This window comes from Sphaeramia orbicularis, chromosome 17 (genome assembly GCF_902148855.1).
Source record: "Sphaeramia orbicularis chromosome 17, fSphaOr1.1, whole genome shotgun sequence".
NCBI lineage: Eukaryota > Metazoa > Chordata > Actinopteri > Kurtiformes > Apogonidae > Sphaeramia > Sphaeramia orbicularis.
The window spans coordinates 38,391,094-38,463,182 of record NC_043973.1 but is presented as its reverse complement, the minus strand read 5'-3'; the positions used below and the strand labels follow the sequence as shown (position 1 = coordinate 38,463,182).

At 36.6% G+C, this 72,089-nt stretch overlaps 1 protein-coding gene across 2 annotated transcripts; it reads right to left on the bottom strand.

Moving 5' to 3' along the window:
• Positions 1 to 32,281: 32,281 nt before the first annotated feature.
• On the bottom strand, positions 32,282 to 57,523 carry LOC115437796 (phospholipid phosphatase 3-like). 2 transcript variants are annotated; one of them, XM_030161144.1, is made up of 6 exons: positions 57,155 to 57,523; positions 45,812 to 45,966; positions 37,236 to 37,516; positions 34,892 to 34,949; positions 34,634 to 34,810; positions 32,282 to 33,422 (listed from the first exon to the last, which is right to left on the bottom strand). In XM_030161144.1, exons 1-6 carry the CDS (start codon positions 57,291 to 57,293, stop codon positions 33,294 to 33,296), a joined length of 939 nt encoding a protein of 312 aa, XP_030017004.1. In that variant the 5' UTR covers positions 57,294 to 57,523; the 3' UTR covers positions 32,282 to 33,293. The 2 variants fall into 2 exon arrangements, with proteins under 2 accessions (XP_030017004.1, XP_030017003.1); XM_030161143.1 differs by lacking the exon at positions 45,812 to 45,966 and adding an exon at positions 43,791 to 43,948.
• Between the last annotated feature and the right edge of the window lie 14,566 nt (positions 57,524 to 72,089).

Below are 72,089 nucleotides of genomic sequence, written 5' to 3'. Positions count from 1 at the left end.
GTGTAGTATTTACAATCATGTTTTCATAGAGTAAGTATTGTGTGTTAGCTACTGTAGATAAGTTTACATTTCCGAGCAGAATTTATGATTCTTTGGCAATTTTTCAGAGAATATGAATGATAACACTGGGTTACAAAAAAATGTTTTTTGCAAGTTGTCTAGGTTTTTTCAACTGAATTAGGACCATTTTGCACCGCTAAATTCAAAAATGACATCTGTTTTTCTCAATCAGGTCAGGTTTTTTTGCTAATTTGATTTTGAAAAATTTGATCTTCTCACAAAATTGATTACATTTTTGTGACTTTATCAGTTGATTTTTTATATAGTTCTCACCCAAAATAGGTTTTAAGAGAAAAAAAAATCATTTTCTAACAGGATTCCTGTTAGGTACAATGGTGTATTCACCGCAGATGTAGCAGAATACGTCAGGCTTATTTTTGCAAGATCTTCTGGTCGAAGCCATTTCATTCACCTGTAAAATTAAAAAAAACATGAATCATAAATTGGCAAAAATAAAATCTTCAGAACTCGTTTATTGCAAGAAATATGAAAGAATTTTGTATCATATGATGTGAAAATGCCCATAAATGTAAGCAAAAATGTTAAAAAGCCAATATGTAGCATAGTTCAGAAAGTTGACCTGATTGAGCAAAATTAATGTGATTTTTGGATTCAGCACACCAAAATTATCCTAAATCAGCTCAAAAAACTTCAACGATAAATTTGTTGTTGACCAGTGTAATACAAAAACTTTTCTTTCACTTGTGGCTACACTGCAAAAAATTAAAATCTTACCATGTGTATTTTTCTCATTTCTAGTCCAAATATGTCATCACACTTAAAATAAGACATAATCACCTAAAGAGTAACTTTTCAGTGAGATATAAGAACGGATTTTTAGACAATAGATCTGGAAAATCTTATTTTGAGAAATCTTACCAAGATAATTGTCACTTGTTCCATTGGCAGTTTTTTTTGTGTGAATTAAGCAAAAAAAACCAAACAAACCTTGAATTAAGCAAAAAAATCTGCCAGTGGAACAGATGAAAATTATTTTGGTAAGATTTCTTCAAATAAAGATGTATTGTCTAAAAATCAGTTCTTATATCTCACTGAAAAGTTACTCTTTAGGTGATTGTCTTATTTTTTTTAAGTGTGATGAGATATTTGGACTAAAAAATACATATAAGAAAAATACACTTTGTAAGATTTAGATTTTTTTCCAGTGTGCAAGCACACAAAAAAGAATATATATATATATTTTTATCATTACTATTATTATTTTTTATGCTGCTTTTTTTTTTTTTTTTTTTGTATTTATGTCGTCAGGGTTGTTTTTCTTTTATATTTCAGTTTTTATTCTCTTTTATATACATTATTTATACTTTTTTATGGCACCAAGGACGATTGCACTTTTCAATTCCGTTGTACCTGTACAATGACAATAAAGACATTCTATTCTATTCTATTCATATGGTGTTACAAATACATACCAGAAAGAGAAGAAAGTCCAAGATAAGATAAAATAAAAACCTGATCACAGTCGAACATTTTCTCAGCATGCACAGATGAGAGCACAACACAACACTGAACACTGTAAAGTTAATTTTTTGGTGATTCTGTCTTATTTTAAGTGTGATGATGTATTTTGACTAGAAATGAGAAAAAATACACTTGGTAAGGTTTAGATTTTTTTCCAGTGTGCAAACATACAATTTTTTTATTTTATTTTTTATTATTACTTCTTTAAATTATTTTTTATGCTGCTTTCTTTTTTTGAGATTTATGCCATTAGTGTTTTTCTTTTATATTTCAGTTTTTATACTCTTTTACATACATTATTTATATATATTTTTTATGGCACCTAGGACGATTGCACTTTTCAATTTCGTTGTACCTGCACAATGACAATAAAGACCTTCTATTCTATTCTATTCTATTCTATTCTATTCTATTCTATTCTATTCTATTCTATTCTATTCTATTCTATTCATATAGTGTTACAAATACATACAAGAAAGAGAAGAAAGTCCAAGATAAGATAAAATAAAAACCTGATTATGGTGACACGGTGGTGCAGTGGTTAGCACTCGTGCCTCACAGCAAGAAGGTCCTGGGTTCAATTCCAACGACGGGGGGTGGGACCTTTCTGTGTGGAGTTTGCATGTTCTCCCCAAGTCTGTGTGGGTTCTCTCCAGGTACTCCGGCTTCCTCCCACCATCCAAAGACATGCACTAATAGGTTAATTGTTTAATCTAAATTGCCCATAGGTGTGACAGTGATTGTTTGTCTCTATATGTTCAGCCCTGCGATGAACTGGCGACTTGTCCAGGGTGTACCCCGCCTTCGCCCCTATGTAGCTGGGATAGGCTCCAAGCGACCCTCGTGACCCTAGTGAGGATAAAGCGGGTTCAGAAAATGAATGAATGAATGAAAAACCTGATCACAGTCGAACATTTTCTGAGCCTGCACAGATGAGAGTGCAACACAACACTGAACATCGTCTTATTTTCTTTATTTTCTTCTGTCTTATTACCTCCGCCAAGGAGGTTATGTTTTTGCCAGGGTTTGTTTGTCTGTCTGTCTGTCTGTTTGTCTGTCCGTTAGTGTGCAACATAACTCAAAAAGTTATGGACAGATTTTGATGACATTTTCAGGGTTTGTTGGAAATGGGATAAGGAAGAAATGATTAACTTTTGGGGGTGATCCGGAAGAAATCCTGGATTCTGGATCACTTTGAAATTTTCGTTAACATTGTGGTAAATGGGGCCAAAATTTTCGTTTCCCAATATCTCGCTTAATTATTGACCAAAACTCATGAAATTTAACTCAGGAATTGACAATGGGGTCCTCTATCACATTTCAAAGGCTGATCCGGATCTGATCCAGAAGGCGGATTTTATCTCAATTTATATAAAAAATGGGGGTGCCCTTACTTTTTGGCCTACTGTACCTTTAATATTAAAGGTAGAAATTTCTGACAAGCGCCATCGTGTAGCTCAGTCAGTTCCGCATCGGGAGTATGCCACCGGATTTCATGTAGCTTTAATACTTAAGGAGCTAGATCCAGAAGAAAACCGCCATTGCGAGAAATGTGATTTTCATGAATAACTACTGAACTAATAAGGATATAATTATGAATCCAGTTGCTAATGGTATGTTTTCATGGTCAAGGAATCTTAAAATATAGGTAAAATAAATATGGGACTAATATTTATGGTGGAAATCACAATATGGGGGAATTGTGCAAATCTCATGCAATTTGACTCAGGGATTTACAATGGGGTGTTCTATCAAATGGCAAAGACTGATCCGGATCTTTCAAAAAGTTATGGACAGATTTGGATGAAAATTTCAGGAAATATTGATACTGGCACAAGGAACAAATGATTAAATTTTGGTGGTGATCGGGGTGGGGGGGGGGGCACTGATCTGCCTTGGCGGAGGTCTGCGCTCTCAGAGTGCTTTTCTAGTTTTAAGTGTGATGACATATTTTGACTGGAAATGATAAAAATACACTTGGTAAGATTTAGATTTTTTGCAGTGTACTCTCTTTGCACATGTTGTGAACACTTGGACAGGAGGCAGAGCCGCTAACAGGATTCCTCTGGATCAGCCTGTAGCTGGGTTATGGTGCAGTTGGAGCTCATAGATAGGAGCAGAGTCCACCCTTTCCCTCCCCCGGTGAATCACACATTCCTAAGGCTGGAGGTCAGTGTGGAGGGAGGACTACAGCTCCAGACACATTGATGATTGCGTGAAATATAGCTGGACTTGATTGGGTGATTTTTCTCTTTAAGCTCCGTGAAGGCTTTCTGTAAGTGATCTTTCTCCAGAGACATGTAGTCATGGCTGAAAGGTCAAAACCAAGTGGCTGCCGAGTGACGGGAGGAAAAAAAAATGAACAAGGTCAAATGCCTTTGGCCAGGTGCCAGAGTAAGAGTGAGTGTACCTGATATTTAAAGTTAATCACACAGGGAAAGTTATACCCCGTCCTCCTGTCTTTCCAGTTTTTTTTTTCTCTTTTTTCTGTTTTTCTGTCGCTTCTCATGATGTTTCTCCAGTTACAGCCTGAAAACACATGAGGCCCTAAAGGAGGGTTTGGGGGTTGGTGTTCACTGCTATTAAATAATACTCAGCATTATAGGGCTAGATGTAACACTGTAATCTAATATTATAAAAGGGAAGTGGACCATGTGTGTCTCAGGCATCACACAAAATCCAGAAAGAGCAGACTGCTGCAGTTTGATGTACTTCTGTGTTGTTGGTCAAGGAAGAGACTCGTGAAAACGGAAAGTTGATAGGACCAATATTTTGGGAGTTATTAGTAATTTTGGAATACAATAGCCTACCAATGACCAATCACGCTACTATGCCCAGAATCACAGAATCATTACTGAAATGGGTTACCTAGCAACAGATAAACAATAGGGCAGTGTTTTTCAACCTTGGGGTCAGGACCCCACGTGGGGTTGCCTGGAATTCAAATGGGGTCGCCTGAAATTTCTAGTAACTGATAAAAAATAAAAACTTAGTCATAAAAAATATATGGTGAGTTGACAGAGACAATCCCAATCCATAAAAGACATGACAAACTGTGAAGCTGAAACTGAAGCACTGTGGTTCTGTTTATCTGTCAAATGTTCATTGTGGTCAGTTTAAGATGCTGCAGCTCTTTCATAATTCATAGTTTAGCTGGACTGACTGTACTTATCCTGACCAAAGAAAATCAAATTCTCACTTTGTGCAGTAATCTACACCTGGCTTTTCTGCCTACGTCCATAATAATATACATTATATAGACTAAATGTTGTCTAAAATGAATGTTTATTTAAAACATAGTATGCCAAATTATTACATGATCAAAAACAAATTAATTTTAGCAAAAAAAAAAAATCCGTTTTGAATGTCTGGGGTCACCAGCAATTTGTGATGTTAAAATGGGGTCACAAGCCAAAAAAGGTTGGGAACCACTGCAAAAGGGCCAAGTTGCCATGGTGTTAAATTTCATGTGCAGAAAAAGACATGCCAGCTGAGAGGTTATTCAACTGAAAATGCCAGTGGAATTTACCAAGAAAGTAAAGAAAGTAAAGGAATGAACTGAATCAGAGGATCTAGATCCCGACGGGTCAACACACTAGTTAGCCACACCTCTGGTGTTTACATCCCTACTTCTGCTCAATGAATTTCATCCTCGGCGGGGTGGGGTGGGGGAGTGGGTGGGGGGTGAACATCCAACCAACTGAAATAACAGGCAGGTTGTGACAGTTTTCTTCCACCTTAACCGAACTGTTGGCAGTCTCAGAATTTGCGAACGTCCCCATGCACTGGGGGCGCCGTAAAGGGTGGGGGGTAAACATGACAAATTCATGGGGCCCAGCATTTGTGTGTCCAGTGGATACAGGTTAGAAGTTGTGAAAATTGCATGTAAGATCCACTGTATAATAGAGGAACAGAACCCGGGAGTTGAATGTTAAAAGTATGTAAAGTTTCACTTTCGTTTCACACCAGCGTTAGTTACGTTAGTAATGGACTGCACCCTCATGTATATAACTGCTGCTGCTGCCCCACCCCCACTCCGCCAAAAAACAAAAATATCCCCCCTTCTGGCTCTTTGACAAATCCTACCCTGGTTAAACATAAATCACAAAAGAAGTCTCACCTGTTCATGGTAGTGTTTCCAAATGAAGCTAATATGTAGAATTTATCCACTGATGTTATTGAGGTGTCCAACCTGTTGAACAGGAATGTCTTCCACTGCTGGAATTTCATCAGATTTTCCTCCTGAAGTCAGAAAGGAACTCTAATGTGACTGTAAAGTGTTGGTCTGGATTCATGTTTTTAGGACTTTTCAGCTTCATGGCACAGTTTAAAAGTTTAATATGTAGTATTTTCCTGTGCACATATGCACATATGAAGCTTATTTTGGAGTTTACTATATAATGGAAGTTCTATAACGCCTCTCTCATAACACTAGCTACACATTTTAAATGAATTTTCAGAAAATCAAATATGGCGTTCCTGTTTGTTTTTTGTATTGGTTCAGTGAATGATCATCTCCTTATTGGATATTACTCTATAAACGTCTGCGCAGATTCAGCACTACTGGGTAAATTGCCTTAATTTTTTTGACCTCATAAGTATAGAAACTTTATAATTATTTTGAGTTGGGTTTTTTCTCCTCAGGTTTTTTAATATGCCAATTAAAAAACTTAAAAATTCAAGGAAACACATTTTAATGCCGCGTTACCGGCTTGACTCGACTTTTTACATTTCCATTATGTAAAAGGACCTGGAATCTGGTACCTGGTACAAGTTTTTTGGTATCTACTTCGCCGAGGTTCAAGAGATACTAAAACATGACGTGTAAACACTGCAGACCTGCACTGACTGGTCAGAGAGTTGTCTCTGCATTATTGCATTATCAATGTGTGGCGACCCAACATTTTTTTAAAAAACAGATGCGGAAGGTTACAGTAAATATACCGGTAGGCTAATCCATGATGGCAGCCTGTAAAACTACCCCTTGGTTGGTTGAGGAGGTTCAGACATTTCTGTCCTTGGTTGCTGAAAAAAATTCAGTGTTAGCTTGACGAGACAACATGCAACGAGCGAGTTTATCAGCAACTCTCTGAGGAGACGATACGGAAGTTCTGCATCATGTTGCTATGACGTCCAGGTACTCTAAAGTCATTAATATCCTGTAATGGAAACGGTCTCCAAGAATAGTACCTGGTACCCGAGTCGAGTCGAGCCGAGTCTAGTCGAGCCGGTTTAGCAGCTTTATCAAGATGATCAGACTCCTCCCATGGATCACCAGAAGAAGTCAAATACAATAAGTTTAATGTTATATATTAAAATAACATTTCTTTGCTAATTACATTTTTACAGTCTGTAAACCATTAGACTTCATAATGCCTTCACTTTTTCTGACCTCATAAGCATAAAAAATGTATTAATATTTTGAATTTGTTTTTTCTTCTAAGGTTTTTTAATGTGCCAATTGAAAATGCATGAAAAAACAAAATAAAAACAAAACAAATGTTAATGGAAACACACTATAGACTCAAGCTTTATCAAGATGATCAGACTCCTAGCATGGATCACCAAAAAGAAGTCCAATACAATAAGTTTTATGTTATATATTAAAATAACATGTCTTTGCTAATTACATTTTTGCCAGGATAACTAGCAGTCTGTAAACCATTACACTTCATAATGCCTTCCCTTTTTTGACCTCATAAGCATAAAAAATGTATTGATATTTTGAATTTGTTTTTCCTTCTAAGGTTTTTTAATGTGCCAGTTGAAAATACATTTAAAAAAACAAAACAAATAAAAACAAAATAAATGTTAATGGAAACACACTATAGACTCAAGCTTTATCAACTCAATCAAACTCCTAGCATGGATCACCAAAAAACGTCCAATACAATAAGTTTAATGTTATATATTTAAATAGCATGTCTTTGCTAATTACATTTTTGCTAGAATAACTAGCAGTCTGTAAACCATTAGATTTCATAAGAAACCTTTCAAACACTGATGATATGAGACATTTGCATTTGATCGACACATCAAATCTCTCTTATCTCAATTGCCTTGTCAGTCCAAGCCTTGAGGAAATGCAAACCTTCCTCTAAATGTTACCTCATTGGTGATAGCAACCACCATGACCAATCTGCAGCCACTTCCTCATCTCAGATACCAAAACAACATGTGGCACAGAAAGATAAAGAGCCGCGCTGGTGAGATGCTGCTGTGCTGTCAGCAAATGGTTGGCGGTGCCAGGTGAGCATATGGAGAGCATCAGAGCACGCTGTTCACCATGTTTGATGAAGTCAATGTTTGTGTTCTGTCAGCAGTATATTCTTCTTGGCCCCTTTCCCATGGGGCTCCTTCAGACGCATATGGAGGTAATTTGTTCAAATTCTTCGGAGAAAGAAATAAGAGGCCTTGGGATTTTGGATTGGAAAGGAGGTTGAGAGGCTGGCGGGGACTCAGTGGTGGTACACGTCTTTGGGGGTACAGAGGATGGGGGTTTCTCTAAGACGTGTTTTTAAAGACCTTCAAAGCTGGTGCATGTTAAGGGAGTTTATGGACGTAACAGCACGGCTCTGAAAACAATACATGAAACCATTAGTGGCCCAAGAAAACCCTAAATATCCTTCATGTTGTAAAATGTATGTTGGATGGAACTAACAGAAAGCTTACATATGTGCTACTGAATTTGGATGAAAGGCAGCAGAGTTGATTAGACGTCATTACATAAACTGGGAGCATTAAGTTCCTTTGAAATAGTGGCAATAAGCCTGTTTGGTTACGCAATAGAGTTTCTTGTGTCCAAGTAGAAAATCTGGTCTGAGGTTTCAAAAAAAAAAAAAAAAAAACCCACCAGAAAACCAAAATCATCCTCTGATGACCATAAATATGCACGGTTGAAGTTATTGAAATTTAGCATTTCATTTTTAGGGGATAACAGAGAAGAAACAAGAACATGGACAGAGAAGTGACATGAACTGGAAAACCAAATAAAAACTACAAAATGAAAGGAAGTCAAATAAACTTTGCTCCACCCACTTTTATAAGGTACAACAGGGTTTTGTAAATCATATTTTAGATCATGCACTCTTCTGTCCTTCCTTCTTCAGCTTAATGAAAAAAACAACCACAAACAATATCAGAGTTAAAACTACTCCTGCAGTCATGGAACGAATTAAAACTAAATGGTCCAGACCAAGGGTCAATGTATCTTTTGGTAACTGGATTTTCTTTTCAGAAACAAAAGAAAAACTAGTGATTTTCGTTTTAAAATACAAGAATTAAAATTGAATTTCTTTTTCAGTTTCAAAACAGATAAACCAAATGTAGAAACCAGATTGATTTTTGTTTTCTCTTTCTAATAACAAAAAATAAAGTTACTACCTGACAGGAATGGAAAATCGGACCAAAAACATCTGTTTTTTTTCATTTTCTGAGACCAGATGTTGTAATTTTTAAGGAAAGAGCACTAATGCCAAGGTCACAAAGATTCTTACAAATGATAGGTTTGTACAAATCTTCCAGTTCGTGTGAAATCTGGACATCGTAGACATGTTCCCTCCAAGAATGTCAATTAACCATTCCATTTCTGTCAGGTAATAACTTTCTTTTTTGTTATTAGACAGAGAAAATGAAAATCAATCCATTTTTCAAATTTGGTTTAGCTGTTTTGACACTGAAAAAGAAAAATGCCTTGAAATTCAATTAAAATTTTTGTATTTTAAAATGAAAATCAGTTAACCACTAGTTTTTCTTTGATTTCTGAAAAGAAAATCCAATTACCAAAAGAGCCACTGACCAACAAAATTAAACTGAAGTAAAAACCAATAAAAATTTCAGAATGTGTACAATGGAGATGGCCATATTCACCCAAATCAAATATACAGATTCCAAATATCAGGATTTTGAGTGCTGCACAAGACCATACGTAAGCATTGGCAGCATCACTCTGTAATTGAACAAAATTAAGATGGCTCTCAAAACCTGAAAGAAACATTTAGTGAAGTCCAAATTGATGCAAAACTGAAAGCTGGAATTTTCATCGCATCCCTTATTGGAGAAATCATTGAACACTCACCTTTAGAATTTACAGGTTTGGATTCATTTGAGCAAGTGGTGTAAGATTTTCTGAGCAAAAAGATCAACCCAAATTATGATCAACTTCTGGTGCACATGTGGAGTGGGTGGATTTGTTGTAGAGTATCACTCAAAATTCATTTCTTCCACTCACATCTTGATTTTTTTCCTCCAGATTTGGTGATATAAGTGATAAGCATGGTGCATGATTGCATCCAAACATTTCTGAAAGGGAAACCAGGTACCAAGGAGCTCCAACCCAAACATGATGGTGATTTCTGTTGATTCCACAGCAGGAAACTGTCACAAAACACACAAATAACAGATGGCGTCTCAAACTATTTTAAGCCAAGCTGACGGACTCTGATATTGAGGTTCATTCTTTTTTTTGGACTTGATGTTCATATCTACGTCTAAGTAAATTTGACTAGTTTGGCACATTTTATCTGCGGATTGTAAAAACACAATAAAAGCCATAAGATTGGAAACAGCAGTATTTTTTCTCTTCGTTCTTATAACTCATAATCCTGAAGTGTTGCCTGACTTAGTCAAGATCAGATTTATGCTCCAGTAGCAGAAACACGCCCCCCCCCCCTTTTTTTTTTTCATTGCCAAATGTAAATCATCTTGGAAATGGCCCTATAATTATCGCACAATCTTCACATCTTGCTCATCCCTGATCTTCTGGGGTTTACAAATATTCAGAGCAATAAACTTCAACTTCCAACTTTATTTATCCTGAGGAAAGGAAATTCGGTGTGCAGCAGGGGTTATAAACACATGAACACATACACAGAAACAGCACCACCAGATGCCACCACTATAAAATTACACAATACAGGACAATACACAATGGAGCCACTCCCTTCCAAACACAAATGACAAAGATCCAATAGGGCAGTACACAAGTTAATTGCCATAATGGCCATGAGCATGAAAAAAAAAAAAAAAATCACATAAAAAATTTGTAGATATCAGCTGAGTGAATTCAGATTCCTAATAGCCACAGGAATAAAGGAATCCCTAGCCTGTCCATTTCTCCATTGAGGAGGTCATTTTGTCATAAAAACAAGACATAAAGGTCAGTGGTGTAGTCCAGGGTATACAGCGGTAAATGGAGTATACCCACTTATTTTTCAGTCATCGTTGCGTATACCCACTTCTAAATCCCCCTGATGTGCACCATTCAGTAGTATCTGAACCACATTGCTCATTTTTTCCCCTAGGATGGTGAAGCCATGATCCGCCCTACTCTGCTTCTAATTGGCCAGTACTCACTGCCTTCACTGATTAGATTGGTTAACTTTAGGCATGAGCACTGATGAGCCAATCAGAGGCAGAGTAGGGCGGGTCATGCCGAGGAAAATATTACTAACTAGCGCCGGCCACCTCTGCAACCTGATTGGACACCAAGGTTATTATCGTTAACGAAAACTAACGAAATGACGAAAACTAGAATGGTAAAAACATTTTCGAAATAAATAAAAACTATAATTAAAAGAAAAAATGATAACTAATCAAAACTGTATTGTGTGCTTATAAAACTAACTAAAACGGATAAAAATTATGGATTAAATTCCCTTCGTTTTCGTCTTTGTCAATGTCGAATTGATACGAAATCGATTTATTTCGCTTGAGCAATTTTAGCTAGCGGCACCGTACGACACTTCACGGTCCGTCACTTCTCGTCACTTGTCGTTTAAAGTCGTCTTCTGGTCCCCACTCTACCTGGAAATATGGAGACTCAAGTTGGAAGAAAGCAGCAGAGTCCTGTCTGGGATTTATTTGAATACGACGGTGAGGAAGAGAAAAGATACGACGAAATTAAAACTAATACTAGAACTAAACAAAAACTAAGCATTTAGAAGGAAACAAAAACTAATACAAACTAGTAAACCTGCTCTAAAAACTAATTAAAACTAACTGAATTACAGAAAAAAAAGTCAAAACTAACTAAAACTAAACTATACTGAAAAATCCCAAACTCTTATAACCTTGTTGGACACATCAGGTGCCAGTGTCACCCCAGCTGATTGACAGGAAAGGTGTGCGATTATTAGAAATGCGAATGAGAAAGGCAGAATAAACATCATTCAAATAAGTGACATGTATCAAGAAAACCTACTGTCATGGAATACATAATTCTGAGGTAATTTTTAAGGTGGTTTCAGAATGAGTCACTGTTTGAAACTACTGGTCATATGTTTTTTTTTGTTTGATTTTTTTTTAATGCTGTTTTTATTAGATTTTAATTTGTCTTTGTTTTTATGATGGTTGTATTTTGTTGTTCTTAGCCCGCTTTGCACCCTGTGTTATCACTAGTTTTATTTACTTATTTAATCCCTTGTTTTATATTTGGTGTACGACACTTTGGCTAGCTGTAAAGTTCTTAAAGTGCATTATAAATAAAGTTGGTATGGTATGGTATGGTATATGACTTCACATTTAGAGAAGAGATTTTGTCACCAATATAAAACTGTGTGAATGGGCTAATGTTACGAAAGGCTAGTGTTATGAAAGGCTAACGTTATGAAGGCTAACGTTATCCTGTGTTTACCTCATGTTGAATACATTTCCATTCATGCAGCTGCTTGTGTGACCAGTAAAACCTACAAACTGCTCCTGATCAAGTCATGATAATTTTATAATAGTGAGCAAATACTATTGATGAATTTTTGGGTAAACGAAACAGAGTAGTCTTACATGTCACTGTTTCTTAAACGGTGTTTTTCTGGACTACTTAAAAAAAAAAAGGCAAAAATTTGAGAGTACACCCACTTCTCCAGGGACCACTACACCACTGATAAAGGCAAAAGACTGTGGCTGTTCCTAATAAATGGCAGTACCTTCTACTCATTCTTCCACATCATTCCCTGCAATGCCACACATTATTAGATTATTAACTAGAAAAGTTTAAGTAAAGAGTTAGAAATTTGAGCCGTAATCACACTTTCGACTTTGTGTACATTGGAGTTCCTTAAACCCAGTCTCCCGGTCAGTGTAGCCCCGTCTGCATATCAGCTGTGAGGAAGGTTGAGATGGCAGAGATTTGGCCTCCCTCTTGATGTTTACATTCTCCAGACACAGGGGAGGACAAAAAGAGAATTACTTACAGCTGCAACCCAAAGTCCTCCATGACTAGAGACTGTGAATTTGGACAAAAAACACCATGGTTAGCATTCATTTTATAGCAGTGAGTACAGTATGTGTGTAGTGGTTTCAACAAAAAGAGTCGCTGAGAGGCTGAGGCCGGGGCTTTCCTTTGTCTGACGTGCTTAACAGAGAAAAATCACTGTGATTCGAAAATAAATTTAACCTTTTATTCAGTGGTGTAGTGGTCCTTGGAGAAGTGGGTATACTCACAATTTTTGCCTTTTTTTTTTTACCTCCGCCAAGGAGGTTATGTTTTTGCCAGGGTTTGTTTGTTTGGTTGTTTGTCTGTTTGTTTGTTTGTCTGTCCGTTAGTGTGCAACATAACTCAAAAAGTTATGGACAGATTTTGATGAAATTTTCAGGGTTTGTTGGAAATGGGATAAGGAAGAAATGATTAAATTTTGGTGGTGATCGGGGGTGGGGGGGCCCACGGGGGGGGGGGGGGGGGGGGCATTTCCAACAAACCCTGAAAATTTCATCAAAATCTGTCCATAACTTTTTCAGTTATGTTGCACACTAACGGACAGACAAACAGACAAACAAACAAACAAACCCTGGCAAAAACATAACCTCCTTGGCATGGGGGGGCCCACGGGGGGGGCCACTGATCAGCCTTGGCGGAGGTCTGCGCTCTCCGAGTGCTTCTAGTTTTTTTAGGTAGTCCAGAGAAATGCTGTTTTAGAAACAGTGACATGTCAGACTACTGTATTCAGTTTACCCAAAAATCCATCAGTAGTATTTGTTTACTATTATAAAACTAGAAGCACTCAGAGAGCGCAGACCTCCGCCAAGGCTGATCAGTGGCCCCCCCCGTGGGCCCCCCCACCCCCAATCACCACCAAAATTGAATCATTTCTTCCTTATCTCATTTCCAACAAACCCTGAAAATTTCATCAAAATCTGTCCATAACTTTTTGAGTTATGTTGCACACTAACGGACAGACAAACAGACAGACAGACAGACAAACAAACCCTGGCAAAAACATAACCTCCTTGGCGGAGGTAATTATCCTGACTTGATCAGGAGCAGTTTGTAGGTTTTACTGGTCACACAAGCAGCTGCATGAATGGAAATGTATTCAACATGAGGTAAACATAGGATAACGTTAGCCTTTCATAACACTAGTCTTTCATAACATTAGCCATTTATAACGATAGCCTTTCATAACGTTAGCCTACTCACACAGTTGAACTATTGGCGACATCTCTTCTCCTCTAAATGTGCAGTCATATGGCCAGTAGTTTAAAACTGTAACTCATTCTGAAACCACCTTAAAAGCGTGCCTCAGAATAATGTATTCCAGGAAAATAGGTTCTCTTGATATGTGTCACTCATTTGAAAGTTGTTTATTCTGCCTTTCTCATTCATATTTCCAATAATTGCGCATCTTTCAATGAGACGTGCAGTGACCTGTCAATCAACTGGGGTGGCACTGGCACCTGAAGTGTCCAGCACTAGTTGGCAATATTTTCCTCAGAGTGACCCGCCCTACTCTGCCTCTGATTGGCTCATCAGTCCTCGTGCCTAAAGTTAACCAATCTAATCAGTGAAGGCAGCGAGTAATAGCCAATTAGAGGCAGAGTAGGGCGGGTCATGGCTTCACCATCCTAGGGGAAAAATTGAGTAATTTGGCTCAGATACTACTGAATGGTGCACATCAGGGGGGATTAGAAGTGGGTATACGCAATGATGACTGAAAAATAAGTAGGTGTACTCTGAATACTGCTGTATAGCCTGGACTACACCACTGCTTTTATTAATGGTAAAAAAGTATAATCAACTTATGATACCATGCGCAAACTCATAAAACTCATAATTAAAGTGATCATAGCGATCAAAGAAAACAGCAGTCAACAAAAAATACAGCATCCCTGTTCACCCCCCCCTCCATCTACACAGGTGAGCAGGTACCTATATTAACATCTCCGCCCATATCTGTGACCTACTTATTCTCTCATCAACATGATCACACAAAACCCTAAATAATATCATAAACAATAACAAACCCCAATACTTAAACCATCATACACTGTAAGACCGGATAAGTTGAGTTTACTTAAAAAATTTGAGGAAACCGGTTGCCTTAAAAAATGTAAGTAATGAATAATGAAAACTTGACTGTATTAAATTTAAATGCTTGATTTGAATGGAATTGCTATTTTAAGTTAGTTAGTTAGTTAGGGCTCCTGCGACGGGGTGGGTGTCCCATCCCGGTGCGATGAGCCGACCAGGTGAACCAGTGTTTTCCATCACTGGCGGTCTTGTGCCAGCTGCTCTGCGTCTTCCATGGTAACTCCATGTTGTCGGAGGTTGCCTGCAATGATGTCGAGCCATCGGGTGTGGGGCTCGCCTCATGGTCGTTTCCAGTCTGCAGCCTTCGGGTCAAACTGAAGGATGGCTCTTGTCGGATGATCATAAGGGAGGCGGAGGACATGACCGAACCAGCGGGTGCGACGTTGTGCGGCCAGACTGGATGCTTTGGGCTGGCATGTGCGGGCTCGAAGCACCTCATTGGAAACCCGCTGGGGCCACCTGATGTTTTCAATGGTTCTGAGAACCCTGCTATCAGAGCCATCTATTCTGGCAGCCAGAGTCTTGTTTAAGGGCCATGTTTCCGAGCCATAGAGCAGGATGGAGACGACGGCAGAGTTGTAGAACCAGAGCTTCGTCCTGCGTGAGATGGTCTGGTGCCGCCAGAGTGGTTTCCAGTGAGACTGCAGAGCTGATGCTGCCAGGGCCCTTCTGCGGATAATCTCTGGTTTTAGGTCCCTGTTGTCTGTCACTATGGACCCCAGATACACAAAGCTCTTGACAGGCTCTACAATGTCATTACCAAGCTGCAAGGGAGGTGGATCCGGCCCATCACCGACATGCATGAACTTGGTTTTTGTCCAGCTCACTTGGAGGCCAAGCTTCTCTGCCTCTTCACTGTATGTGCCCAGAGCATCTCTCAGCTGACTGTAGGATGTGCTGAGCAGGATGGTGTCATCAGCATACTCCAGGTCAATCAGGTGGAAGCTGCCGAAGGACACTCCGGGGACCCTCTCACAAACTCTGGTCATCAGATGGTCATTGATGCAGTTGAAGAGGTCGGGAGCAGTCACGCAGCCCTGGCCAACGCCACTGGAGATGGAGAACCGGTCAGAGTGTTTGCCATTGATACGGACAGCTCTGTGTGTTGCTGTAAAGCAGCTTGAACAGGGCAGCGATCTTAGGTGGTGCTCCGAGGGCCTGTAGGATGCTCCACAGTGAAGCATGGCAGACCGTGTCAAAGGCAGCCTTCAGATCTATGAACCCGATGTAAAGATTGTGATTTTTGCGGAATTCATGAGTCTTGTCTATCAGCAGATGAACAGCGGAGATGTGATCTGTTGTGGAGTGGTTAGGCATGAAGCCAGCTATTTTAAGTACAACACACTAAATGCCAAGTTAAGTTAACTTAAAATTTGTTGCAATGTCAATTGCTTTGTAAAATCATTAGACTTAATATCATCAGTTCATTGTACTCAATTCCAAGTTGATTTAAATTAAAATGTTTTGCAATATAAATTGTTGTCTATAATTATTCAACTTGATATATTGTTGCTTGGATGGAGGTTAGGTAGGAAGTTAACTGAGTGTAATTTGCTAGTTCAGGACATGCTTATAATTCGGCAAGGTGTAAAGATCCTCATAGAACAATGACTTACACAGATGAACAGGAAAGCCATTGTTGGGCCTATGGCTGTCACTCATGGTGCAGCTCTACAAAAATACAAAAACAAACACAAAAAGACCAATAAACACTGACATACACACATTAAGCCCAAATTAACACCAACACCACAACCCAGCTGAACCCCTGCACATAAAAATAACACATTTTCAACAGCATGCCCAAAACCCACAATGCAATGCAGAGATAAAAAGGTGTGGTCATGACTAAAACTTAGTGATTTAAATTAGTAGAATATACTTAACATTTTCTAGTACTGTAATAAAACTGAAATCATTTAAGTACATTGTAATTAAAGCATTTTAGTAAATACAAAGTCTGGGGTTACAGTGTACTACTACAAAAATAAATCTAAAGTCACTCATAACTCCTACAATGTGCATGAGTGAAGGGCAAATGAAGGGGAACTACATGTTAAAGGTCTTGTATTTCATTCAGTCAGCTCAAATGAAACATTGACTGGAGTAAATATTCGCTCATGATGCCTGAGAAGCTGTGATGCATTTCAGTCCGATGGAAATGGTGGCGCTCCAAGCTGATTGTGTGCCATGAGCCAAGTAAAGAAAAACTCTCAGAAAGTCCAAGCACTTGGCACGGCTCAAAAAGCCGAGGTCTCCCGGGGAGCCAGCCATCATCGTGGTGTTCTGTGAATAAGAAAAACATGCCCAGTAGAGCTGTAATGAGGTCACTTATCAGCCGGGGCATTTGGAGGGTGTGCCTCGCTTCCTCTCAGCATCCCTCCATCTGTCAGGGAGAGGACAAATGACCTCAGCAACTCCTGCCAATAATGTCATGTGGCGTCAGACTGTATGACAGGCTTCAAGATGACTGAATGGACACACGGGCCAAACTTTTTCATGTGGCGTCTTTTTACAGAAAATTAACCAGGTCAGATTTTCTTCTTTTCTTCCAAAAACTGCTTTGAGCCTTTGCAAAAACTACAACATTTTCTCTCAACAGCTACTAAAAAAGTCTTTTTTTTTTTTTTTCCGTCTTTGTTTCTTTACTTGCCCATTTATTTTACTTCCTCTTTGATTCTGCATATGGTGCAATGCTCCAATGTTTGATGATGTAGGGTCAGTGGGAGGAGAAGGCTATTTTTGTAAAAGTCTTTGTTTTTTTCCCTGTAATACTGATGTAGGTTTTCAATCAATCAACTAAGACATCACTGAGGGGTAAAGCTCATTTGCAAAGACGTGAAATCTAACTAATATATACTCAGTGCCAATAAAAACGCAACACTTGAAGATTCTTATTTTTTTTTTTAAATCGATGAGGATTTTTATTCCATTAGCTCTTTGGAATTAATCATAGGCCATTTCTATATAGTAAAAATAAAAAATCACATCCAAATTTGTTGACAAAAAATAAGGATAAAGAAAGAAACTCAAGGACCCCCAAAACCAAAAGTCACAAAGCGGTCCTGGAGGTGCTGCTCCTGCTGTGGCGTGGTCACACATGCTTGTCCAGGGCGAGGTCTGTCTGCAGTTGAGCCAGTTTCTTCATGCCTCTGTTGCATCCTGACTATGGTGGACACATTACATCCAAAACGGCGTGCCACCTGCCGAGCAGAGATTCCAGCCTCCAGGAGCCCCATAGCATGGCATCTGTGGTCACGTGTCAGTCTAGGCATCGCTGAGTTATTGCAAATGATTTTCATGCTTTTCAGCTTGGCTTTACAGGGTGGGGAAGCAAAATTTACAATGAACATTTAGTTGTTTTTTTCTCAGCAGGCACTACGTCAATTGTTTTGAAACCAAACATATATTGATGTCATAATCATACCTAACACTATTATCCATACCTTTTCAGAAACTTTTGCCCATATGAGTAATCAGGAAAGCAAACGTCAAAGAGTGTGTGATTTGCTGAATGCACTCGTCACACCAAAGGAGATTTCAAAAATAGTTGGAGTGTCCATAAAGACTTTATATAATGTAAAGAAGAGAATGACTATGAGCAAAACTATTACAAGAAAGTCTGGAAGTGGAGGAAGCAACAAAAAACGTACCAAAGCTTTTATTAAAGCTCTCAAATCCAAAATCCTAAAGGATCCAACCAAATCCATGAGAAAAATGGCAATTGAACTTGAGGTAGTCAACAAGACCGTTAGAAATGCAGTAAAATATGATTTGAAGATTTAAATTCTCATGACTTTCAATAAACTAATTGGTCATACACTGTCTTTCAATCCCTGCCTCAAAATATTGTAAATTTTGCTTCCCCACCCTGTATATACAGAACATGACCACTCCTTAACTGACCACAATTCCTTAAGTTGAGCAGTTCATCGCTGAGAAATGAGAAAAACAAGTCTTATGAATGCAGACAAGTTCATTCAAGCGTGACAATAGCTCAACCCGTCTCAGGTTAAGAAATTGTCTGGGATTATTTTATACAGGTGAAACTTAAACATATTAATGCAGCTCAGGAACAATAAAACACATTCAAGTGTTGCGTTTTCATTGGCACTGAGTATATATATAATATTTTAACATTCTGTGCTCGAAAGAATATACTACTACACCGGACTTCTAATAAACCTCCTACTCTTTCTGGATGGAGGACGCTAATACTGGAGCACATTCCACTTGACTTTTTGACAGGTTTAGCACATTCTAGGATCGATATATTCAATAGCATTTGGAAACCCTACTTGGTTTATACTGAAGGAAATGCATCCTCAACTCTGTCTCAAGTTTCCATCTACTCTTAAATGGACTTTTATTATATTTACAGATATGAATGTGATGGGAATCTGTCTCTATGCTGATTGTAAATCTCTATTTTTGTTTTGACTGTGGTGTTGAGCTGTTTTGTTTTGTGTTGTTTGAAAAATTAATTCATTTTCTGAACCCGCTTTATCCTCACTAGGGTCACGGGGGTCACTTGGAGGCTATCCCAGCTACATAGGGGCGAAGGCGGGGTACACCCTGGACAAGTCGCCCGTTCATCGCAGGGCTGAATATATAGAGACAAACTATCACTCTCACATTCACACCTATGGGCAATTTAGATTAACCAATTAACCTATCAGTGCATGTCTTTGGATGGTGGGAGGAAGCCGGAGTACCCGGAGAGAACCCACGCAGACACAGGGAGAACATGCAAACTCCACACAGAAAGGTCCTGCCCCCCGTCGACTGGTGTTGGAATTGAACCCAGGACCTTCTTGCTGTGAGGCACGAGTGCTAACCACTGCACCACCGTGTTGCTATGTTTGAAGGGGGGGGGGGGATCATTTTCATTACTTTAGTTGGAGTTTTTTTGTTTTTTTTAAGAATATTTTTATTAAGTTTTCTTTTTTTTTTTGTTTGAAAAATGAAAACTTAATAAATATATTCTTAAAAAAAAACCTCCAACTAAAATAAGCACAAAAGCGTCACAGAGACAGACAACGAAACAGATTAACAACATGGAAAACAATGTTAGCCGGATTAAAATACATAAAACATTAAAGAAGTCATATATAGGAGGGCCAGATCAAGCGGTGACACGGGAACACGTTTCATGTTCAATAAGCTCTGTGTTGAAAACTAAATATCTTATCTCCATGTTTAATACATATATGAACTGGTCTCAGTAAATACTTTCACATGACATGTTACAACTGTGTTTTTCAACCTTAGATGTGGGGTCGCCTGGAATTCAAATGGGGTCGCCTGAAATTTGTAGGAAAATAAAAATAAATAAAAACTTACTATAAAAAATATGTGGTGAGTTGACAGAGATAATCCCAATACATAAAAGACATGACAAACTGTGAAGCTGAAACTGAAGCACCGTGATTCTGTTTATCTGTCAAATGTTCATTGTGGTCGGTTTCAGATGCTGCAGCTCTTTCATAATTCATAGTTTGAGTTATTGTTTGTTCAGTATTAATTGTCAGCCTTGTAAATACTGACTGTACATATCCTGACCCAGGAAAATAAAATTCTCACTTTGTGCAGTAATCTACACCTGGATTTACTGCCTCCATCCACAATAATATATATCATATAGCCTAAATGTCATCTAAAATTAATGTTTATTTGCAACATAGTATAGCAAACTATTACATGATCAAAAACAAATAAATTTTAGCAAAAAAAAAAAAAAAGGTCTTTTGAATGTCTGGGGTCGCCAGAAATACGTGATGTTAAAATGGGGTCACGAGCCAAAAAAGGTTGGGAATCACTGCTGTATAATTTACAGAAATAAAATATTGGGGTAAAAATACTTAAATTATGGCTGTGTGATACGGGGACTCAAAATGAACATCTTTTTTCTTTTTCTACTTTATGCAAATGTACAAAACATGCTGTTCTCAAAAGAAACTGATGCTAAATGAAATATAGGGTATTAGCTATGATGTTCAACTGCAATTGTGATCAATATCAGATAAAAATGTATAATGATAAGTTTTTATGAACACAAATATGTTGTGACTTGGGGACAGCAGTTTGTCACTATGTTCAGTCGTCATAATAAAAGACTTTGCTGGAACTAAAACACTGCAAATATGCTAATACATTTTTATTTAACATACATATTATAAATGCTGTGCCTTGTTCAATGATTCTGGTGCACTGAAATTTCCATGTTCAGGCCAAATGCATACGACATCAAGCAAGAGCAACTCATCTGAGCAGGATTTATCAGTAAAATTCAATAAATTAAAAAAAATATGTTGCTATTTTTTTATTGGTGGGATGCGTTCCTGCCCTACTCAGGAATATTTGTTTGAAAAATGAACAAAAAGAGTTCAACAAGAAAGAAAACTAGCTCACACAGTGTCAAAAGGCCATTAAAAAAACACACTGTTAAACGACTAAATCACAAAACACATCTTCATTTCGTAAGTGCAAACAGTTGAGAGCGATGAAAAGAACATTTGTATGTGTGGGGGGTAAAACAAAACAGAATGAGCCATCACTGCAGAGTAACCACAACAGTGTTACAGAGTTCATGAGAAGAATTTGTAAATCACACAGAGTAATTACTTCACCAATAAGAGGGGTTAAACTGTGGTGGGAAAACACAACAGTTTTTTCTCTCTGCAAACCACATGAAAAGGATTCCGATATCAGAATGTTAAGCTCTGCCGATCAACAAAGCCTCTTTGCATCCCAACAGGAAAAATGGGTCCAGCTGAAAACGTGAACAACAGTCGAATGTGCCATTTGTTGGTCTGGTGAACACTAAAAATATACTTCGCATGCTGCCGCTATCAGCAGGAATTACAGCTGAAGTTATCTTTGAGAAAATCTCGCACCGCTGATGGGTTAATGAACTTGGTCAGCAGTGATTCCCCAAAGATAAACATTATGTCAAGCTCTTGGCCAGGGATGTGAATATTTGTTGAGCGGGGAAAATGGAGTTAAAGGCAATGCCAATTTAGGTTTAGGTTAGTTTATTTCAGACATAATACAAAACATATGGAACAAAAATAAAAATAATAATAAACAATACACAAATAAAAAATCAAACAATAGAAAAATAATAATAATAATGATAAACGATACACAAAAAATCAAATAATAGAAAAAAAAGAACTGTTGTGCCTGAAAGGGAGTAGGAGGAAGCCACTGCTTATCCAGTCCTACCCCCTAATTAAATAATAAAATAATAAAAAGTCTATTCGACGACTGCAACTGATCCAGAATGCTGCTGCTCGAGTCCTCACTAAGACCAAGAGAGTGGACCACATCAGCCCAGTTCTGAGGTCTCTACACTGGCTCCCTGTCTCTCAGAGAATAGACTTCAAAATTCTCTTACTAGCATATAAAGCACAGAATGGTTTAGGCCCAAAATACATTAGAGACCTTCTAGTCCAGTATGAACCATCCAGACCACTCAGGTCATCTGGTGCAGGTCTGCTCTGTGTTCCCAAAGTCAGAACTAAACATGGAGAATCAGCGTTCAGTTTCTATGCTCCGTATATCTGGAACAAACTACCAGAAAATCTCAGGTCTGCTGAGAGTCTGAGTTCTTTAAAGTCCAGGTTACAGACTCACCTGTTCACTGCTGCCTTTGACTAAAAGGCTTTTGACTTTTTAAATTTTATATTCTCTTTGAAACTCTGCACTGCAACTTTTACTTTAATATGTGTGTGTTTTTATTTTTATTTTATTTTGATTTTATGTGTTGTTTTCTTACTCGCTGTTTTTAATCACCTTTTATATGTTTCTTTTATAATGTTTTAAATGTGTTTCTTTTTGTTTCTTTTATTTCAATGTCCTGTGTGAAGCACCTTGAATTGCCTTGTTGCTGAAATGTGCTATACAAATAAACTTGCCTCGCCTTGCCTAATTCCACTCCTCAGACTGTTAGTGCTGAATCACTTGATATACAACATAAGATTGTGATTATCATTAGTTTCAGTTGGAGGACAGTCTTTACACTTACGTTCGATCATTTAGATCAAACACACTCCGTGTTTGGTTTGGAGGAGAAACAGAGTTGAAAAAGATCTAAGATGGTAAAAAGTAGTAAACACAACTAGTGGCTGTGCGAGTACGGATCTGTACTTTAACCCTTTCATGCATAGTGGTCACTACAGCGGACAGTTACTCTACAGCTTTACTCTTGTATATTCATGGGTTTAGTTGTTTTAGTTCCATATCAACCAACACAGTGGACACTTACGCATCATCTCATAAACTGCAATTCATACCGTTATTGTAACTTTGCTGTTCTTGATTGGTTCTTGAGTGAAAATCAATTGCTAATATTTATTTTTTTGCATATTATCTCCATGAAGTGAGTAATAACTAGTATTAGAATATGTTAAAATGTGAGAAAACATCAGATTAGCTGCATTGAACATGGTTTCATTTCACTGTTTTCATATCACGTTATGATATTGGGTTTTAAATACATGTTTCTTTGCTTCAAGAATAAAATTCATGGTGTAGCTGAGTGGATGTTTTTGTAACTCCATGAAAAAGAGTTTGATTTAAAAAAAAAAAAAAAAAAAATCAATCACATTGTCTTTTTTTCATGCCTAAAGAGGAATAAAAACACTCAGGAAAAAAAATCTTGATTAAGGTTCTCATAATTCATGCATGAAAGGGTTAAACCCATGTATGACTGTTTCATTATGAGCCTTATGTTGTATGTTGTTTAACCCATAAAGACCCAAACTATCTACTGATCTAAACGGTTTAATACTTGTTGATCCATGAATCCTATCAATACATGTAAATAACTGGTGTTAAATACAGTTTGTCATCTTTTCATGGTCATCAGATATGACCCATTTGGACGTTCAGAGGCTCCGTAGTTACCATGGAAACACTGTCATCTTCTACAGCATTGATTCACCAGTAAAACCCATGGAGTTGGATCAATGACAGCAGATGAACATACTGGGTTTATGTTCAGTTAATGATAGATTTTACTGAAAAAGTCACTTTTTTCTAGTTTTTTTTTTCTGTTTTTGGTATAATAACCCTCAAATGTTACCTTGGCATGATGATTAACACTTTCATGCATGCCGGTCACTACAGTGGGCAGTTATTCTACAGCTGTTCTATCGTGTATTCATGGGTTTTGTTGTTTTTGTTCCAGCCAACACAATGGACTCTAATGCACCATCCCATACACTGACATTCATACAAATAACTTTGCTGGTCTTGATAAACCTGATCTGCAGTAACATGTTTGAGTGTAAATCAATTGCTAATTGTTATCAGACTGTAATTAACAGTTTTCTGGAACAAAAAGTTTTGGGTTTTTTTTTTTTTTTTTTTTTTTTTGCATATCCACCTGAAACCCAGCAATGCATTTTGTCCTCTGATGGGGACAGAAGTTTGACAGTTTAACTTAAAAAATGCTATGCATTGCAAAGGACATTCCATTAAAAAAATCAATCAATAAATAAATATAATTTTAAAAATATATCTGAAAAAACTGTTACATTATGCAGTTTCCAATCAAGACAATTTTTTAATGTAAAAAAGCTAAAACTGTCAATTTCCTGGGTCTCAGGAGGATTTTATCTCCATGAAATGAGTAATAACTATTAGAGTATGATAAAAAATGTGAGAAAACATTAGCAATTTAGCAATTGGTGGCATTAAAAATGTTTTTATTTCATAGTTTTCCACACAGTATATCACTTTCTGATGATGAGTTTTAAATACATGTTTCTTTGCTTCAAAAATTAAATGCATGGTGTCAAGTTGAGTGGATATTTTTGTAACTCCATGAAAAATAGGTTTATAAAATTTTTTTTTCGATTGCATTGTTTTTTCATGCCTAAAGAGGAATAAAAACACTCAAGAAAAAAATATTGACAAAGGTTCTCATAATTCATGCATGAAAGGGTTAAAGTGCATGATCAGTCAAATAAAAATAGGAGAACAGTGGATTTTTACTCAAAAAATGCAAAACAGAAAGGATAAGGTTATGCTAAATGTTGATGTATGATTTAAGAAAGATTAAATAGAGAGAAAAATTAACCCATAAAGACCCTGTGCTGCTTTTGTGGCAGCTTCCAAATGAATTTGTCTTTATTTTTAACCTTTCTTACATGATTCATCACCATTTATTGTCCTGTATTTTGCCTTTTAGGTGAAAATCAGGTGTTTTCTTGTATTTAATTTACTGATTATGTAGATTATTAAGATTACAGTTGGGGGTTATTATATCTAAAACAGACAAAGCTGAGGAAAAATACTTTTTTTCTGCAAAATCTATCATTAACTGAACATAAAATAAGTGTCTCTATCCACTGTCATTGATCCAGCTCCATGGGTTTTACTGGTGAATCAATGTTGAAGAAGATGACGGTGTTTCCACTCATTTTTAGCCAAAATAAATATAAAGATAGCTTCGCAGCACCTGGAGGGTTCAAATTCAAACTTTTAGTGTAACCGGTGGTATCGGACTCTGCGTTGTGTTCTTTTTCTTTCAATGACGAGACCCGCACGTGAGTCTTTGGAGGCAGTCTCCGTTTATTGTTCTGACAAAAATGACAAAACACAAAGACCTCTGGTCAGCGATCCCACGTAAAACACACTCCTGCACAAACCAAATGACAAAGAAATATGTTTAAATACATTACAAGCGCCTAATTCAGCCTAAACTAGCTGGTTCATGCAAAAAAAAATTAATTAACAAAGGTTAAACCAAAAATTTTTTACGAACTACACGGCTGCTTACCTCTCCCACAGAAAACCGGAACAAAAGGGAAGAGGCAAAGGCGTGAAAACTCAGGTTATAGTGCGCAGTGTCACACTGTAAATTGTTCGATGGGGAACAGACCAAAACCAAGAGTTCCACACACTGACCTGGAGGCCCACAATGTCAGGTACCGAACCAAAAGAAATTGAAATAAAATGAACAGATTTTGTGTAATTATAACAATACACAATATAATATACATACCCACATTGCTGCTAGATAATTGACCCTGTTACACTGGAACTATTAGGGTCCAAATACACAAATAAATGAACCAAAGACTAATAAAAGTGGGTTTAGCAAAATATGACTGCTTTAAATCATTCATCAACATTTATCATAACATTATCCTCTCTGATTTGTATTTTTTCTGTAAAAACAGTAATTTTTCTATATTTATTTTACTGATCATGTACTTTAATCATCATGAAGAGATTACATTTTATGGTTATTAAACCAAAAACAGAAAAATCCTTGAGAAAAAAGTGACTTTTTCAATAAAATCTACCATTAATTGAACATAAAACAAGTGTCACCATCCACTGTCATTGATCCAACTCCATGGGTTTTACTGGTGAATCACTGTTGTAGAAGATGACAGTGTTTCCACGTTCACTACAGAGACTCTGAACGTCCAAATGGGTCATATCTGATGACCATGAAAAGATGAAGAACTGTATTTTACATCAGTTATTTACATGCGTATTTATTCACAGTGGGTCTTGATGGGTAAATCTTTCTATTTAACCTTTCTTAAATCATTCATCACTAAACATTATCCTATGTTTTGCTTTTTTTCAGTAAAAAGCAGGTATTTTTCTATATTTATTATACCGATCATGTACTTTAATCATTGTGAAGAAATTACATTTTATGGTTATTATACCAAAAACAGAAAAAAACTTGAGAAAAAAAAGTGACTTTTTCAGTCAAATCTATCCTTAACTGAACATAAACCAAGTTGTTGTAGAAGTTGTAGAAGATGACAGTGTTTTCACATTCACTACAGAACCTCTGAACATCTAAATGGGTCATATCTGATGACCATGAAGAAATGACAAACTGTATTTTATATCAGTTATTTGCATGGATTGATAGGATTAGTGGAGCAACAGGTATTAAACCAGTGGTTCTCAACTTTTTTTGGCTCGTGACACCATTTTAACATCACAAATTTCTGGCGACCCTAGACATTCAAAACTGAGACTTTTTTTTTTTTCAAAATTTAATTTGTTTTTGATCATGTCATCATTTGCTATACTATGTTGCAAATAAATGTTAATTTTAGATGACATTTAGTCTATATAATGTATATTATTATGGACGGAGGCAGTAAGGCCATGTGTAGATTACTGCACAAAGTGAGAATTTGATTTTCTTTAGGTCTATTCTTAGGTCTATTCTTTCATCACGATTTGAAATTATAACTATTGATAACAAAGGTTGAATTTTTATGAATATTTAAAATTTATTATACATTCAGAACACTCACCACTGACATGTCAGGGGTTAAAGGGTTAAGCTTTAATGTTTAATATATATGATTCTAGTATGCTGCTCATAATATTGTGAGTTTATTATCATTTTGAAGTGGTGTCTGAATATATCATCATGTATAGTGTTTACATTTACCATTTAATATACACCAGTGGTTCCCAATCTTTTTTGCCTCATGACCCCATTTTAACATCACAAATTTCTGGTGACCCCAGACATTCAAAACAGAGACTTTTTTTTTTTTTTTGCTAAAATTAATTAGTTTTTGATCATGTAATAGTTTGCTATACTATGTTGCAGATAAACGTTAATTTTAGATGACATTTAGTCTATATAATGTGTATTATTATGGACGGAGGCAGAAAAACCAGGTGTCGATTACTGCACAAAATTTGGTCAGGATATGTACAGTCAGTCCAGCTTGGATTTACAAGGCTGACAATTAATACTGTACAAACAAGAACTCAAACTATGAATTATGAAAGAGCTGCAGCATCTGAAACTGACCACAATGAACATTTGACAGATAAACAGAACCACAGTGCTGCAGTTTCAGCTTCAGAGTTTATCATGTCTTTTATGCATTGGGATTGTCTCAACTCACCATATATTTTTTTAGTAGTAAGTTTTTATTTTTATTTTTATCAATTACTAGAAATTTCAGGCAACCCCAAGGTTGAAAAACACTGGATTAAACATTTACATCAGTAGACGGTCTTGGTCGGTAATGGATGTTTGGGTTTTTATGGGTTAAAACTTTACAAAAACTTCTTTAACATCATATTATTTACATTTTGACCTAAACAGATGAACAGGCTGATAAATGATCACCATCCCTAAAAATATCCTGAATCTACCCTCTAAAAAAGCACACACACGCTCCAATTACAGCTCTGGAAAAACATCCTTTAGTGCCAGTCAAAACAATAGGCAGTGAGCTGCTACACAATAGTCTGTCACCCCTGGTGCAGACATGAAAACAAAACATTTTGTTGCTTATTACACTAATCAACTCTAATCTCATTCTTAGCAGTGAGCCTGATCTGGTGCAATCACCCAGATTAGGATGCCATGTGAACCAGCTGGATCTGAAACCAATCCCTGATCATAACATCCCATAAAACTACCTGTAGATTTCATACAGGCATATACTGTCTACCCAGGCCTGAACTAGTCCATTAACATTAAATTATTCAAACCACTGTTTTCATACCTGATTAATCAAAGCGAGTCTATTTTCGTCACACTCACCTGATGTAAAAAAAAAAAAAAACGGAGCATGCAGAGTTCAACTAGCCTCTGTTTTTAGAAACGCTTGCGGAATGTCATAAATGAGCTCTCTATTTTAGCCCGGGTTAAATTATCTTCGAAGAAACGAACGCGAAGGTTGAAGAAATTAGACGACGCGAAACAGAAACAGATGGTAGAGGATGAAGACAGGTAATAAATGGTGCAAATTCAACAGGATTTTATTTCTTCTGTTAAATTCCAGGGACCAGAAAAATGATCATTTCACTGCATGGGTGAAAAAAACATGTCTTTAGTTCCTGAACATGTGTTAGAAGTGGTATGTATTTTTATTTTAAGACACCCTCCCTTTGACATAAAAAGATCTTTATATCCCTATCCTGTGATTTATAAATGTAGAAGAACTGCTGATGAGGACAAAGAGCTCTATAGGATAATACAAGACACTTAAGGCAAATAATATGGCTTTAAGCATTCTCATATGTGAATGTACTCCGCCGCTCTGGCATAGTTTCTGTATGCAGTCTGTATTATTTCAGAGGGCCATTGGGGAGAAGGGTTAAAGCTTGGAATGTACACTATTTCCCCACAGGAAGTCAGGCATGGAAGTCTACCATTGCCCCACGCCCAGATCTCTCCATCTCCTGCACAACTACTGAGGAATTCTGCAAAATTTAAGAGGTTCCTTTCTGCCAAGTTTTCCACAAAGTACTTAATAAACATCACAGCATGCTCCTGTCAATCTTTTTTTTTTCTTGTTTTTATTATTAAAGACATTTTATCTTCGATACATCTTACATTTTCATTATAAAAACAAAAAAAAAATAATTCATAGCATTACAAAAATATCGAAAGGCACTTTTCAGTTTAAAAAAAAACAACACTGTCTTGAGAGCTTTGTTTTTTTTGTCACACTTCACGTTTTTTTTTTTTTTTTACCTTTACTGGATGTCACCTGCTAAGTTTTGCCTCTTGAAGCAGCACGTTTACCGTTTACACAGGTCTCAACACAAAGTCATAGTGGGAGTTAAAACATACAAATATATGGCACAGTACTACACAATGTTTAAAAAAAAAAAAAAAAAGCATACAGAATATTCTGATGCTGTATATACATTTTCAAGCCTTGTGTGATAAAGAAGGTGTGAAGCAGATTAAGATACAGTACTGTGCAAAAGTCCTACACCAAAATTAGGTTTAATTAGTTTAGTAAAGTTCTAATGACCACATATGCATTTCTCAGTCTTTGTTTTAAGAGCCAATCTGGATATATAGTTGTGGAAAAAATTATTAGACCAGCCCTTGTTTTCTTCAATTTCTTGTTCATTTTAATTCCTGGTACAACTAAAAGTACATTTGCTTGGACAAATATAATGAGAACAACAAAAATAGCTCATAAAAGTTTAACTTAAAAGCTGATGCTTAGCCATTTTTCATGGTTTTCTTGATAATAACCAAAATTACTGAAGTTTTTACATCAATATCTGTATCATTTTACCGCCAAAAAAAGTACTTTAAGGCGTTACATGTTTTCTTTTCTGTCTTTTTTAGTCACACGATACACACAGGAGTTAGTACATGATTGCATAACCATTGTTTTTGATGACTTTTGATGGTCTAATAATTTTTTTCCGCGACTGTATGTGAAGTATGTACAGCAGTAAAAACGACATTTTAAAGGAAAACACAGCTTCTGGGTCAAAACACGGTATTCGAAATCTCTCTGACGGGACATTTTAGAGACAATTTGACAGATTAGTGTTGCTAAATGACTCACATTTATACTTTTAGTAAAAGTAGTTGGACCATAAGGGATTATCCAAAATAAGGAGTTACTTTATATTGAAATAAATTTTGGAATGGCAATCAATTAAAGTTCGCTCTCTGACGGGACATGACTGTGTTTTGACCCTACTATAAATCAATACGGTCATATTTAGTCTGACCTCCCTTTGCATTTAACATGTCTGTAACACTTTAGTTCAGACTATGACATTTTTTGCATTCATATTCTAATGTTTTATACCAGGTTACATTCAACATGTCAGATGTTGCTAATAGCTTGTCCTGCGTATTATTTCTGATATGTTCTGGAGCACTGATGATGACTAGATGAAGTGGTTGTTTAGTTCAAATGTATATAAATTAGCATTATTTGTATGTAAAACCTGGAAAAAGCAGCAGATTGTTAGTTTAAATAGGTCAGTACATTGTCTTGTTTATATCTCTTGGGCCTGTTGTCTGGCATTTGGTCTTTTTTTTTTTTTTTATATATATATATTTTTTTTTTTTGGTGTCTTATAAGCCCATATAAGGGCTGGGCATACTCTTATGCAAAACACAATAATAAAAATTAATGAATTAATTAATTCATATCATGGGGTCAGGGGTCACACTAAATGGTGACTTTAAGCTTGAGAACCCTTTTAGTCCAGTTTTTTATGTGTATTTTAAGGGTGTGCACACATTTAATATACTTTCTTCTTGTATCTAAAGAAAAAGAATGAGAAATAAATATATATGACCATTTCAACTCTGAAAAAAACCCCACAAAGCTAAAGTTGGCCTAAGACTTTTGCACGGTACTGTATGTCTCAGTTAGGATGGTGCTTTTAGTCAGTGGTTTTAAGCAGCATAATGATATAATCCAACTTACCAAGTATTAAATCAGTGTTAACATATTAGCTTTGTCATTACGTAAAAATTCAAAAGAATCATTTTCGTCTATGTTAATGCCAAACCTTATTACCAGCCCAGAAAAGGCTTTGTGAAATGCACTGCAGTCGGTTATGTAACAATCATTTTGTAAAAAATAGATCTAGTCTTAACATAAGGTCTGTGCATCTTTTGGTAAATGAATTTTCTTTTCAGAAACAAGCAAAAAACTAGTTGTTAATTGATTTTTGTTTTAAAATAGAGGAGTTAAAATTGAATTTCAAGGCGTTTTTCTTTTTCAGTGTAAAGACAGATAAACAAAATTTAATAAACAAATAGATTTTCACAAATAAGGCTAATGACATTCATTTTGTCTTCTGTTAATGTAAATATACATTTCTTTTTTCTTTTGTTCAGAGAAGGGATAGTTTTTAGATGTTACCTGCTTGACAGTTCTGACTGACTCCAAAAACTATACCTTGTCTGAACAAAAGAAAAAAGAAAAGTATAATCGGATAGATTTTCATTTTCTCTTTCTAATAACAAAAAAGAAAGTTACAACCTGAAATGGAAAAATGAACCAAAAACGCCTGTTTTTTCATTTTCTGAGACTGGATGTTGTCAATCTTCCAGTTCGTACAAAATCTGGAGTTCGTAGACATTCGTAGAGGGAGCATGCAAAAAAAAAAAAAAAAAAAAAAAAAGGTTACTACCGGACAGAAATGGAATGGTTTGTAGACATTATTGGACGGAGCATGTCTACGATGTCCAGATTTCGTACGAACTGGAAGATTCGTACAAACCCATTGTTCGCAAGAATCTTTGTGACCTTGACATTAGCGCTCTTTCCTTGAAAATGACAACATCCAGTCTCAGAAAATGAAAAAAAAACAGGCATTTTTGGTTTGTTTTTCCATTTCTATCAAGTAGAAACTTTTTTGTTATTAGAAAGAGAAAAGGAAAATCAATCTGTTTTTTTTAAAATTTGGTTTATCCATTTTGACACTGAAAAAAACCAAACAAACAAACAAACTTGAAATTCAATTTTAATTCTTCTATTTTAAAACGAAAATCAATTAACCACTACTTTTCCTTTTGTTTCTGAAAAGTAAATCCAGTTACCAAAAGAAACACTGTCCGTATCCACTGCTTCTGTCTTACGTTTAAAAAGACAAATGGCATACAGTCTATCAGAGCATGTCTCAATGGTGCGACTCACCACTGTGATGAATAGCTGATTCATAAAGCATGTATATGATGACTTTTTTTTTTTCCACAGTATTCCTGTCTCATGTTACACGTGTCTATCGGAGCAGGTGCCTCTTTTTCTGCTGGAGAAAGACATGGTTCTCTGCTATAAACACTGAAATACAGACATGACATTAAAACGCACTCACAGACACACACAAAAGACACACGTAAAGGGACACACACTCGGACTTAACACTTGTGATCACCTGTCTGGTACATATAACAGACAGTCATTTCATTAAATGGCTCAGTGGGGGCTCGTCCTAGCCAGCAGAAAGAGGCCCACCTCCAACGCAAACGCCCTCTACTGTACTTTCCATCTACTGTAAATTATGTGCACTTACTATTAGAACACTACATGTTAGACGTAATAAAGGCTTACGAAGCTTTTCAAAAGCTTCACTTCGGGTCATTCAAGTGGTGACACAGTACTGAGTTGAGCTAAAATAGTGCTATAAATCACATATACAATGCTTATGTTTGTAATACAACCAAGTTTATACATCCTTCCTAAAATTGGAATTTGTTTTTCGTCTCGTGATTTTTCTCACACATCAGTGGCAGAAACACTAGTAGCGCTCCCACTGTGGACGCATAAGACACAGCTTTGTTCACAGCTGCCACGTCTTACTTTCATTTCACGTCAAAACTTTTGTCCATGGATCGAGAGAAGCTCTGTTAAAAAAAAAAACAAAACAAAAAAAAAACAGGAGAGAATGAATAAATATCCAAGGGCCTAAATGAAAAGATTGGCCATCTCTCGTTTCCACATTAAACGCTGGTGAAACTGAGGAAAAATGACTTTCCACGAAGGGAGCAAAACCTGCTGGTCTGTTTTCCGTAGCCGTCCTCTGACGTGTTCAAGATTCCATGTTTGTCTGTGTTATCCGGATTGTGGGCGCTTATTTTATCCAGTATTTGCCAGTGGGTATAGCAGTGATTTTAATGGCACAGGTCAGGTTATCTACAGTCAGTTTTTAGTCTTTTCTACGCCATAATAAGAGGGTTGCTCCGTTCTCTGATGTCTGGAGGAGGAACCAGGTCTTTTTTGACTGGGGTTTGTGAAAGGGCTGAACGTCTGCCCTTTGGTTTAAACAAGTCGGAAACAAAAAATACCTGTGGGAAAGAAAGAGAGGGAGAGAGGAAACCAGCTGTTATGACACATAAATAGATTTGAACTTATTACAAAAAATGTAAAAGCCCATTTACACATAATAACTAATATTATCGAGAAAAAAAGTAGACTTATAGTAACAGCATATTTTGTATACAATTACATTTCTGTCATCTTTTACATTTACAGCAAAATATGTGGTTTGGAGTTCCTCATGGTTCTGTGTTGGATCCCTTACTTTTTCCCTTTCATACCACATGCTCCAACTCCTGAGTACAATTTGTTTTTATTTTATTTTTATGCTGATCTGGCGCCCCATGAAAGCTATGTTATCAATTTGTCAGAGTGAGGGTGGGGTGTCCATAACCAACATGTGGTACATAACTAACGTAACATACTCAAATAAGCAAAAGTGAAACTTAACATGCTTTCCATGTCCGACTCCCGGCTTCTATTCCTCTATTATACATCGGACCTTACACAAAATTTTCACAACTTCTAACCTGCATCCACTAGGCCCAAATCCACTGCCTTATGGGCCCCCCAGAAATGCTGGGCCCCATGAATTTGACATGTTACCCCCCCTTTACTTTGCCCCAGATGCTGATGACAAGTCAAAAACCACATGATATAACATAACCGTTTTCTGTCACTATGTTGTCTCTGCTGAAGAGACAATTTGTCCTCAATAAGCAAGTTAAAAAACAAAACATATTTATGTAATTTTCTGCTTTCTTTGTAAGGTACTATATCGAAGTAACAGTTATGATATTTCTTAATTGGGCTAAAACAAAAAAAAAAAGGTTGTTAAAAAATAAAAAACAAAAATAATTTAAAAAGCAACACAAACTAAAAAAAAAAAAGTAGGTTAAAGCTTAATTTTCCATTTACTATTTACAAGAATTAAATGGCTTTTCACAAGATGGGACAGTTAATAAATCACATCTGATTTACTTAATCCTATTTCTTTCAGTCTACAAATGAAGTTTTTAAAATAAACCTGAAAGAAAGAACTTAACTATGTACTACTACTACCGAATATATATTTATCAGTAAAACTACAAAAAAAGACAAACAATATCCTCAAAATACAACTACAACTGTAAAAATAAACTGAAATCAAAAACCAAACTGAGTGACTAAATAAAAACTAATGCCTGTTTCAATACTATAATAACTCTGGTGTAAAACCACTACATCACAACCCACTTACAATGCAATAAGCCACCAGGGCTCCCTGTATGAAACCGGCCAGGACATCAGTCGGGTGGTGTTTGTGATCCGAGACGCGGGACAGGCCGGTGTAAAAGGACATCATGATGAGGGTGAACTGGGTCAGAGGGCGCAGCAGGCGGGCGCCATGCCAAGTGAAGCGAGACTGGAGGTAAAACTGTGAAATAGAAGGAGCTGTGGGTATTTGTGCACAATATACCCACCACAGTATGTGTGTTTGCACATTCCAGTAACTTACCACTAGATAGAGCATGGTGTACATGGAGAAAGATGCATGTCCAGAGAAGAAAGACTTCCTGTTGAGAATAGAAAACAGTCTTTAACAACAGGTTTCTGGATGAGTCTGACAAAACACACACATTATGGAATAAGGCAGATGTCTCAAAATTATCATAATAGCAAAAGACATCATTACAACATATTAGCTTTTATAATAAACATGCTGAACAAATACACTACAAACAGTAAAATAGCAGATTTTTTGTTTTTATTTGTTGTATTTATACTACATCAGGGGTGTCAAACATATGGCCCGTGGCCCAATATAGGCTCACAGAATGAATTTGCAAAGTGCACAAACTACCCAGAAGATTATATATTAAATATTATATTTTTCAGGTCCAGATTCCTGTTACTAAATGTTTTGCACCTTTGTAGATCCACCACAATCTGTAAGTTGTAATGGTTTAAGGTTTAAGTTTATTCATTCATCTTCCATAACACAGAACATACTATCAATGAGGTTGATTTTAAGTCAACCAACTGAATTTTGTTGAGACTGAACAGGCTTAGGCAGAAACTAAATGCTATATACGTCTTTCCTACAGTCAAATCAAAATCAGTTTTAGGATACCAATCAATACATCAAAAATCATACTTGCTTGTATCACTTGAAAATATCTATACAAACCGATGTTTGTAATGCATATGTGTAAATAATAAGCTGAGGTAAACTTCACTTCTTTTTCTTCAGATATTTCAGGTTATTCATACTTGTTCAGACTACTCTCATTTTTTGTTAATTCATTGTTTGTAAATATAAATATTTTCATAATGTAATTTAACTTTTTTCTACACAAAAACAAAGAAAAAAAATTGGAGTTGTCATTATTTATAGGTTATTATGCTGTTAATTTACTGGTCAGGCTTTTTTGACTTCTAATTGGGCTGTATGTGGACCTTGAACTAAAATGAGCTTGACTCCCATGTACTACATTTATTAACGTACAATTGTGGAAAAAATTATCAGACCACCCTTGTTTTCTTCAATTTCTTGTTCATTTTAATGCCTGGTACTACTAAAGGTACATTTGTTTGGACAAATATAATGATAACAACAAAAATAGCTCATAGTAGTTTAATTTCAGAGCTGACATCTAGACATTTTCCATGTTTTCTTCATAAAAACCAAAATCACTTCGGTCCTTACATCAATATCTATGTCATTGTACTGACAAAAATAGTGCTTTTAGACATTCCATGTTTTCTTTTCTGTCTGTTTTAGTCACATGATAAACACAGGAGTTAGTACTTGATTGCATAATCATTGTTTTTGATGACTTTTGATGGTCTAATAACTTTTTCGGCGACTGTAGTTCTAGAGAAAAACAGCTTGTAACATTAAAAGTTAATGTAATGGTCAAATAAAACAGATCATAAAAGGGATACTGAATTATGGATTGACCTGAATTTGATCTAAATGTAGACCTAATGATTTTTTTTTTTGTACCTTCATCCACAAATGTTACATCTAGGGATGTAACGATTACCGGTATAACAATAAACTGCGGTAAAATTGCAGATGGTTAGTATTACCGATTAAATTCTAATTATCATGATAATCGTGTTTGATTACCGCACTTTTCCGGAGAAAACGTCGATGTAAATATATGCTTTTATGTCAAATATTTGAGTATAGTTTTAATTTATTACAATTTTAATTTTATACACCTAATATTTGGAACCAATATTCACTTTTGAAGTCTTTGAAAAGGTTCGTTAAGTATCTTTGTGTTATTTGTGCAATGAATTATATACATTTTTCAATTGGATTTTAGATATTTTTTTGAGTTTTCTAGCCTTTTGTGTTTATATAGTAGGTTAAAGTGAAAAAATAATAGGCAGATGATTTAAATGAAGTTGTACTGAAAAAAAAGATCCCAAACATGGGTATAATAAACATTTGTTTATATAGTACATAAAGGTAAAATGAAAAGTACTGAAAAATGGCCAAAATAGGCTCAGACCACTAAGGGTTAATATTTGAATGTTTCTGCCTACAGAAAGTACATTGTGCCTATTATTTAATTTGTTTTTTTGTTGTTTTTTTTTTCTTTTTTCAAAATACAACCTGGTTAAATTACTTCAGTGTGTGTATCAGTACTTTTTGAACATTTTGAGCAATATTTCAACAATACCGTGATAATAATGATAACCGTGATAATTTTGGTCACAATAACCGTGATATGAAATTTTCATATCGTTACATCCCTAGTTATATCCTATACATATGAGTAGAAAACACATATGATATATTAAGCAAACTTCTCCAAAAATGATACATGTTTGGTTTACGACAGTACCTGGCCTCTTGAACTTTGCCCTCCGGCCCCTGACACTGGTAGTCTGTGATGTAGCCCAGAGAACAGTTGATAGTGCTGAAGTCAGGTTTGCACACATCCAGGAAGTGAGGGCGCAGTCGGCCCACAGACACTTTGGCGATGTCGGTGAAGGACTGGCTGATAGCGCAGCCGAAAATGAACACGCCCACCTGCTTATAGAGGGCGGAAATGTAGGGGTTCCCCACAAAAGACTTGGATCCCTCATGTAAAAAGTAGATCCTGTAGCTCTCGCCGATGATGATCTGAATGGACAGAGGTAGATTTATGTCAGTGACGTGAATTATGGCGCAGAAAAGAGCCAAAAGTCTACTGTTAGTCATAAGTGCTTCATTCACAGCTCCTGAGCGTACGGTGAAAATGTGTGATTGCGGCAGAGCCAAAATATTTTATGAGGACTGGAACAACTATTCATGTCATGTTAAGTTTAACAATTTTTGCGGTCTGCGCAACTGTGAGTGTGTTGTTCATTATGGTATCTATATATAATTGCTGTTTTTTTAATAAACCACATAGAAATGCATTAAAAAGATCTTGTTTTCACAGAATAAAGACATTCTGTAAAATATTTCGATTTACTTGAGTCATATAGAAAACTAAAGATCACAGTGACTGCAAATAAAGAGTGGAGTTCTTTCTTCTGAAGTGGTTTGGAACGGCCTACTTTATGGTTTTATGTTTACCTGCACCATTCTCCTTCAGAGGGAAAACAGTGAATCGACGTGGGAGGGAATTCTAACTGTCCAGTATGTATAGTTTTCTATGAGTGTGCAAATAAACCACAGTCTAAAACCAACGATTGACATGGAAAGCGCGTTTAAAGGGGGGAGGGAGGCGGATAGCTATAACTCATAACAGCTGTTCAAGCTCAACGAAATGCCTCCCCAACCCAACCCAACCCCCCTCATCCTCTGTTGTTTTTCAGCCACTCGTAAATGAAAGAGTGAGAAAGAGAATGTGTGGGGAAGAGTTTGAGTGAAACTATGAAAGACAAAGTAGACAATGAGTTACAGCAGCGGTTCTCAAACTTTTTACAGTGGACAACCCCCTGAAATATATGTTTTTTAGCCAAGTACCCCCAACGATTGCTTCAGCATTTTTGATTGAAAAAATGAGGCAAAATTTGTTCCGGTGCCAAAAGTGTCTGTTTTTATTTTCAAAATGTTGTAAACAAACAAAATATATTTAACTTTAATATATAAAAAAAATTACAAATCTTTATAAAGGGTACCTACAGGTTAAAGTTGAGACATTTTAAGACATTTTAAAAACTAGTCACAGAAAAAATTATTAGACCTTCCTTGTTTTCTTCAATTTCTTGTCCATTTTAATGCCTGGCACAACTAAAGGTACATTTGTTTGGACAAATATAATGATAACAACAAAAATGGCTCATAGTAGTTTAATTTCAGAGCGGATATCTATCCATTTTCCATGTTTTCTTGATAAAAAACAAAATCACTTCAGTTCTCACATCAATATCTATGGCACTGTACTGACAAAAACAGTGCTTTTAGCCATTCCATGTTTTCTTTTCTGTCTGTTTTAATCACATGACACACACAGGAGTTAGGACTGGATTGCACAGCCATTGTTTCTGATGACTTTTGATGGGCTAATAATTTTTTCCGTGACTGTACTTAAACAGAATTTTATGCCCATTTCACAGCCATACTGGCAAAAATTTGCCACTCCTAGAATTTAGGAAAAGGTATTTATTTACTCCAACGCTTTGATTCCCATCATTCCGAGTCATTTCTCACCGGAGGCTGCAAGGTTAGAGATAACTGATTCCTAATTTCATATAATTTTTCAGGTTAGAACAGGCGGAACTAAGAAGAATAATGTTACTTTCTTTGGAGTTTAGACATTTCCCAGACACATTTAAACACAATACAGTGAACAAGTTTATGACACCAAAACTTAAGACCTACCATGTCAAACTGAATACCTGTTAAAGACTTCAAGGTATTAAATGCAGATTTGTAAATTCAAGACTTTTAAGACTTTTTAAGACCCTGCAGGAACCCTATTTATGAGTAAATTGGGTGTGCAAAATCGTGCCCACTTTCATTGATAAGAAAAATAAATAAATTGGTCATTAATGAATAAATGAACCTTTCATCAACAAAAAATAATTACCTAATTACTCAAATAAACTCATCTTGAGTAGTATAACATGGAAAAGTTCTTAAAATGTGACCAAAACTTAAACAAGGTGACTGACAATAAATAAAACAAACCGTCAGCCTGAAATATTATTGCATATGAACTGTGAGTCTTTTGAACATTTTAGTGAGAAACACGAGCTTGTGCTTCACTCATGATCTTTGATGTTGCTATGGCGATAAGCAAAGACATAAGGCATAAGAGGCCTCATGTTGGGTCAAACTATTCTGACATCGGGGGTAAGGGGGCCTCTGAGATTTTAAAAATATTGAAAGGACTGTCAGTTTTATTATATGAATGTATTTATTGTTTGATGATGATGATGATTTTGTGTTCTTTATGTATTGAAAACTTGTTTTCGTTTTTATGTATGAAAGTTTGTGTCTAACTATTTAATATATAATGCTGCCGTATTGGCCAGGACACTCCTGGAAAAGAGATTTTTAATCTCAGTGAGGTTTTTCTGGTTAAATAAATGTAAATAAATAAATAAATAAATAAATAAATAAATAGTGTTTTATATTTCTGTATTAATTCTCATTATATATTTTGTACATGATGACTTATTTAAAGCTGCATATGACTTTCGTCACCAATTTTTCATCAAATCTGTAAAACCTCAGTCATAGCCTAAGTATCAGGAATCTGTAAGTCTTTCTGTGATTACTCGCCTGAATCTCTTCCCTCACGGTGAACAATTTCTAAGTGTACTCCACCATAAACAATCCATTTGTTTACAAACAGAGCTGGTAGGTCACTCGGGCATTTTTGGAAATTTGTTGCGACGTGCATTGTGGGAAATGGAGCCAGCGGCAACAAACACGGAAACGGCTACATTGCCTCTTGCTACTGCAGCTGTGTGGTGCTTTGCTTCCCTTAATGCATGTCACGACAAATTTCCAAAAATGCCTGAGTAACCTATCGGCTCTGTTTGTAAACAAATGGATTGTTTATGGTGGAGTACACTTGGAAATTGTTCACCATGAGGGAAGAGATTCAGGTGTGCAAACACAGATTCCTGATACTTAGACTATGACTGGGGTTTTACAGATTTGATGAAAAACTGGTGATGAAAGTCATACGCAGCTTTGATGTACTTTTCCCCAAAAATTTCAAGTACCCACTGGGCTTCTTCCAAGTACTCCTGGGGGTCCATGTACCCCATTTAAGAAAGACTGAGTTACAGGATAAAAGAGTAAAAGAGAAAGAGGAAGGTGAGAGGATGGATGATGAGTGGAGTGGGGGGAAAAAAACAGGAGGGAGCTGGGGAGGCACCGCTGGTTCTAATCAGCAGAAACGCTGAGCTAGGCGACGTGTCTGATTTTAGTGGCCAGACTCCACTTGGCGAAAAGTCGGGGGCACGTTTGTTTTTCACTGCACTGGCTGTCTCTGAAAGTGCTCCGATTTCACAAGGGATGTCTGGGTGTTTTCACGTCAGAATCTCAGTTTCATCAGACATTCTTGCGAGGGGCGCAGGAATAAGCCTCGTTCTAGGAAATACTTTGCAGAGGGATAGCCCTTAAGGAGATTTAACAAGCTGATAGAGTGTGTTGTTTCCACCATCCAGGCCTTTAGAGCCAGCTCGATACGGCCCAGCTGCTTTCATGGGAGAAAGGGAAGGGGGGGGGGGGGGGGGGGGGGCACATCTGGTTCCCCTTGTATGAAAGGTTTAATGACATGAATGCACAAATGAATTGGTATTGGCTGTGGAGCTGTTACACTGAAACCTCAGAGATAATCACTGGAACAAGAGGGTGACATGTGGCTTCTGTCAAATGTCTTCTAAAAAAATATATCTATAAAAAAAAAAACAAAAAAAAAAACACCTCCATAAATTATAAAGGATGTGGCCTCTCATGTTTCCTAACTTTGTTTAGTGGGAATTTAAGCACTGCTGGTGTTTTCTGGTTCACAGAGCACCAAGGTTGTCCAAGGTGGATTGTAAAAGTCATGGTTTTGCCAAGGGAAAATGAGATATCTGGCAATGTCTTCTTGTTTTGGGCCTTCACCACAATTCCATCCCACCAATTACAGTATTTAACCAAACAACCATTGCGTCAACCATAATTACACAGGGCCAATATGGCTTCTCACCATGAAAACCCCTGTGGCCCCAAGCCGACAGAGTAGTCTGCTCTCCAAGAGGAGGGCAACTGGTGGAGATGAGGTGTGTCTGCTGACGGTGTGAAACCAACACATCCATTTTTACTACCTCATTGTACACACACCCATGGTAGCTACTATTAGCTGGGTAGCAGCCAGTGGTAAATAGTAAGGGTGTTAGAAAATATTGGTTCTGCAATATATCGCGATATTTCATTTCACAATACTGTATCGATATTAAAAAGTACTGTATTGATATTTTTAGGTATTTATTCAAATGCAGATATGGCGGAGGTTCATTTTTGTTTTATGTTTTTCTTTATTGTTTATACAGTGGTGCGCAAAAATATTAGAACACTTGTCAAGTCTTAAGAAACTGGTGGTTTATTTGTTCCCAGAGCCTGAATTTCACTTTTTTGCCATTGCAAAAGGTAAAGGCAAAGGTACTGAGAATATTTCACCTACAAATTTATCAGTCCAGTCCTTTTTTTTTTTTTTTTTTTTTACATTTTACACTAATATTTAGTGTGGCACCCCTACTGTGTTTTATGTATATTTTTTGTGTGAATGTACGTCTGTGATTTCTATTTTATGTAACTTCTGCTGCTGTCTTGTTCAGGACACTCTTTAAAGAGATTTTTAATCTCAATGAGCTTTTTTCCTGGTTAAATAAAGGTTATAATAATAATAATTAAAAAAAAAAAAAATAAATAATAATAATATCTAGTTTTGTGTTAAACAGCTTAATGGACTGCATCTGTCACTGCTATGGCACATTTTACCTCATTCTTAGAGACTGATAGGAAAAAGTATTAAAAGAGGCTAAAATCATTAGTCTGGTCATGTTTAAGTTGCAGAGACATCTTCAGTGACTCAGAACAGATCATGGAGACAGTTACAATGACATCACTCCTGGAAAATTTGGATTTGCAGTTTTTCTATTTTCGTATTTTCACAGTCTGACACTTCAACAGTTTTACAACGATCTGCGACTTTCTTGACTTATTAAATTCACTCTTAAACTGACAAATATCACATGTGTAAATGATGGAATAATTCTAGCGGGATGAAAAAAATTACTTGACTATAATGCAATTTTTTGGGGCAATGCTGGAAAGGGGCAGGACTTTAGCTCCCTATGGTTATTTTGTTCACCTGCCTTTATCTGCCTGTTGTTGCCACTTTGATTTCTATGTCACAGTCTAGTATTGGCAAATATGACAACTAGTCGAGAATCCATACCAGTTATTTAATTTGGCTGCATTATTGAGGGAGTTTTGTTTATTTTGTTATCAAAAATTTCAGGTAACATTATAAGAAATATTATTCTCAAACACCAAGATAATAATTTTTTTTTTTTTTTTTATTACAAATTGGTTTTAAGTTTCTTTTTAGCACTGACTTTCATTGTGTTTATGTATATTAGTGTGGATGTATGGCTGTGATTTCCATTTAGTGTGACTTCTGCTGCTGCGGCTGTCTTGGCCAAGGCACTCTTGAAAAAGAGATTTTCAATCTCAATGAGCTTTTCTGCTAGTTAAATAAAGGTTATAATAATAATAATAATAATAATAATAATAATAATAATAATAATAATAATAATAATGATAATAATAATAATAATAACAACAATAACAATAATAATTTCTGAAAGTGGGTATAAAAGCTGATGATACTTATATCTACAAAGTTATTTACAGTTTTATTTTTTTATTTTGAGATCTACGCCACAATAAAACCATTTTTTTCCTCTTATCAGTTGTAAATCACTGCAAAAGTGTTAAAACTAAAAAACAAAACCCCTTATATCTGTGACTTTGATTGTGCAGATGTCAGATCTACCTGTTTTTTCACTGTTTTCTCCCATGACAGGACAAGTAATCAACACCTCTTTAAAAAACAACACCAGATGATGCAACACTCGACAGGTTGTTATGCAGGATGTGACCAAAAACATTGCAAATTGCTGATATGAAGACTTGTTGTTTCAACGATCTTTAAGGATAACCTCTGTTCTTACCCACAGGGAGTTAACTTCCAGATAAAACCTTCTGATGCAATGTGACAAAGTGTATTTCAATAAACATGACTTAGTAAGAAAGTGTTCAGCTTGTGATGGAGTTAAAAAAAACATGGCTGATGTTTAGCGTGGGGTTTTTTTTGTGTGTGTGAGTGGATGCTGTGCTGGTAGTAAAGGTGAAGGCAAAATTAGACGTGAGGATGACATTAGTGAGTGAGGTGACTTACAGAGAGGATGGTGATAAGAATGCCAGCAGCGCTAAGCACACCGTCGCTAATGGTGTCTCCATTTTTGGCCGGATACTTGATGGACTCATCATCGCAGTAAAACCCTCTACGGTAAGGCTGAACAGCGCTGGTCTCAATGACCAAGAAAGGCAGGCCGGCTAGTGTGAAGAAGCAATGAGTGGCACAGAGAGAAGGAAAGGGGGTGGGTGGGTGACGGGGGGAGAGAGAGAGAGAGAGAGAGAGAGATGGAGGTGCTAGGTTAATGATACGCAAATTACAGGGGTCGCAGGTACATGCAAGAGCGACGAGGTAACATCTGGGACTGACTCGATCCATTTTGAGGCTGTTATGTGTGACTTATCCAGAAATGACTCCAGCTTTGTTCCAATTGAATACAAGTGTAGCCTTTTGACCTGATCTTTGGATGAATTAAAAGCTAACACAAGCGATGTTTTTTTTTTTTTTCTTCTTTTAGTTAATTAACTACAGATTATGCATGCTTCACCTCGCTGACTGTTCTCCAAAGCATATTGTGTTTTTACAGACATTTTCCGACTCTCCGGAGCCACTGATTTTTGTTATGACGGAATAACAATGCACTCCAAGGAATTTCAAATGCAAATGAAGAAACACAACTAAGTGGGGTTTTGCTGTACGTTTTAGAGGAATTATAGTCCACGACAGAGACAAAGGGTCTTTACTTAATGTGACAATAAAAAGAAAAAGTAAATCTTTATACGTTTGCCAGAAAGGGCTTCTTCAATTAAATTAGGTTGTTTGCTTTTCTTCTTAAAAATGACACAAGGTTAAATAAAGATGTTATTTTACTTTGTCTGTACCCCCCCCCCCCCTCCCCAAAAGGGGATGCAAGGAGTATTGTTTTTGGTTCAGTTTGTTTGTTTGTTACCACTCTAGCAGAAAAATTATTGGTTGAATTCATACCAAATTGGCTTTATAGATTGCCAGTGACCTAGAATAGATGTCATTACATTTTGGGAAAAGTAGGTCAAAGTTCAAATTTTTTTATGATTTTTTTAAATCTTAGTTTTTCTCCCATTTACTTATAATGGGCAAAATTTCACATGTCTATAAAAACATCAATTTTGTTTCAATTCATTTCCAACTTGGCACATATATAGAGGCAACTGATATGACATCAGCTGGATCGATGCCAAAATAAGATACAATACATGCAAGGGGCAGAGTATGTTGTGCCTGGCACCACTTGTTATTTAGTATTTCATTTTAATTAGCACTTTAAGTATTTTTATTTTTAGGAGCTGAATATTTTTAACTCAGTTTCTATTTAGTTTTACCTCTAGTTTTCACTTATGGGGGAGGCCTTGATTAATAGAGGCTGAAAAAGATGGAAGAATATGATGTTTATTAAAGGTTTTATATTGCGGAAAGATATTTCATACTTATAAACCATGGACTATTAACAGGGGAGAAAAAAGCTGATTTTACCAGAAATTCTAATCAGTTTTAGTTATGGTGTTTTAATTCTATTTTTTTTTTTGTTTAATGTTTTTGAAAAATGCCACTTTTATATTGATTTCTATCAGAAAAACAATTGTTTCACTAGTTTTAGTTTGTCGTTTCATTTATTATAATCACTTTTAAAGTCATTCAGCACTTACAACCTGCAGCTACAACTTCAATGCATGTAAATATTTCCAGAAATGTATCAACAAGCTAAGGAAACAGGGACTTACATGACAAACTACTCACATGTTTAATCAGTTACAGTATTTTATCATTGTAAAACAGATGGATACTAATGCGTTCTGTTGGGCATCAATGTGGAAAACGTACACCAATATGCTTTGGATAATGTTTGGCAGCAGCGTCCAGCATACATGAGTTATAGTTAATGAGGCACAACATACAAACCGCTGAGCTGGAGTCAGTGCCTGTTCAACCACTTAAGTCTTTTGAAGTGTCACCAGTCAACCATTTGATGTATGGAGTGTCCCAGAGCGCACCCTCGGGTTCTCCTGCAGCACCTCACCAGGACTTACTGAGACCACGGGCACAGCGACGCCCACGGCCGTGAGCACTTTGTTGGACACTGTGCTGCTCTTATAGGGGAGGCTGATGCTGCTGTCACTGCAGAAGAATCCTCTTTGGTAAGGTGGGAAAGGAGATTTGTGGAAAAACGCAGCAACAAGCACCACTGTATGGTTGGACACACATGAGACAGGTCTTTAAACCAGTAGATGGACAGCTGCATTAAAACACACATCTCAAGGACGACACAAAAGCACACAAGCACAGATTTCCAAGACATTCACACAAACACATTAGAAACTCCCAGCAGACGTGTATTTACAGTAAATGACTGTATCAGATCCTGTTTTCAGGAGTGACAGTGATGCTGTCAGTTTAAGATGAGCCAAAATAAACTAAAGAAAAATCCACGTTTAAATCAAAGCTTTATCATTGTGTAGGACTACAGGGACCGTTTTATTCTCAAAATAACATCTCAACCAGCTTCAGTCAGAGTAAAAGGCAGTGAATGTGTCATGTTCTGGAAAGAGACCATTGCTGATAAGTGACACAAAAAAAACCCACAACACTATCAGCCCCTTCCTTCCGTTCCCGACGAGGCTTTCAAGTGCACTTAAAAGGCCCACTTTAAGATGCCCGGGGGGTGTCTGCGTCTGATCAATTTAGTGTCTTTCGCCACTTTAAGTGGCAAAAAGATCTTATTTATCTCTTGGCAACAAACGTAGAGTGGGTGTAAACTAAGATGCAAGCCATAAAGGGCTGCTCATTTCCCTCTATTTACCATCAATTGAAGACTTTGAAATCTGAACGTGAGCGGTACCCAGGAGAGGCCTCACATCACTGACAGAATTTGGAAAACACACTTACTAATCACTTCAAAGCAGCGTTTAACTGATACTGGAGCTTTCAAGTCACCCTTTGAATAAATCTGCGATCTGCTCATACAAAGAAAAACAAACATCAGCGCTGTGTTTCCGGCCCCGCTCGCCTCCTCCGTCTGTCTCAAAAGCCAAAAAGCACCGGGGTGTAGAGGTCAGCGCTGAGAGTCGCTGAAGGCGGGATGGTGATTTCTCAAACCAAATGTCAACACACGCTTCAGTTGTCGAGTCCCTTACGTCCACACATGCACACATACACACACAGCTGAGTGGCCTTTGAAGGTCCAGCTGGGTTGAGCTCAGGTTACTGACAGGGTTCTGCTGCCTGATGGGAACTCTGGCCTTTCCTTTGAATTCAGCAGGATTTGCAGAATTAACATTTTCATTTTCATTCTTGCTATTCAAATAAATACCCGGCAGGACCTGGAGTCATCAGTAAAGCAACACTAGCGGTGGGAGAAAGAGTGTGGAGGTTTGCTTTTGAGCTCTGTGACTGTGAAAATATACTGCACTTTTAAGGCTCACTAATCCCTGAATGTCTGATATGGTCCGGTTTGCTTAGTCTGGCCGTGAACACAATCTCACAGACAATCCCAAAACACATTCACAGGATCTAATGCAGTCTGTCTAAACTACTGATGGGAAGGAAAAAAAGAGGACTGAAAGTGCTGAATGTGAAACATGTTAACCCCAGCGTCCTGAACCCACACAACCGCCTCTAAACACATTTACAGACCCAATACAGGCCACAGACTGATACAGGGAGACAGAGGGATGGCAAACAGATTGATGAACTAAAAAGTAGTTGTCTAGAGCCTTTAAGGAACATACACGGGTCAAGTGCCTTAAACAGCTGATTGGAAGGAAAGGGTGGGGGTGTGTGTGTGTGTGCAGAACCACAGTGAGACTGTCAGGTCCTGTTTTCCAGACATTCAGCTGGCTTTTCTTCCCGTCTCAATCCCCCGACCCCGTCTTCACAGTGCAGCATCAGCACTGAGTGTTGTATCTTGGGATTTTCCCCTCCTGCCCTCTTCCTCCCTTCCCGCTTTTAACAGCCGGTGGGGGTGAGGACGAGGAGGAGGGGGATGTTTCAACTCTGCCAACGACAACACCAGTCAGCAGGCGTGGGTATGTCTTTTGCATTAGCTCAACATCAACCCAAAATACAAGAGAAACAAACAAAATGGCAGCGTTTTGAAATGAGCTCAGTTCTTAACCCATAAAGACCCAAACACCTACTGGTACAAAAGCATCTACTGATATGAAATATTTAATAATCCACTAATCCTATCAATACATGTAAATAATTGGTGTAAAATGCAGTTTGTTATCTTCTCATGGTCATCAGATATGACCCATTTAGACGTTCAGATGCTCCATGGTTACCGTGGAAACACCATCATCTACTACAACATTGATTCACCAGTAAAACCCATGGAGTTGGATCAATGACAGTGGATGGAGACACTTTGTTTATGTTTAGTTATTGATATATTTTGCTGAAAAAGTCACTTTTTCTTCAGTTTTCTCTGTTTTGATATAATCTTTGAATTTACTGTGAGTTTTTATGAACATCTACATTAACGAGGCTTACGCTGTCGGGGGCTGACAGCAAGGGTTTATCCCCGAAATCCCCCCAATCCTCTGCTATATATAAATCTATCCAAAATCATTGTTAGACAGTTGATATTAATGCAATTTATTAATGTTGGTTGTTTTATGTTTTGTTTCTGTCACCTGCCTAGGGACTGCAGATGAAAAAATAGTTATTTTTTCATTGGGGTTTATTTCTGTTTTTTGTTTGTCTGTCAGCAAGATAACTCAAAAAGTTATGGATGGATTTTGATGAAATTTTCAAGAAATGTTGATACTGGCACAAGGAACAAATGATTAAATTTTGGTGGTGATTGGGGGGAGGTGTGTGTGACTGATCTGCCTCGGTGGAGGTCTGTGCTTTCCGAGTGCTTTTCTAGTTTTTACTAATTCTGGCATACTTACACGGGTGTATTTTTTTATACAGCATTGCTCACAAATATGCATGGTCCCTATTAAATAAACCAATAAAATAAAAAAAAATTGATCTACATTGACCTGATAATGGCAGAATAATAGTCAGAGAACCAATTTTCCCCACAAAACTCCACCTAGTGAATGAAAATGACCCCATATGAACTCTGGATGGTAGACAGAAAATGGATATTTGAAAGACGATCAATCAATATGAACCAAATTTTTATCTCAATCAGCCTACTATTGCTTGATTTATGTGCAAAAAACTGATTTTCAACTAAAGCACCCCCATTTGGATGTCTTATAATACTCAGAGAAGATGAAATTGATAGGGTTCTTCCACTAGGGGTCACTTATGTTGGTTATCAAAGGATAAGAAATTCAACCAAATCTGTTATACTTATCACGTTCACACAAAGGATATCCGGAGGTGTTCGGGGGTAAAACCCTTGGGCTCCAATAAGGGGGTGTAAACGTGATTAATTCATGAGGCCAAGCATTTGTGGGGGGCCCATGGACCAATGGAGGGGGTCCAGTGGATAAAGGTTAGAAGTTGTGAAAATTTCATGTAAGGTCAGAGGCATAGAAGTCGGGAGTTGGACTAAGTGTATGTGTATTATGTATGGACAGCACCCCCTCGGTCCAAAACATTGAGAACATAACTGAATTTATGAAGGGTCCACAATGTTTATGCTTTATGGGGTCCCAAAATTGGTAGTGGCACCCCTGGTTAAACCATTATATCCTAGAAACTCGATTTTGGGGATATTAACCCTTTCATGCACGAATTATGAGAATGTTAATCAAGATTTTTTTCTTTATTCCTTTTTAGGCATTTAAAAAACAATGAGATTAATTTTTTTTTTTAATGAAACTATTTTTCATGGAGTTGCAAAAATGTGTGTTTAATTTTTAAAGCAACGAAATGTGTATTTACTAATATACTGTGAGAAAACTATGAAATAAAGACATTAAATGCTGCTAATTTTATGTTTTCTCACATTCTAATATACACTACAATCAAAAAGTTATGGGTATTTAAAATTTTGGGGGGTATTTTTTTCAGTTGGGATTTTTGTACAACACCTTTCACTTTTTTGTGTGTGAATTGAATTGAAACACATTTTTTAATGACCAGACATAGTTTTATTTACAAATGGCAAAAATGACAAAAAAAGCAAAAAAAAAAAAAAAAAAAGCAAAAAAAAAAAAAAAAAAAAAAAAAAAAAAAAAGAAATATCCTTAACTTTTTGTTTGTTGTGAACTCTAATACTAGTCACTTCATGGAGATAATATGCCAAAAAAAAACAAAAAACTTTTGTTGTTAATTACAGTCTAATAACAATAACAAGGAATTGATTTACACTCCAACATGTTGATTTGGTTTATCCAGAACAGCAAAGTTACAGTAATATTATCAATTGCAGTGTATTGTGTCAGCTGATATTAAACTAAAACAACAAAATCCATGAATATACAAGAGAACAGCTGTAGAATAACTGTCCACTGTAGTGACCACTGTGCATGAAAGGGTTAATATAGGAAAATAAATCTTGGAAAATACATGATTTACAGCAAACATGCCAAATACAGAAGATAATATTATAATAAATGGTGATAAATCACTTAACAAATGTTAAATAGAGAGAAAAAGTCCTTTGGGAACTACCACAAAAGTAGCACTGGGTCTTTATGGGTTAATGTCAACATCAGCCCTGAAGCAGTCTGCTTAACAATCAACAGGGAACTCTGACTGAATATTTGCAAACACAGGGAATGAATATTGACGATGATTCTTTCAGCTCATAACTGTCTGAGATCAAAATATGGAGGAAGAGTTATTATTAAGACCCGCTGGTTAGAGTTTCCTACGCTTTGCCTTTCTCCCAGTTCAGCCTTGGCAGTTCCATGTAGCTGCAGTTTGTGGAAACTCGAATCAATGTATAACCCTCACGCTGAATTAAATCCCACCATATTTTGGAGGCATCGGCCCAAACACCGAGTGTGACTGCTAAAATAAACAGACGCACTTTTTCCACTTGCAGGGATCTCTCACTGTCTGGCGTAGAAATGTATACATGTCTGAGGCAGTTGTGGTGTATACACAGATGCAGTTGTTTTTGCTCGTAGCAGCCTCGTGTGCATGGCAGCGGTGCCCCCCCACCCCCCAACAAAACACAACCTGCTCCCTGTCCGTCTCCTACTCTGTCAGTCTTTCCTGCTATGAAACTCGGCTCGCCGTCCCAATCTCAAAGGGGAAACCTGCTCTGCCTGCCGGGTTGAACAAAATCACATTTGCACTAAATTCAAAGTTTTTTTTTCCATTTTTTCCTCCACATTTTATTAGTCATATTCCTAAAAGTGGGAGTTCCATATGTGGTACCATATATCTGTTACCATTAAATCCTCACAGCCTCACACATACACAGGAAAAACATATAGAAAATACACATATAGACAACTACATTTATCAGCAATGCAGACATATAATACAAATTTTCCTTAAATGTTACATACAACAGTGGAAAAATGTTTTTGGACACCTCATGTATTTCTGATATATTGCATTAAGAATCACTCTTAGGTCACTGAACTCTGCCAAGTATTGTGCTATTTTCGAAACCCACATGCTGCCTTCTGCACGTGCTCTGTTCCATCAAGGTCAAAACTGGATAATGAAACATCTGAGGCATGACATGTTGAAAATGTCAAGAATTTAGTAGTCTTAGTAGAAAATTTACATTTGTTTGTGTCTTTGGAAGCATAAAAAAAAGCTTTATCCGCAAATATTTCATGATAATATTAGAGATTGTGTCAAATTTTACAAGTGTCCAAATACTTTTTTCCACTATTGTTCAATAAAAGTTTTCAAACTTGTTCAAAATAATGAAACATCCAGGGCATGACGTGTTAAAAATGTCAAAATTTAGTAGTTGGGTTAAAAATCCAAAAAAAAAAAAAAAAAAAAAAAAAAAATTGCATTTGTTTGTGTCTTTGGAAACACAAAAAATATTTTTCTGCAAATATTTTATAATATAAGTGATTGTGTCAAATTTTACAAGTGTCCAAATACTTTTTTCCATTATTGTACAATAAAAGTTTTCAACCTTGTCCCAAATAATGAAACATTCAGGGTATGACATGTTGAAACTGTCAAGAATTTAGTAGTTTTGTTAACAGTAAACAAAAAAAAGAGAAAATTTGCATTTGTTTGTGTCTTTGGAAGCATAAAAAAAGATTTTTCCACAAATATTTCATGATAATATTAGAGACTGTGTCAAATTTTACGAATGTCCCAAAATTTTTTTCCACTATTGTACAATAAAAGTTTTCAACCTTATCCAAAATAATGAAACATCCAGGGCATGACATGTTGAAACTGTCAAGAATGTGGTAGTTTTGTTAACAATAAACAGCAACAATAATGTAAAGCACTTTGGGTGTCTATAAAGGCGCTATATAAATCCAATCCATTATTATTATTATTATTATTATTATTATTATTATTATTATTATTATTATTAATAAAAAAAAAAGGAAAATTGTATTTGTTTGTGTCTGTGGAAGCATAAAAAATATTTTTCCGCAAATATTTCATGATAATATTGGAGACTGTGTCAAATTTTACGAGTGTTCAAAAACTTTTTTCCACTACTGTACAATAAAAGTTTTCAACCTTGTCCAAAATAATGAAACATCCAGGGCATGACATGTTAAAAATGTCAAAATTAACTAGTCGGGTTAAAAATCAACAAAAAAAATAAATACAAATTTGCATTTGTTTGTGTCTTTGGAAACACAAAAAATATTTTTCTGCAAATATTTTATAATATAAGTGACTGTATCAAATTTTACAACTGTCCAAATACTTTTTTCCATTATTGTACAGTAAAAGTTTTCAACCTTGTCCCAAATAATGAAACATTCAGGGTATGACATGTTGAAACTGTCAAGAATTTAGTAGTTTTGTTAACAGTAAACAAAAAAAAGAGAAAATTTGCATTTGTTTGTGTCTTTGGAAGCATAAAAAAAGATTTTTCCACAAATATTTCATGATAATATTAGAGACTGTGTCAAATTTTACGAATGTCCAAAAACTTTTTTCCACTATTGCACAATAAAAGTTTTCAACCTTATCTAAAATAATGAAACATCCAGGGCATGACATGTTGAAACTGTCAAGAATGTGGTAGTTTTGTTAACAATAAACAGCAACAATAATGTAAAGCGCTTTGGGTGTCTATAAAGGCGCTATATAAATCCAATCCATTATTATTATTATTATTATTATTATTATTATTATTATTAACAAAAAAAAAAAGGAAAATTGTATTTGTTTGTGTCTTTGGAAGCATAAAAAATATTTTTCCGCAAATATTTCATGATAATATTAGACTGTGTCAAATTTTACAAGTGTCCAAAAACTTTTTTCCACGACTGTACAATAAAAGTTTTCAACCTTGTCCAAAAGAAAGAGAAAACTCAAGTACTAAGTGTCCTACTTTTTCTTTAATATCCCAGTTTTATTTAGGGTTTTAACAGATTTTCAACCAAATTACATTTTCCGTTTGAATGTGTCTGCCAGATTCAAATGCAGCTGATTAACCCCGTTCCGCTAGGGTTAAACCAGACCAGATTATAATATGATTAACTGAAAAACATTAAATCCACCTGCTTCAGCTTAACGTCTGCTGAACCTGATCACCTTACCAGGGCTTTAAACCAGAAAGTTAAAGCCGGCCTGCGTCTTTTCTCAGCATTAGTCATCTAGATTTAATTGCACTCTGTATCAGGCTAAAACTCTCCACCGGGATACTGACTAATCTTATCTTCTCCAGCACTGATGGTCTACTGGGAGCATGGCTCATGTGCACAAGGAGAGAAATATTCCCAAGTGTGGTAAGACTAGAACTGCAATCAGTGTGTGAGAATGGAGGAGTGGTGATTACTAGTCCTCGCCCACCATTTCCTCTTGTGGTCACTGCCTTTAAACCACATGTTTAGGCAGAAAAACACTGCTGGTTTGTTGACAAGCTCCTCTGTGGGAAGGTATGTACATACAGACCAAATCACAGGGATTTATCCGGATTAGAGAGAAACATACTAAAGATAGCGCGTCAGTGCTTATAATGCAGACCCATCATGGAAACAATAGTGGAGAGTGCTAGTTTTCTCCTGCAGTTTATTCCTAAACCCACTTTTATTAGTCTTTGGTACATTTATTTGTGTATTTGGGGACCCGAATAGTTAAAAAAGTTTGAATTTGAACCCTCCAGGTGCTACAAAGCCGTCTTTATATATGAATTCCGGCAAAAATCGAGGGGATTTCTACAACCCATTTTAATTCCTTCTTAATTTGTTATGTTTTATAACTGGTTAGGCCATGACATTTGCACATATAAGGTCAAGACTTCCGATGAACATTTCTCCGAGTATGCGATAATTGTTTACACTGGTCTACAAGGTAAATGCTTCCAGAATAAAAGTAATGAAATTTTACCACATGAGAGTCACTGATAAAGAAAAAGCAAGTCAAAAATGCTAGTTGGCTGAACTTTTCAAGATACAGCCTTGGGTGAAAATGTGAAATTCAAGAATTAACAAGAGAATGGGTTTGACTCAAAAGGAATATTTGTCTCAGAGCTACAAGATCTACTTCAAAACACTGTCTGCACATTAGAATACATTCACTTTACAGGTTCTATTTAGTGGAAGATTTATAAAACTATTATATAAATGTACATAAACCAATATATATGTGTAATAACACTTAATCATATACCTTGAAAACATCAGCAAACCGGCACTTTTGTCATTTATTTTCCAATTAATCTTATTAAAATACATAACATTTAGCACATTTAATCTCTGAAGCAAATCATTTCTAAAAAAATTGTAGACCAGTGTTATCAGCAGCAGCGGATGTAGTAAAAACTGAAAATATGTCCAAAGTTCCAGCTGATTATCTAAAATGATCAGTTGTTGGTTGAATGGGACAGAGCAGCAGAGCCAATAACCTGGAGGGGGTGGGGCCTGAAGTGGCTCATGTGCATTTAAAGGGCCAGCGCTCAAAATGACCTTTCTGATGTCATTACTCAGAAATAGGTTAGACGATGGGCCTGTGGAGGTTAATTAATGAAGAATTCAGACCTAAGCATAGCATTTATAGTTTATGTAGACCACAAGGAAAAGTTCTAAAATGCGTAATTCCATTTAAAAAAAGCAAGATATCCCTCCTTTAATACTTTACACTGTGAAAGCCTAGTCTTACACATTCCACAAAACAACACATGGGAAACACATGCTCATATTAGAGAAGAAAATAAATGAGTACAATTAGTCAACGGGTTATGCTTTCTTCTCCATGGAGCTACAAAACTTTTTTTTTTGTGAGACTTTGATGTTAAAAAAGTTTTACTCACAGTAACACCCTTAACCTGTGTCTACAGCTGTTGAACACCACAGGACCTGTGATGATGAACATGCACTACACTGAAGTCTGACCTTTTCACCACTTTCCTTAATTACACCGCAGTACAAATATATTATGCCAGATGTTGAGATCAAGAGAATTCCTGCTGGTGTGGAATGTGAGACATTCTGGAAAATATAATGGGGAGTCAAAGCAGAGGTACAGTACAGGTGTGGGTGGAGACCTAAGAAATACATCCCTCATGGGGTGATTTAATAATTAGTTTCCCTTTTGCTTGCAGATTTTCAGCCTTGGGAAAGCAGGGTTCCGCTAGACTAATGTAATTCTTGGAAAATATGTAGCTTAATAGCTATTACAGCTAAAGTTGCTAATGGGGCGTCACTTAGAGGCTACTTTTGTGGGATGGGTAATTATTACATTGGTTTGTGTTTGTAGAAGTGACAGCACCAATTTACATGAAACTTGGTGGGCGGGTAGGGCACAGGCCAAGGACAAAACATTACATTTTAGTACAGAAAGTAAAACAAACTGGATTTTTTCCCTCACATTCTTTGACATTGAAGGACACATTTCCCAAGTTTGGATCATGATAAATGTGAGTTAGAGTGAACAGTGATAGCAGCAAACAAATATATGGGATCAAGAAGAGCCGACATTTAGTCTTTACACTAGTTTAAGTTTTGTTTAGACTTGAATGCTGCTAAATTCTTCACTTAAATATAGAATGTTAATGGAAATAAGAACTTTGTACTTGTTATATTATCTCATGATATTCCTAGGATATCAGCAGCTCTGATTATCGCAGGAAAATTATTAGACCACCCCTTGTTTTCTTCAATTTCTTGTTCATTTTAATGCCTGGTACAACTAAAAGCACATTTGTTTGGACAAATATCATGATAACAACAAAAAATAGCTCATAAGAGTGCAATTTCAGAGCTGATATCTAGCCACTTTCCATGGTTTTCTTGATAATAACCAAAACCACTTCAGTTCTTGCATCAATAATTATGGCTTTGCACTGCCAAAAACAGTGCTTTTAGGCATTCCATATTTTCTTTTCTGTCTGTTTTAGTTACATGATACACACAGGAGTTAGTACTTGATTGGATAACCATTGTTGTTGATGACTTTTGATGGTCTAACCATTTTTTTCTCCAACTATATGGGATTAAAAAGTGTCGACATTTGGTCTTTAAACTAGTTTAAGTTTTGTTTAGACTTAAATGCTGCTGAATTCTTCACTTAAACATAGGACTACATGTTAATGAAAATAAGAAGCCTGCACATATTAGATCTTCTCATGACCATTGTGATAATCAATGTTATAATATACATATATTATTATGTTCAGGTTTTCTTTTGTTTGCATTGTCAAAGAAGAACATAAGCTTCAGTTTTTTTGTACTTTAACTTAATTTTACACATGCAAGACACATTTTTTTATGATTTTAAGAGTTTTACATAATAAAAATAATAATAATAATAATAATAGTAATAATAATAATAATAGATTATATTTATAAATGCCTTTCAAGACACCCAAGGACACTGTACAACAAGATAAAACAGCCAATGCATAAAATACAAACAAATTTCTGACATAGTAATGTTAGTCACACTCCCACTATTAAAAAGAGACAACTAAATAAAACAAAAAATATAAATAACGTAATGGTTTCTTCATGACAAAAATCAGCCTAAACTAATATGAAACGTCTCATCATTTTAGCCTTTTTGGCCATATCGGGCTACCGTACTTCAAAATAAATTTCAATTAAACACGAGGAAATCTACTTAGTATTAAAAAAAAAAAAGAAGACATATTTCTACTAATATTACCGCAGCAAAACCATTATCATATGGTGGGACATAAACATTAGTTGAAAAAAAGGACATAAAAATCAACTTTCAGTCATGTAAAGTCACATAAAATGACCCATAACTCCGCGTAAAAAGCCTCTTAACTTTATAAAAACGTGCTTTAACGTCACACACGTTTTATAATCGTCTTATAAAAATGTAATTCTTACCTAAAAACAGGCAGAACAGATCCACTCCGACCAGTAACTTTCTCCTGTTGTGGTCTTTACAGGTATTGTTGTTGAGTGAAGACCCGCCGTTTTTCGTCTCGGCTGCCATCGTTTTCTCATAAATTAAACACCGTTGCATTTAAAACGACTGATGGAATTCAATCTAAAATAAATGACAAACTTAATACCTTTCTACAGCTGGGCTCCGATCATTTATTAAGTTAGTAGTGAATCTATGCGACTCCCAAACAGGAGCAGTCCTCTAAACCTGCACTGATGCTCTTCTATTCTTATTCTAAAAGTTCAACAGCTGCTTTCTGGATCTAACACTACAATCACCATTCGCTTTCTTCTAACTTCTAACCATCCTTTTACTCCTTTCCTCGGGGTGAGTGAGAGTCCTGTGACAGCCTTCCAAGAAAACCCCTCCTCCAGCTCCACCCCCTTCAATTAAAGCCATATGGAGGCTCCCCTTCAGTGCAGAACCTACTGTAGGTTTGAAGAACTGCACATTCATCTCCTGCTTCTGAGGATGACAGTATATCACAACAGTAATAAAAAAAAAGAAAAAAGAAAAAAGAGGATTGACAAATTAAAGTCAGAAGAATACCACTGAAAGTTTTCCTTCATGTTCTTTGAGCATCTCAAGGATAAAAGATCTGATGTCTCAGCAGGACCTGGAAAAACCAGTCCATGCATTCATCTTCAGTCTTCACAGGTCGACCTAAAAAAATCCATTAGACAACTGCTGCTCATTCAGAACTCTGCTGCTAGAGTCCTCACTAAGACCAGAAAAGTGGACCACATTAGTCCAACTCTGAGGTCCTTCCACTGGCTGCCTGTCCGTCAGAGGATAGACTTTAACCCTTTCATGCACTGTCCACTCCAGTGGACAGTTCTTCTCCAGCTGTTCTCTTGTATATTCATGGGTTTTGTTGTTTTAGTTCCATATCAGCCAACACAGTGGATGCTTATGCACCATCCCATACACTGTAATTCAGATCATTACTGTAACTTTGCTGTTCTTGATAAACCTGATCTGCACTAACATGTTTGAGTGTAAACTAGAAGCACTCGGAGAGCGCAGACCTCCGCCAAGGCTGATCAGTGGCCCCCCCCGTGGCCCCCCCCACGCCAAGGAGGTTATGTTTTTGCCAGGGTTTGTTTGTTTGTTTGTCTGTCTGTCTGTCCGTTAGTGTGCAACATAACTCAAAAAGTTATGGACAGATTTTGATGAAATTTTCTGGTCTGCGCCCACCCCCCCCCACCCCCGATCACCACCAAAATTTAATCATTTCTTCCTTATCCCATTTCCAACAAACCCTGAAAATTTCATCAAAATCTGTCCATAACTTTTTGAGTTATGTTGCACACTAACGGACAGACAGACAGACAGACAAACAAACAAACAAACCCTGGCAAAAACATAACCTCCTTGGCGGAGGTAATCACTTGTTATTTGTTAGACAAGAAGGTTTTTTTTTTTTTTGCATATTATCTCCATCAAGTGAGTAATTACTAGCATTAGAATATGTTAAAATGTGAGAAGACATCAGATTAGCAGCATTAAAAAGGTTTTTATTTCATTGTTTTCATATCACTCTCTGATATTAGGTTTTAAACACGTTTCTTTACTTCAAAAATTAAATGCATGGATATTTTTGTAACTCCATAGGAAAAAAAAACTTGATCGCATTGTGTTTTTCATGGCTAAACACTGAAGAAAAAAATCTTGACTAAGGTTCTCATAATTCGTGCATGAAAGGGTTAAAGTTCTGTTGCTGGTCTATAAAGCTTTGAACGGTTTAGGACCAAAATACATCAGTGACCTCCTGACCCAGTATGAATCCACCAGACCCCTCAGGTCATCTGGATCCGGTCTGTTGTCAGTTCCCAGAGTCAGAACCAGACACGGAGAAGCTGCGTTCAGCTTCTATGCTCCGCATGTCTGGAACAAACTTCCAGAAAACCTCAGATCAGCTGAAACACTCAGTTTATTTAAATCCAGGTGAAAGACCCACCTGTTCTCAGCTGCATTTGAATAGAGTTTAGATTCATCAGTTCAGATCTGCACTGTTCCTTTTAAGCTAAAAGATTTATCTGTTTTATCTGCTTGTCTTTTTTATCTGTTTTATCTATTTATCTGATTTTTGTTTGTTTTTCTCATGCCTTCTGCTGTAATGCTTTTAATGTTTTATGTAAAGCACTCTGAATTGTCTTGAATTGTCATCTCGAGATGATCGTTCACGCTTTTGTGTCTTCTGGCTTAGACTACTGCAACAGCCTGTTTACATGCTTAAACAAGAAGGAGCTGGCCCCTCTACAGTTTGTCCAGAACTCTGCTGCCAGGCTTCTGACCCGCACAAACAGGAGAACCCACATCACTCCCATCCTTAAATCTCTCCACTGGCTCCCTGTTTTATATCGTCTTCATTTCAAAATTCTTGTGCTAACTTTCCGGGCCCTACATGGCCAGGCCCCTGCATACATTGCTTCCCTGATCCAGCCCTACAGCTCGACTCGTAGCTTGAGGTCTTCAGGACAGTACCTGCTGATGGTTCCACGCACCTGTTTTAGCACACGCGGTGACAGGTCTTTTAAAGCTGTGGCACCACGTCTATGGAATGACCTGCCTCTACACCTACGGTCCATGGACTCTGTAGAGAGCTTTAAGAAACACCTCAAAACCCTCCTGTTCAAAAAGGCTTTTTAGTTTCCCACCTGACCCAGGACCACCACAAACTGACTACACTCTATGTATTCATCATAAAGTACTCCATGTGCCCCCCCCCAGTCTCTCTATATCTCTATCGCTCTCTCTTTTGTCCTCCTTTACTCTCTCTCTTTAACCCTAACTGGTCAAGGCAGACAGCCATCCTTCAGGAGTCTGGGTCTGCTCCAGGTTTCTGCTGTTAAAGAGAAGTTTTTCCTCGCCACTGTCACCAATCACAAGTGTTTGCTCCTGAAGGATTCTGTTGGGTCTCTGCAAACTTAATTTGATTCTGATTTGAATTGACAAAGCACTTTGTGACTCTGTCTGTGAAAAGTGCTCTATAAATAAAATTTACTTACTTACTTGTACATGAAATGTGCTATAGAAATAAAGCTGCCTTGACTTGCCTTCATGATCAGTACACAGGTTTGGGATTTTAACCCTCACAGACTTGTTTGTTTTTGTTTTATTTCAGTCTGAAGAACAAACTCAGACCACAGATCCATCCAATCCATAGATCCAATTAGGGATGTAACCATTACCGGTATAGCGATAAACCGCGGTAAAATTTCCGACGGTTAGTATTACCGTTTAAATTCTAATTATCATGATAACCGTGTTCGATTACCGCCCTTTGAAAATCACGGTGATACTGCTCATTTCCTGAAGAAGCAGATCACCCTAACATGTTTTCAAATCCTCATTCTTTCAGCATGTGTACATTTGTTCATTAAACAGTTCAGGAAAAATATGATTGTGTTTCACTTTGTGTGTGTACAATAGTGAATATGTATGACATTGTGAATGATTTGATCTGGAAAATGGTCAAACAAACTACACTATGACCTGTCCAACTACTTTTTTTCCCCACTCAAAAAACCACTCAGGAATCAATAGGAGAATTTGATAAGGAATTGGATTGGTAAGCAGAATCGACAATGGCATTGATTTTGATAAAATCTTATTAATTCCCACCACTAGTGCAGATATCTCTTATGGCCATAAGGTGTCATCTTTAATGCAATTTGTATGTTTGATGTTGACATGTTAATATTTGAATGTTTCTGCAACAGAAAGTAGATTGTGCACATTATTTCATGTTTTTTTTTTTTTCAAAATATAACTTGGTTATATTATTTCAGTGTGTGTATAAGTACTTTTTGAACATTTTGAGCACATTTCAACAATACCGCGGTAATAATGATAACCGTGATATGAAATTTTCATATCGTTACATCCCTAGATCCAACAATCACTCCATGAAATTAAAATTTATAATACACACTTCTACATATACTACACATTTATAATACACACTCCTTGCCACCATAGCTCAGAAATACTACTTCACTCCTTCTCTTCAAATCCAAACTCAAAACCCATCTGTTTAGGACCGCTTTCTCTTTGTGACCACAATTGCATTGTCAAATTTTTAAACTGCCTTTTACTTTTTACTCTGTTTTATTGCTTGCTTTATACTCTCCTGTTTTACTGTACAGCAGGGGTCACCAATCCTGGTCCTCGAGGGCCGGTATCCTGCATGTTTTAGATGTTTCCCTCTTCCAGCACACCTCATTATCAGGCTTCTGCAGAGCTTGATGATAGGCTTACCATTTGAATCAGGTGTGTTGGAAGAGGGATACATCTAAAACATGCAGGATTCCAGCCCTCGAAGACCAGGATTGGTGACCCCTGCTGTACAGTGTCCTTGAGTGTCAAGAAAGGCACCTAGAAATAAAATGCATTATTATTATTATTACTTCACTAATTAAATAATAAATTTCTACAGTCAGAAGCTTCCTGCTTATTTTGCCTACCCTTTATACATTATCTTAAAGCACATCCTCTATTTTAACAAAACACAGCATATTCACACCGACAATGAAAAACAATATAAATGCTAAAATAAATATTAAATATTGCATACAAGCTTAAGACTTAAAGTTCATATATCTATTAAGAGTCATATTTATAAATGTTTGACCTAAATGATCTAGAGCAGGGTTTTTCAACTTTGGGGTCGGGAGCCCTCGTGGGGTCACCTGAAATTTCTAGTAATTGATGAAAACAAACACACAAAAAAAAAAAAAACTTGGCGAGTTGAGAGAGATAATCACAATCACAGTCCATAAAAGACATGACAAACTCTGAAACTGCAGCACTGTGGTTCTGTTTATCTTTCAAATGTTCATTGTGGTCAGTTTCAGATGCTGCAGCTCTTTCATAATTCATAGTTTGAGTTCTTGTTTGTTCAGTATTAATTGTCAGCCTTGTAAATCCAAGCTGGACTGACTGTACATATCCTGACCAAGGAAAATAAAATTCTCACTTTGTGCAGTAATCTACACCTTGATTTACTGCCTCTGTCCATAATAATATACATTATATAGACTAAATGCCGTCTAAAATGAACGTTTATTTGCAACGTAGTATATCAAACAATTACATGATCAAAAACAAATTTTAGTAAAAAAAAAAAAGTCTCTCACACCAACTATGAAAAACAATATAAATGCTAAAATAAATACTAAATATTGTATACAAACATAAGACTTAAAGTTCATTTATCTATTAAGAGTCATATTTATAAACATTTGACCTAAATGATCTAGAGGCAACTCGAAGCATCTACTAAACTAAAATAAAACTAAAATTTTTTGTAACTTTTTAATCACTAATCCTATCAATACACGCATGATCAAAATGTTAAGACCGGTTGAAAAATTGCATGAATTTACATTTTGCACTGTTGGACCATAAGAAGGTTCTAAGTAGAGTTTCAAAATGCTAAAAGAAGAAATGGGAGTGAGACAAAATAACAGGATTTGGGTTTTAACCCTCGCAGACCTGTTTGTTATTGTTTTATTTCAGTCTGAAGAACAAATACAGTCCACAGATCCAACAATCACTCCATGAAATGAAAATTTATAATGCACACTTCGATAACTAATTAATTTATACAGTCAGATTGAAGCTTCCTGGTTATTTTGCCTACTCTTCATACCAGTGTTTTTCAACTGCGGGGTCACCTGACATTTTTAGTAATTGATAAAAAAAAAAAAAAAAAAAATTACTATTAAAATATATAGTGAGTTGAGAGAGACAATCACAATACATAAACCTCAACAGCTATGGCATGTTATCAGAGGCCTTGTTTATGTAGCTCAACAATCTGTCCACGTTCAAAGAGAGAAAGCTTTTAGCCTTTACCAACAGGAGGTCATGACAGTGTGAACACCTGAGAGAAAATGACACTGAAGCCGCACAGATTTAGTCTTTTAAAGGCTGTGGTCTTAAACTTCTGATCAGCTTATGAACAGCTTTCATTTTAATGGTTGTTTTCAATAAATTGCTTACTCAGATTTTTTTTCTCAGTCCCATTTCTTCTTTTGCATTTTGAAACTATACTTAGAACCTTCCTAAGATCCAATAGTACAAAATGTAAATTCTTGCAATTTTTCAACTGGTCTTAAAAGTTTGATCAGGAGTGTACATGGAAATAATTCAGCTAAAATGCATTTTCTCAGTTTTTTTATGACAGCTTTAGATATGACCCATTTGGGTGTTCAAAGAGTGAATGTGGAAATACTAGTGTTCTACAACACTGATTCACCAGTAAAACCAATGTAGTATGAAGACAGTGGTTGTAGACACTTGCTTTTATCTTCTTAGAAATATTTTGCGCAAAAAGTCACTTTTTCCCCGCAGCTTTTTTCTGTTTGGATGCAGTAACCTTTGATATAACTCTTCTGAGCTTTTATGAATATCTACATGATCAGTAAATTAAATGAAGAAAAATGTCTGATTTCCATTGAAAAATGCAAAATGCAGAGGGTAATATTTTAAGAAATAGTTACAAATCACTTAGGAAAGGTTAAACGTAAAGAAAATTTATTTGAAAGTCACCACAATCTTATGTCTTTAAGAGTTAATGCAACTAAAGGTGCTGAAATTCACAATGGATGAATACAAATGTCAACAGCACAAATAAGTGGCAAATATTTATTAGAACAAAGGAACAAAGCAATTCAAATGCAAAGAACTTAAACTCTTAAACTTCTCTAACAGGTGAACAGGCTGCTTCTGTGCACATTCTTCCAATAAGTGACAGCAAAAGGTGATCCAAACATGTAGAACGCAAAGTAAAAACACCCATATGTTTTACACCAAATGTAACAAAAAGCAGAATCATAGCGCAGAGACATCCACGGCTCCAGTCAAGCCACTTTCTTGGCATTTTCCCTGCACCAGGTGAAATGTTTCAGCAGATGTACAGTTCAGGTTTCCGCCGCTGACACGAACGCTTTCAGCTGATGTGAAATTCAGAAGGTATCAGCGTATAGCGGCGGGGGAGGAAGAAGTTCCATCTCCGAGAAGTCAACTTCCTGTTCGCTGTCACACGGAGCAATGAGACATCGTTGAGTCCTGCTCCCACTTCATGAATTTCAAGAATGTTAAAGAACCTGAATCTCGACTGTACGGATGAGTTTATATACACCGGGTTGATGACATTCAGACTCAGTTTTTCACACTCCAGAACATTTTAATCCAGTGTTTTTCAACCTTGGGGTCGGGACCCCATGTGTGGTTACCTGGAATTCAAATGGGGTCGCCTGAAATTTCTAGTAATTGATAAAAATAAAAACTTACAAATAAAAAATATATATGGTGAGTTGAGAGAGACGATCCCAATCCATAAAAGACATGACAAACTGTGAAGCTGAAACTGCAGCACTGTGGTTCTGTTTATCTGTCAAATGTTCATTGTGGTCGGTTTCAGATGCTGCAGCTCTTTCATAATTCATAGTTTGAGTTCTTGTTTGTTCAGTATTAATTGTCAGCCTTGTAAATCCAAGCTGGACTGACTGTACATATCCTGACCAAGGAAAATAAAATTCTCACTTTGTGCAGTAATCTACACCTGGCTTTTCTGCCTCCGCCCATAATAATATACATTACATAGACTAAATGTCGTCTAAAATGAATGTTATAGCAAACTATTACATGATCAAAAACAAATTAATTTTAGCAAAAAAAAAAAGTCTCTGTTTTAAATGTCTGGAGTTGCATGAAATTTGTGATGTTAAAATGGGGTCACAAGCCAAAAAAGGTTGGGAACCACTGTTTAAATCCCATACATCCTTGATGTTAGTTCCCGGCTATTTTATTTCAATGCAGAATTTAAGAATATTAATTTAATTTTGGCATGGAACTCTAATAAAAGACAGAAGACTGCAATCTTCAGGTACAAACAGGTCCCAGTCTTCAAGTCTTTCATGCCTGAGGCTGTTGTATTGAATAGATTCCTTTGTGGGAAGCCCAGTAAAGCATTTAGTTTTGTAACAATCGCACAACATCTGCGATCGTCTTTAGTTCTTATCCATAGAGGATTAAATTACGACTCCACATAATTACCTCTAAAACTAACAAGACGATTGTCTGATAAGACAAGTGACAGTTTGAGGTGTTGTTACAGACATTTACAGCAGCTGTACGTCTGTCATGTAGCTCTGCAAATTTGCATTTTCATGTCTTTAGCATCCAAAATTGAAAATAACCCCAAGTCAGACATGTTAGACAAGTATGCTCAACTGAACCACAATAGTAACTGTTGTAAATCTTAGGAGAACGTTGGGTGACATCAGAGAAACAACACCATTGATTAGCTGCTATGTTTTCAACAAAGTGGAATCTATTATCATGAGTGAGTGAGTTTATTTATGAATTATCGAAATATCCAAATGACATGTTCAAGTGTAAACATTTCATCATGATCATGGATGCTGTCTGTCCATATGTGATGTTTGTTTGCATCCCTGTCTGTGATTATGTGTTGATGTATTCTGTGTGATTATATTGTATGTGCTGCTTTAAATATGTTTGGATTATATGTGCTGTCTCTGCATGACTGTACTGATGTTTCACTAGTCGCTTTTCTATTGACCCTCAAATTGCGCAAATATAACTTGCGCATAAAAATTTACCTGATGGAAAAACGACAATTGTGCCCAAAGTCTCATTTTTCGATTAAAAGTTTTTGCGCTGGCTAGAGGTGGTTTTTTGGGTGTAGCGCAAATGGTATATAACGCAAAACTGCAATGGAAAGACTTTTTTTTTTGCAACTAGAGTCAGGTGAATTAAAAAAAAACAGATGTTGACGGATGTTACAACAAGCAAAGAAGAAGAAGAAACATGTCGCGGTATGTGTGGACACACCAGGAAACCCAATCATTTTTTAATTTAGTACAAGGTAGAGGGGTAATATATAATAATAATGAATATATCTGTAAATCAACACCATATTTATGTTCATCGCCATGTTTATGGAATGACTTCTTGTGCCATCTCGCGATAATAAATAAACAAATCTTCGGATTTGTGATTTAATGAGAAACCGACATTATGCACTTCCGTTTTTTCGACATTTAGTAAATATCGGTAAAGTTTTGCACAGATGTCCAATGGAAAAGCGACTACTGTTCTCTTTTTTCTCTTTATTGATTCATCTTGTCTTTTAGCTGTCTTAACTCTCTTTTTTAATTAATGTGCTGTAATATTTACTTTTTTAGGGTCCCTATTGTCATCAGGTCAGGGACTACAGCAGGATACTGGCCATGTTGGCTAAAGCTTCCCCTTTTTACTGTTATTGATCCAGTTAATTAATTGGAATTGTCCACAATATAATTAACTAAATTTATTTCCAACATGGCTCCCAGATAGCGGTTACCCTGTGCCATAAAATAGTCCTAACCTGACTTTTAAAGGCCCTTCATTTGAATAATGTGGGTCATTCCACAACAAGGCACTAGTGCAATTAAAGGAACTTCTGACCACATTATTACATTATAACTACATTTAGCCCTGGTGTTATTTTTATGCAGAGTATTGACCACTGACATCTGAGAACATGGGCAGCGAGAAGAGAACCACTTGATAATATTGCACACATGATGTATGATATGGTGTGTTCACAGTGTATTTACATGACCTGTAATCTTATACAATGTTCTGACATAATTATTACTGGGAGACAGTTGAAAGTGTTCTTGCGTCTGCAGTTTAGGACCTCTCAAAAAAATGTGTGTTCCACAATAAGGAACCACATTCTTCTGTAGAAACATAGTACACAGACACCACAGGACTTTCATTTTCAACATTTTTTGGAAGATTTAGTGCCAAACAGCAACCTTTGACCCCTCATATGGGGTCTCAGTGTGACCTGTATTAACATTTTTTAATTAGCTGACATCAGGGTTTCTGCAGGTATCAGCAAATTTATTTTAATGCTTTAAATGCCCTTTTGAATGCCACTTTTAACAAATTTAATGCCCCTGTCAAACTGCAGGTACAGTTATATATGCCCTGATCACTACTGGTACCACTGTTGCCTTCACACCCCACATGAAAATTATTAAAATGTTTATATAATCAAAATAAATGTTTTTCCCCATCAAGTGCATTTAATTTTTTAATGCCTCTGGACATCAAATTTAACGCTTTTTAATGTCATTTAAGGTCTTCATTTTTGCTAAATCTATTTAATGACCTCTAATGCTTTTTAATGACCCACGGAAACCCTAGACATTACTCGGTGGTGTTTAACATGACACTGTTAGTTAATTTTAGGAACTTTCAGCCCTTGTTATTCTCCAGCTCCGCCCTCTCATCCAAACATGGCCACTCGTTCCTAAAAAAACAACACGGCCACAGCATAGACAGTGATGTCATCCACTGTTTATATTATACAGTTTATGATTCTGCTGCGCGAGTGACTGGCGCACATCATAAAACTGATGATGTCATGACAAAGTAGAGCTGTGTGGACAGTCTGAAACTTCCTCTGAAAACGTCAACATAAGTAGCTAAAACTCGGATGCACATGGATCTTGGGAGTGTGAAAATGATCCTATGTATATGTCCAAAATGGTAACAACATGGCTTAAGGCCAGTAAAGTAAATACGGAGCGCCATCACAAAGCCCTGACCTTAATCCAATAGAACATTTGTGAGATGAACTGAAAAAAAATCAGGTTCATGCAGAAGATCACAAACCTGACTCAAATTCTGCCGCGAGGAATGGGCCAAAACTCCTGCAGAGTGTTGTGCAAAGCTTGTGGAAGGCAACCCCGAAGCATCCGATTCAAGTTACACAGTGTAGTATAAAGGCGATAGTGCTAAAAATTTACAGCGAGTGTGTATGTGTCGGCAAACTTTTGACCCTCGGAGAATGTGATGAAATAAATAAAGGTTGAAATAAAAAAATTCTGTCTGCTATTCTGTGATTCCAACATCTTCAAAATAAAGAATCTGGGCTAAGAGAGCGAACAGACTAGTAAAAAACTGAGTCTGAATGCAGCATTTGTATATGTATTCTCCTTGTCAGTAATTATGAGGAGCTGCCTGCCAGTGAAAATAAAGATCAGAGAATCGCGCTTCACTTCCTGATAAGAAGGGAACACTTACGGATATGGAGGCTCCTCAACAGCACACAACAAGCCTGAAAAAGACAAGCAGATATGAATGTCACTTAACACAAGCAGCGTCATCTCTGATCTGTCCAACACCATGTCTCCAGGTTACTCTGAACAGATAAACGTTCCTCACAAGTTCTTTCTATAAGAGATCAATCTCCGCCCTGTGTTGGACTGAAGTGACCTTAAAGTGATGTGAAACCTCTTTATTTTACTTCGTTTCAACAGTATCGGTGAGAGTGACATAAGTGGTGACAACGGTGGAGTCATGCAAAAGAAAGGTCAACTCAGTCCACTTACTGGGCGGTTCAGCGCTTAGTAGGGGGGAACAAAACAACATGAGAAAGTACTGTTTAGATTCTCAGTTGATGAGTTGAACAACATTAGAGCAACAATATAAGACAGCTGTTTATGATTATTTAGAATTCGTACTTTGTGGGGGTTGCTCCTCCGCTCTCACTGAACTCTTCCTCATTGTGTTGAAAGAAGATGGTTAGTTTCTGCAGGGCCTCATGTCTGGTCCTAGAAGGTGAGTACAAGAAATGGAAGCCGTTAAAAAGGTTAGACTAGTGTTACTTTTATCAGTATATTACATTATTCATACTAACACTCCTTTAGATTTATGTGACCACTAGAGGGAGTAGTGAGCCACTCTGTTGGTGTCCTATAGTGAAGATAAAGTGATAAAAGCTAGAAGCTGTGTTGCTGTTTTCACCACTGGACACAGCTCTAAATGAAAATAATCTATATTATAAAAGCCAAGTGGCCTCTGTGTACATGTATGTTTGTCTCAGGATTCACACAAAATCCGTAAAGAGCTGACTGCTGCAGTTTGGCATACTTACGTATTTTTATTCAGACTAGCGAAAACGGCAAGTTGACAGGACCAATATTTTGGGAGATATTAGTAAATTTGGAATACAATAGAATTAAAATCACGTTGCTATACCGAAATGCTTTGGCGGTGACTGCTGGGCAAATGCAGTACAGCATGCACGAATACACAACAGCATAAAAACTACCACATCTAGAACCTGTGGATCCCCATGGGTCAAAGCACAAGTGGAGTTTTATACTGAAATGGCAGTGTTTCTTCTACAGTGAGTTTGATTATGAGTCTTGTGAAGGTATAAAGTTATTATGTGATGTTATTAACTTTGCTAAGTTGCCGTTTGTTGATATATGGTTCAGACTAAACGGTGACAGTTCTGACCTTGTTTGGACGATTCTGAACAGATCTTTAGTGCAACTATTTACAACACAAACCTGTCTAAAACCAGAGCTGTGCTAACAGAGTTATAATGTAAACTATCAGCTGATGCAGCACAAAATCATAAGAGTGTGTTATTTTGTCCAAGTGTAAAAATAAGCATCTGTGAGTTTTTGAAGAAGAAAACTTGATGATACCATAATCCAGATGTGTGGAAACAATGAGCTTTATACTTCAGTCACTGAGTGTTAGAGTCTGTGGATACATAGAGTTGATTCGTTGGTAGTTTTAGTCCTAAGTGTGCACTGGTTTGTGACATTCTCCTGCTGTGGAGAGTTTAGCATATCAGTACTACATACAGTCGTGGAAAAAATTATTAGACCATCAAAAGTCATCAAAAACAACGGTTATGCAATCAAGTACTAACTCCTGTGTGTATCATGTGACTAAAACAAACAGAAAAGAAAACATGAAATACGTAAAAGCACTGTTTTTGGTAGTAAAATGCCATAGATATTGATGTAAGAACTGAAGTGATTTTGGTTATTATCAAGAACACCATGGACAATGGATAGATATCAGCTCTGAAATTAAACTATGAGCTATTTTTGTTGTTATCATTATATTTGTCCCAAAAAATGTACCTTTAATTGTACCAGGCATTAAAATGAACAAGAAATTGAAGAAAACAAGGGTGGTCTAATACTTTTTCCAAGACTGTAGAGCCTCTTTAAGGTGTGGCAACCTTCCAAATTTGTCACACTCAACAGGTTTTAATCAAGAGCTAAATTCAGTCACATTTAAAGCATTTTAAAGCCCTGACTGCCAGGTGTCAGTGTTGAAACTTACTGTGTGTGCAGGTCGTCGAGGTTGGCATCGCCCAGAGTGTGCTGGGTGCTGACATGACCACATGCTGTCAGAGGTTGGTGGGCGAAGAGGGGGATGGGGCGAGTTATGTAAAGGTAGCGAGACAGAAGAAGGAGGAAGTAAGGAAACTACACAGTAAAATTACACTTCAAAGCCATGTTAAAGTCTGCCATGTCGACACGTAGCATAAAACAACCACAGGCGCTGCTTGTATTTCTCTTTAATGGAAGAAAGCCGTTCTCGTGTGTTAACTTCAAAAAAGAACCGGATATAAAATGTACTTACATATCTCTGGCGTTGGAGCAGTTTGTTGAGGAAAGCCACTATAGAGGAAAAAGGAAAAATACTGTGTCACATACGTTTAATCACATCTTTCAAGTGGGTATTTAATGAAAAGTAGGGGTTTAAATGTACTCTTCTGTTGTTGATGGTTTCTGTCACTCCACTATAGAAGGACACTGTGAACATTCAGCCACTTATGACCACAATAGAAGAGCGTAAACATGTCAGGCTTACTGGCTTTCATTGGAGGGTGAGAGGGTTTCATCTTCACAGGCCCACTCCTCACTGTCATCTGTGACTACAGGAAAAACAAATTAGTTTGATTAATCACAGTGTTCATGCTGATGAGAGATGTTTGGCAGAGGGACAGCGAAAACCCTCGGCTTACACGGAATTCCTTTACAATCATAAAATAGCACATGGCTGTCAGGTCCACATATGGCAGCTTGATAAGTTATTCAGACCAGGCACAGTATGATATGATTGAAGGCAAACTATGTGTGTGCGCCGTCAGTCAGCGACCCGTACGTCATATCGAACAGATGACTGTGTAAGTTATCTATTCGCGAGGCCATAGCGTTTTCTGAAATAATAGAGTACATGATGCAAAGTAAGTTGTGGAGCTTCATGTCTGAGCGCACACTTTCCAATCTGTTTCAGTAAGTATTACAGACGAAGGATGCTCTAACACATCCAGATGTACTCTCCTGTATGCATGTTTTTCTTACCCACAGTTCTCTGCGCACCGGAAAATATGTCCTACTAAGTGAACAAATAGAAAGTCTTGCCCTTTCCAGTGTGAACTATGGGACCTAACTTTACACCATTTACACATATGATGTCATTTTACAAGTCAAGACAGTCACTGTTTGTGGCAAAGATGTGAAAGAAACATCTAGTTTTTTGTGAAAAAGTTCAGTGGACTTCTCTGAGATCTTTTGTCACCAACACCAAAACGATTTACTACATAAAACATTCAGCATATTTGACTTAATTCTTTGAAAATGATGTGAAAAAGTATTAAAAGTGGTGAAAATCATGGATGGAGACTCTTACAATTATGACTTTTAAATGCATAGTCTTTTCAGTGTAATACTTGTTTTACAACAAACAAATTTGCAAATTTCTTGACATGTAAAGTTATATTTGAAACTGACAAACATCATATATATAAATGATGGAACAATTCAAACTGGATCAAAAAAGTCCTTGTCTCTTATCAGTCTGTAATTTTTTCATATTATTATTATTATTATTTTTTTTTCAAAACGCAGTCCATGGCTGTGAGAACAGTCAGAAGGGGCGGGACTTTAGCTCTGTACACAGGTAAAGAAAGTATTACAATCATGAACTAATACATATATAGAACAAAAAGAGGGTAATAAAATAAAT

Coding starts and splice junctions, on each gene's coding strand:
- LOC115437796 (XM_030161143.1), bottom strand. CDS start 57,293: ATGCAACGGTGTTTAATTTATGAGAAAACGATGGCAGCCGAGACGAAA. Junction 37,517..43,790: donor TTCTTATCACCATCCTCTCT/GTAAGTCACCTC, acceptor CTGTCCATTCAG/ATCATCATCGGCGAGAGCTA. Junction 34,950..37,235: donor GGCAAAGTTCAAGAGGCCAG/GTACTGTCGTAA, acceptor TATTCTCAACAG/GAAGTCTTTCTTCTCTGGAC.